General features: G+C 42.2%; 2 protein-coding genes across 5 annotated transcripts; one reads left to right on the top strand and one right to left on the bottom strand.

Moving 5' to 3' along the window:
• The first annotated feature begins 581 nt into the window (after window positions 1-581).
• Window positions 582-42,344, top strand: LOC147637335 (uncharacterized). Of its 4 annotated transcripts, none has more exons than XR_015266025.1 (3): window positions 582-1,528; window positions 4,282-4,374; window positions 42,089-42,344. XR_015266025.1 is itself a non-coding variant. In XM_086799110.1 (3 exons), the coding sequence occupies exons 2-3, from the start codon at window positions 1,263-1,265 to the stop codon at window positions 4,349-4,351; spliced, it is 336 nt and encodes a 111-aa protein (XP_086655236.1). In that variant the 5' UTR covers window positions 586-1,048; window positions 1,217-1,262; the 3' UTR covers window positions 4,352-5,647. The 4 variants fall into 4 exon arrangements, 1 of the variants encoding a protein (XP_086655236.1); XR_015266024.1 differs by lacking the exon at window positions 42,089-42,344 and adding an exon at window positions 35,954-36,340; XR_015266023.1 differs by lacking the exon at window positions 42,089-42,344 and adding an exon at window positions 5,661-6,601.
• On the bottom strand, window positions 32,504-42,939 carry LOC147637336 (uncharacterized). The gene is made up of 4 exons (XM_086799109.1): window positions 42,555-42,939; window positions 35,645-35,867; window positions 35,240-35,555; window positions 32,504-35,082 (listed from the first exon to the last, which is right to left on the bottom strand). Exons 1-4 carry the CDS (start codon window positions 42,845-42,847, stop codon window positions 32,777-32,779), a joined length of 3,138 nt encoding a protein of 1,045 aa, XP_086655235.1. The 5' UTR covers window positions 42,848-42,939; the 3' UTR covers window positions 32,504-32,776.
• Window positions 42,940-72,089: the final 29,150 nt, after the last annotated feature.

The following is a 72,089-nucleotide window of genomic DNA, read 5'->3' on the forward strand; positions in this document are numbered from 1 at the left end:
CATGGCTCGGTCTCCTGTCTGCCAAGAGGGTCTCTGTGTGTCTCCTGAGCTCAAGTAGGTACAATCCCAAGCATCTCTGATCCTCAAACTCCATGACCCTGCATAACGGCCCAAAACCCTCTCAGAAGCGGCAGTGATATCTCCCTCGGATCTCATAATAGACTGAACATCGGCAAATGTAGTGCTCCTTTGTCTCTGCCTCCTGGTAGCATTGCTGATAAATGCGGTCATCCAAGATCTGATGCACATATTGCCCTGTCTCAATCCGCAGCTGGTGTGATGAGGTCCGGATCTGTCCAATGGCACAACGTATCCCATGTGATAGGTGTACATCCATGTACGCTGGGTGGGTGATAAAATCATCTGGTGAGGTGTGTAGAAAATGGCTCTTGTAATGAGCCATTTTTGTGCCTAAGGGCTCAAGGGGGCTAGTCCATGTCCTCTCAAGAGAGAGAGAGAGAGAGAGAGAGAGAGAGAGAGAGAGAGAGAAGAAGAAGAAGAAGAAGAAGAAGAAGAAAGTCATATTAACATCCGCGGAATGTCTTGAAGACATATGGGATCAAAAGACATGACATCACAATCATTACAATCCACTTCGGGGTGCACTTAGGCGCAAGTGCGCATAAGCGCACACATTGAAAATAAAAATAAAAAGCTAAGGGTCAACTACCATGTGTAATATGAATGCTTGTGGTACGTAGGAGAGAGCTAGTTAGTGGGGTTTAGGCTTCCGGAAGTCTTCAATTATTGCTCTTCCTTTGCGGTAGACAGCCCACTTTCCAGCTTGGCGGGCTTCTCGAACTTTAGCAAGTTCTGCACTTTTGTTTTTGAGCTGCATAGGTGTAAGCTCGTCTGCTAGCCACAGCTTGGTGCCTTGGAGTGTCGCAAAACCTTGATCTTCTCCTTCTTGGTTTCATAGCATAGGATGGCCTGTCCCCCTTTTGGAGTAATGAGATATGGATTGCCTATGTCAATGGAGGGGAGAACCCTGCTGATTCTCCTCTTCTAGATGTCCGTATCGGGGATGTAGTCATCTGCATCAATCTCGGTTTGCTCCCTTACCTCTTGCTTGTCCCAACCCTGTGGGAGTCCCCCTACCCGAATGTCTCGGAGAGAGAGAGAGAGAGAGAGAGAGAGAGAGAGAGAGAGAGATGGTGCTTATTTGTTTTGTCATCATCATCCATGGCGTCTTCTGTTCGGGTTGTGGAGCATGTAGTCCTCTTCAGAGCAAGGGATGGAGCTGCGCGCTCCGCCACGGAGTCATGGGCACCACCGGAGATGACAGGAGACTGGGAGCAGAAGTCAGAGGTGACACTAACGTGCAGGGGCAGTCGGAGGTGACACTAACGTGCATAAACTCCGCCTCTTCTTCAGCACAAGGAGGAAAGGTGTTGGCAAGGTTTCTTCATCATCGGCTTTGGCTCCCCATGCTGCGATGCAGAGCTTCTTGGCCGGCCCCTCTGCTGACAGCTCTAAGCGGCTTCCATGACTGCACCAACACAATCACCACTGCATATCGCCAAGAAAGGTACTAAAAATAGTATGCAATATTGTTCAAATAAAAGCTGGATTAGGGGTTAATTACCAAGGCAAGGTTCTGTGCAGTCCAAGTAGTTTACAGCCAGAGCGGTTGCATGCCTTTCAATCGCTGCCAACATGGAGGAAATAGACGTTCCAGCGTTGCTTGATTTGCTGGTCATTTTTCTGAGACACACTAGCGCACAAGATTTCGTGAGACTTGAGACTTCTCTTTTAGAGGTTTGTTAACTCATGTGGACCTTTAAACAGATTGATGGCATGGAGCACTCCTTCCATGGTGCAACTGTGCAGAGAATGGAATTGGCTGTTGTGAACAGCCTGGATTGGAAGCTTCGATCAGTCACTCCATTTGCCTTTGCAGAGAAGGCAATAAGTTGCCTTGATGTTGGTCATCATGCAAAGAACTTGCTTCTCAAACGTGTCTCAGAGCTCCTTCAAGGAACACTGCCAGGTCCTAATTGCACCAAGAGGACGATCATTTTGATTTCCTCAACTGCAAAGCATTTATGTTTAATTAGCTGTAGCCTAGAGGCGCGAGCCAGATTAGCTGATGTGTGTTTCTTGCATTGTATATGTAGGTGCAATCTCAAGTAGTGGGCATGGAATGGACTTCATGCATCCTTTGGCATATATGGCCTCAAAAAGTAGCAACAGTACATGCCATCTATTTCGCATTCTTTTAGCATGCATTCCATGGCCTAATTATGGCTTCGATGATGCCCTCATACCCTCTCAACCCCATCCTAGAAGCACAACAGCAACAGTTATATATATATATATACTTGCCTTGCATCTAACACCAGCCTTGCCATGATTCTATTCTATCCGCAGCTCAGTCCCATAGGGTCATCCGTGCTGAAAACAAAGCAGCCCAGTCCACATTTTTGATCACATTCTAAATGTCACATTCATATTTGACATACACTTCTTTGTACCATCTTGGAAGCATGTATTATCTAGACCCCTCATGCAATGCTTGGATGAGACCTGCCTCTACTGTCTTCTCACTGAGATCCAGCAGCTACAACAACTATGCTTAATTTCCAAGAACTCCCACAGAGACAGGACTTCCAGGGAGGGGATGCCCCCAGTGAAAGAGGGGATGTCGCCATGGATTTGATTGTGGAAGAGGTTAAGTAGCTCCAAGTTGATCAGATTGTTGAACTGCTGAGGAATGTGGCCAGAGAGTTGATTGTTAGAGAGATCGAGGGACCTCAAGCTCACCAAGCCATCGAGCTCAGGCGGAATGGGGCCTGTGAGTGAGTTAATCTAAAGGAAAAGGGATTCAAGCTTGGTGAGGTTATGAAGGTGGGAGGGATTACTCCTGGTGAGCCCATAATTGGCCATATCCAATAGAACCAGCTCAGTGAGACGACATAGAGCATAAGGAATTCCTTTGTCGAATATGTTGAAGTAGCCCAGGTAAAGCTCCTGCAAAGGGCGAGGTTGCCCAGTTCCACGAGAATTCATTCCGTCAGGGAGTTACCTGAGAGGGCCAAGTAGGTGAAGCTCTGAAGAGCGCCATCTTGAGGCGGAATGAAGCCAAGGAAGTAGTTGCCTCCCAGGTGGAGATGGCGCATGCAGGTGAGCTTGCTGATTTGCAAAGGAAGCAGCCCCGTGAAATTGTTGTTGTAGACGTCCAGTACCTCTAGGGAAACAATCTTGCTCGAGTTCCGAGCCGGGAAGTGGTCGCCCATAAAATTGTTAGAGATGTTTAAGAGGTTAAGCAGCTCCAAGTTGATCAGATTGTTGAACTGCCGAGGAATGTGGCCAGAGAGTTGATTGTTAGAGAGATCGAGGGACCTCAAGCTCACCAAGCCATCGAGCTCAGGTGGAATGGGGCCAGAGAGTTGATTGTTAGAGAGATCGAGGGACCTCAAGCTCACCAAGCCATCGAGCTCAGGCGGAATGGGGCCTGTGAGTGAGTTACTCTAGAGGAAGAGGGATTCAAGCTTGGTGAGGTTATGAAGGTGGGAGGGAATACTCCCGGTGAGTGCACAATTGGCCATATCCAATAGAACCAGCTCAGTAAGACGGCATAGAGCATAAGGAATTCCTCTGTCAAATACGTTGAAGTAGCCCAAGTAAAGCTCCTGCAAGAGCGTGAGGTTGCTCAGTTCCACGAGAATTCTTTCCGTCAGGGAGTTACCTGAGAGGGCCAAGTAGGTGAGGCTCTGAAGAGCGCCGTCTTGAGGCAGAATGAAGCCAACGAAGTAGTTGCCTCCCAGTTGGAGATGACGCATGCAGGTGAGCTTGCTGATTTGCAAAGGAAGCAGCCCCGTGAAAATGTTGTTGTAGGCGTCCAGTACCTCTAGGGAAACAAGCTTGCTCGAGTTCCGAGCTGGGAAGTGGTCGCCCATAAAATTGTTAGGGATGTTTAAGAAGCGAAGGCTGCAGCCTATGTCACAATGATGCGAAGGGAGCCTACCCGTTAGATTGTTCACAGCAAGGGAGAGGTTCACCAAGTTATGCACCCGCCCAATTTCGGGTGAGATAAAGCCTGAAAGGTTCATGTTGGAGAGGTCTAAAGCCTCTACCACCATCGGCGATGAGCCCCAACTTGGTGTGCTAGACATGTTGCAATGCATGCCATTCCATTTACAAGGGGTGCGGCTGTCTGCTGTGTAGTGGCAACACTACGGGGCCTTTGAGCTTTGCATAGCAATTCGTAATGTAGTTTTGATTTTTGTAATTTTGATAATTTTGATATTTTGTATTTTTTCGTTTTCTTTTTATTTGCAGGCTAAAGAGTGAGATGCTAATGGCAAGGGCGCAACGGAGAGAAGCTTGCACCTCTGTAAAGGGCGAGTAGGCAACGACGTGTGCTGTGATAAGGTGAGAGAGAGGAGCGAAAGAGAGAGGGAGGCATGCTAGGCAGTGTGTGTAATGCAAATGCAATGACTATGGGGTGCACCTTGAAAGCCTATGGAATAGGACTAACTAAGCATGTTTGCAAAACGTGTTGTGCTTGCCAACACAAAAAAATCGCCTGGTATGCTAAGAGGTATTCTTGATTTGAGTTTTTGTCTTTTGATCTCCACTAAACCAAAAAAATCCAAACTAAAGTAACATTGAAATGTGTTGAACTGATGTAGCTTTTGTCTAGACATGGCCAACTTCACTTGCATCTTAGGCATGTGGGCGGTAAGAGGAGCAAGTGACAAAGAAAAACAAATTCTTGATGCAATTGTCTGTCAAGGGTTCTTGGGCAATGCCTTGGTGGACATGCATATCAAATGAATGATGCTTGCAATAGCAACACAAGTGCTCGATGGGCTACAAATTAAGGCATGCCTTCATGGTATGCATTCCTCCCCGTCCGGAGGACGGGTGGGAGACTAGTTTAGATTACGTGTCAATTCGCAGATTCTCTCCTCTTATCTAATCCCATGTTCTTGCACGTGTCTCTAAAGCTGTAGAAATGTGCTCAGGTTTGGTTCTTGTATTTGGAAGTTTTAGCCAAATAATTTCTGATGCTATAGAAGAATCCAAGATCTTATTGGGATATATGTGTAACAAAGTGAAAAGAGGTTTAAGTCAATGTGGGCTCAAAGCCAAGGGATGAAAGGGGCCAAGGGTTAGGCATACTTATGGACACTTTTAAGTGTAATATGAAAGGGTGGCCTAGTATATAAGGCAATATGGGTTGTAATCTTTGTTAACCTTGATAATCACTTGGATAATGAGAATTTACTTTTTTCTTTCCTAAATCTAGACTAATCTTTGTTAATCTTTGCTAATTCATATTTTCTAGCCAATCTTAAGCTAATCTGCGCTAGTGAGGCTAATCCACTCTCTTTCATTGGCAACAGACCCTTGCTTTGGTTTACTTTTTTCCCAATTCTTTCCATGGATCTATAGTTGAAAATTTCAAACCCTAATTTCCATGGTTTCTCCTTCACATTTTCTCTAAATTATTGGGGCATTATCTGGAGTAGGAGTTTGATCTTTCCTTCTTGCAAATTCATAAAATTTTCCTATTTTTCTGAAATTTTCTTGATCTTTTTCTCTCTCATCCAGACTCTAAATCTTCAAGCTAACCGTAGCCTGTGAATTTGATGAACAATGAAGGTTAAAGTTTCTTTTGCTTAATACACATCACAATCATCATGGACAAGCAGGATGGCGAATAGCAGGCGGCGGCGGATTTCAGGGCGGCAGCATTGAATTTTTGCACAAAACCAGTTGTGGCTGAGTAATTGCTTTCAGATATGCAGATCCGTCGTTTATTGGATGTGGATTCACAACGTCTACTAGCGATTGTGGATTAGCTTGCCGCCAGTCACACAAGATTCATCTCGGTTTGTTTCTGGGATGTAGCAGGAGATGCTGGAAGCAATCTGCTGCACTGGTTGGAAGCAATCTGCTGCACTGGTTGGAAGCAATCTGATGCAGCAGTTCTACCATCATATGCTCTAGCAGGCAGCAGTTCTACCATCATGCCATCCTCCTCGTAGTTGGGTTTACATTTGACGAGTCAAGGAGACAACAGAAAAGCTAGCTACATTTGAAGCTAGAATTGTAGAGGTAAACTTAACATAATGCACATTGAACTCTTAACGTCCTCGTAGAAAACAACTTAAGACAAGCTCAAACTTGATTGCTCAAGAGTTACAGAATACTGCTATAGTATGATTCAAGAGAAAGGGAAGAACTTGTCTTGTGTTGGCATAATTCCAGAGCAAGTGTTGGCAAGCAACAGCTCTATCACCTATGTGCAGCAATTAGCAATGTTTGTCTAGGAGATGGCAGGAGTGTTTGTTCTTCAACATGAAGAGTTTGGTCTTCTTCAACATGCATGCTGCCATTTGAAGAGGCTTTTGAGCACACCCTAACAAGCCCTTGGATCGAGACTTGCTTGTGTCAAGCACAAGTTCTTGGTTAGCCATTGATCTTTTACCTTTTGATTCTCGCCTTTGCTGATTATGTCATGAGCATTGCAATTTCTTCAAGTTGCACAAGTTTTTAGGGAATTACCATGGGTTCTTGATCGAATGCATAATTAGTTTAAGATTTAGCAATGTTGCATTTGGCTCCCCAAGGCTTCTGTAAGTGGTTTCTCTCCATTTTCAAGGCTTGGATACATTGGTGAGTTCCAATAAAGCTTATGGACTGATTTTACATGCTTTTCTGTGCTTTTGTACCAAGAAAGCAAGAAATTTGTATTTCCATTGGCAATAAGCTTGACTTTTCACCATATTAGCAACATTGGACACATTCTTGTCTCCTTCTGATCAAAGAATCACCATAATGAAGCTTCCATTGTGTTTCTTGATACATTAAGGGCTTTTTGCCATAGCCATACATGTTTATGATGCTTTGCATTTAAGTCTACATCAAAATGGTGACTCTTTTGGCAATAATGGCTTCACATGGGCAAGATTTATTACATTTTTGGTGAATTTGGGAATGATTATGGCATATTGCATGTATAATGGTGTATGGGGGATATGCTATGACTCTTATGGATGGCTTTCATGTGTTTCCTGAGCCTTTGGTAAAAGATTTGGTACCGGATACATTGTAAAGCTTATGCTTATGAGTTGTGATGAATCAATGATTTGGCATGCATCTATAAGTGCCATTTGTAAGTGATCTATACTCTTATTCACTTCTAAGCTTTCATTTGATACTTGCATAAGTAAAAAGCTAGATATGTGGTGAGGGTATCTTGGCGATAAGGAGAAGAGACCAAGGAGAGTGCGTCTTGAACTTTCAGTGTTGTGAGTGTTGTGGGAAAGCAGTATGGAAAGAGATTAGGTACAATGGTGGTGAAGACTTGGATGAAACTCTTGTCCTTGGATATCAAAATTGGGTAAGAGGGTTGAAAGAAATTGTACCGGGAGATCGGCAAGCTTCAACGTGCTCCATTGACACAAACTAAGTGGTATTGCATCAATACAATAGGGCAAATGGATATGTAAGCTTGTATGGATTATGAGTTGATTTTTATGTCACCATTTGGCCACCCATGCTTTCTCATTATGTATGTACATTGGATTGGTATCCATGGTAGTTGCACATGCCGATCATTAATGCCACTCATGTGATACTTTGGACTTGGCTTTCTGTTGGGACTTGTGCTTGTGTGTACATGCCCGAAAATCCCTGGAGGATTGGTGTTCTATTGGGTATGGTACCTTGTGTAATTGTCTGGAGCACGTCTATTTTGGTTTAGTCTCATGAACGGGGATTGTCCATACTAATGCTGCATTGCATAGCATCTTTATGTGCTTACTTGCAATTGAAATTGCATGCTATTTTCATGCTTGCCTAACCAATGCGTAGTTTCGGGTAAGGGGACGTCCACCTGTGTACCGTGCGTGTGATACTGTCAGCTGACATGGTTATGTGGCATGTGACAGGTGGTAAGTATTGGTCATAAACCTAGCCTTAGGAATTAGCACTAATTTATAAGTGAGAGTGTACACACTTTATTAAGTTTTGGGGGCAACCAAAACTCACCTATAAATTATGAGACAAGCCTTGTATTCGCACACATTGATGTCCCAAGGTGGATAAAACCCAATGCCCATCCCATCGCCTCCTTTGTACAAAGGGAGCAACCAGTCATGTGTCCGTTTTAGCTTACACCACAAAGTATTTGTCCTCTCTTCTTGACACCTAGAGTGGACAACTCATCTTATCTCTCTTCTCTCTCTCTAGAAGTAGATGCCCCCTTCATGAGACCTCTTTGGCTGTATTTTCTGCTCTCTCCTTCTCAACTCCATTTCCAAGCTTGCTAGTGTGTTTTCCAAGCTTCCAAGAGTGTTTCTAGGTGGTGTTCACTCTCCCCCACACTCCCAATGACTGAAATTTAGCAAAACAGCTCTTATTTTTGTTATAATTTTTGGTTTTTTTTGTGTTGAAAACCTAATTTCAGCCTTCCTTTCTCAAGTTGAACCATAGGGGAAGCTTTCCCAGGGTTTCATTCATCCTCTTGAACACTTTTGTCGTGAAGAATCGAGACAAATCGAAGATTTGAACACTCTAAACGCTTCCATCGCAAAGACTTCCACTGTCATCAACTCTACTTGCACAACTGGTAACCTTTGCTGCTTTAATATGGAAGCAATTAGTAGAAGGGAGGAATCGGACTTCATGATCACATACCTTGTGTAGTATTCTCTTGTCCTACGTGCTCTCTTGCAGATTATTGCTACCATGTGTTGGTGGAATAATAGAGAGAGCAGATGGTAGGAAACATGGGCACTCGAGAGGGTAGTGTGAGTTGCAAGTCTACATCGACAACCAAGTTACATTGGTATTAGAGCATATGGTTCTCTTTCACTTCTATCGTGAAAGATGATGAGTGTGAACATTAGCTATCTCTACACTTAGAACACTGGACAGTCATACAATGAATGTCGGCGGAGATGCCACAAGGGGCAGGAACAATGAAATGCATACTTCTAATGCTTTACAGTGAATGTTGGAGATGCTAACACAAGGGGCAGGAACAATGAAATACATACTTCTAATGCTTTACAGGATAAGCAAACTCATGTGGTGCACATTAGGAAACATGAACATGTGGGATAGCTCTCGTAACAAAGAAAAAATGTAGGAAGAAGAGTCCATAGCCTTAAGGGCTGAACTTACTTGCATGCAGGCTCTTCTTTATGCACAACAAGAAGAATTGAAGCTTTACCGTCACAAGGATCCATTGGTACCTGATCGTTTGAAGGCCAAGAAAGCTAAATCTTATATGGAGCATGCAATTGCAATGATTGCTCAAGAGTTGCACATACAATCGAGGGATGCAGCACGTGCATACTTGGCTCGTACACCGAGGATGTCTATGTAGAAAAGGCAACCATCCCACATGCTTTGGTATCCCCACAGGTGCTCGAACAAGAATTTATATCTAACGATGAATCCTCATGTTATTGGAGAGGAACTATCGATAACTTCACGCCATGCAGAGTACCTTATGTAGCCCATGAAGCATACAATGTTTCTAGAAGTGGTCAAAATGTATGTCGAATGCCATTATCGGCTGAAAATGTGCATGCACAACACATGCAACATGGGCTGCAATTTTTTGTTGATGTAGGTATTCCATGTATCTCTCATGCCACGCATGCCTTGGAGTGTGCTCGTGAGGGAGAAGCTATGGGTGAAAATGCACCAATGTGTGTTGAGGGGCCAGTCATGCCTCATGCTTACAGGGCACATGTATCTATGCCCAATGCATCACCTTTTGTTCCTAAAATGATGCCAGTCACATGGGTTGTCCAATGGGCAAACATGCAGGAAACATGTTAAGATGCAGGCTAATGCATCAAAGTCTCGTGACTTCAAAGCTGGAGACAAATCTGTGAAGTTTGATGCATATCAGGGAGAATATGATACATCAAAGGCACTTGCTTTCATTGCCCAGTTTGGTATTGCTTTTAGTGAGATGAGGATTTCACTCAAAAATCCATGATCCGGCATGTAAGCATGTTCATGAAAGACATTGTTGCCCATGGGTGGCTCACGGAGAGGCTCTCACCGAGAATAATCCTATTAGATCATGGGAAGAATTCAAGGAGAGGTTCTATACCCTATTCTTGCCTCCCAATGCATTGAATGAGATAACAATGAAGTGGGATTGGGTGAAGCAGAATGAGGAGGAAACAATGAATGCATATGTGCAAAAGTTTTGGAAAGTGCTTTTGGAGGTGTCTCCATTTATGCATGTCACCAAGGCAGAAAGGAAAAGAAGGTTTCAATCTGTGTACAAAGCGGGACTACAAATGTATTCTGGTCACACCTTACACCAACTAATTGCAGCTGCTATACTGCCACACCGAGTAATTGGAACCCAAGTTAAGTCGATCCAATAAGTCTAAATCCTTATTTCAAGGCAAAGAGAGGGCTGTCCCAAACTTGCAAAATAATGGACAGCCACCTAAAAAGGACCAAAAACAAGACAAAAATGGTCCAAAGGTTGAAAATAAGTCTACCAAGAAGCGTCCCTTCAAAGTGAGAGACTATGGTCTCACTCTGGAGTAGAAAAAGCAATATATGAGCGAGGGGAAACGCTTTACTTGTGGTAGCACCAAGCATATTGCAAATGCATTCCCAAACAAAAGCGTGATAATGCGAATACATCAAAGTCCAATGTGCATATGGTTATGGATGTGCAGGGCAACACTCACATGATAGCAAAGATAGGGTTGTATGTAAAGCTTGGGGACAACTTAAGGTTCAGCCCGCTTTGTTCATGTTTGATGATCATGCAACTGAGAACTTCATATCTACACAGATGGCAACTGCTTTGGGTATTGAAGTGGAGGACATGGGTCCTTAAATTGAAGCAGGGGTTGCCTTTGTTGGGTAGAGAAGTGCAGGTTATGCCTATTATTGGCAAGTTGCGCATACACATTCAAGGCTATGTGGATCATGACGACTTTCTTGTAGCGCCTTTGGATGGCTGTGATGTATTGCTTGGAAAGCCTTGGCATACATGCATTGATCTGTGCAAGGCTTACAAGACCAATAGGATCACCTTTATGCATAAAGTCCGAGAGCATGTGATTGATGCTGGGGAAGAGGGGGATACCATTTTCCTTGTATCTCATGTACAAATCAAGAAAGTAATGAAAAAGAGTATTTTTGCGTACTTGATTTTTGTACGGGATCATGTTGAAGAAAATAATGTGCATGTAAACACTCTTAGTAATGTTAGGTTGAAATTTAAATAAGCTCACCATGAAGAATCGATTTCCGATTTCACGCATAGACGACATCCTTGACAAGTTGGATGGATCGGCATGTTTTAGTCGAATTGATCTCAAGAGTGGGTATCATCAAGTGCGTGTGGTGCTTGAGGATGTACATAAAATTGCTTTCAGCATAGCATTTGGGCTTTATGAGTATCTTGTTATGCTTTTTGGTCTTACAAATGCCCCGGCTACATTCAATAGAATGATGGATCATATATTCCGTGGGTACATGAAATTTACAGGTGTCTTTCTTTGATGACATTCTAGTCTTCTCGAAGATCGAAGAAGACCATAGAGCTCATTTGGCTATTGTTTTTGAAGAATTCCGTTAGCATAAACTCTTCATAAATGCAAAGAAGAGTGAGTTGTTCTTGTCAAAGATACATTATCTTGGGCATATTGTGTCCAAAGATGGAGCACGGATGGATCCTGCAAAGATTGATGGCAATTCGGAATTGGCCCGAATTGAGATCAGTGCATGAGATCCGTAGTTTTCTTGGATTATGCTCATATGGACTGATGTAGAGAGGAATGCATTCCTCAAATTGAAAGATGCAACTACACAAGGTCCAGTATTGATCATTCCGGATTTGCAAAAGCCATTTAGTGTGGAATGTGATGCATCTAGAAATCGCATAGGAGCTGCCCTAAATCAAGAGGGACATGTCGTGGCTTATGAGAGTTGTAGGTCAAGAACACCATCAAAGCTTAGCATATGGTTAAAATATATCTTGTAGAAGTGTTCAAGCATCATGGAATGCCGAAGTCCATTGCGGGGGATAGAGATCCCAAGATTACAAGTCTCTTTTGGCGGGCCTTATTTGATAATATGGGCACCAAATTGGACTTCTCATCGGCATATCACTCTCAAATGGATGGGCAAAGTGAGGCTGCAAATGCAACTGTGTTAGATCTCTTGAGATGTTATGTGCGGATCAGAAGTCTTTTTGGGAGCAGTACTTACCGCTTGTGGAATTTGCATACAACAACATGGTGTATGCATCTACAAGAAAGGCCCCATTTGAGGTTGTTTATGGTAAAGTGGTTTTGCCACCCATCCTTTGCATAAAGGATGAGATATTTGCAGTTGATGAGTATGTAAGAGACTTGGATATTGCTTTTTCTCACGTGCGAACAGCCATTGCAAGGTCACAAGACAAGCATAGAAGGTAATTTGATGTTAAAGAGAATGATCGCGTATCGCTGAAATTTGAGAAAGCAAGACTTGGAAAGAGCCATGGCAAAGAGGGTGCATACCCTAAGCTTGCAACAAGGTACTATGGGCCTTTTCAAGTAATGAAGAAGATCAATGAAGTGATTTTCAGGTTGGCGTTGCTTAGTCATTGGCACATACACAATGCTTTTCATGTGAGTCTCCTTCACAAATATGTCAGAGCCCATTGAAGCGGTCATGGAGGATCCACCACAAGTGGATGAGCTTGAGAAGATTTTGCAGCCAAAGCAGATTGCGTGTCACAAAAGGAACGCAAGCTTGTTGCAGGCAAAGTTGTTAGGCGTTACCTTGTGAAGTTTAAGAACTATCCTCCCATTGGTAGTACTAAATGGGTAAATGAAGAGTTCTTTAGAGATTGCCCGCATTTACTTCAGATGTATTTGGATGCTTTTCAGTTGCGGACAACTGTTTAGAAGCCGAGGGGGATGTCACCATTTGGCCACCCAATTGGTCCACCCGTGCTTTCTCATTATGTATGTACATTGGATTGGCGTCCACAACAGTTGCGTATGCCGGGGATTGATACCACTCATGTGATACTGTGGACTTTAATTTCCATTGGGACTTGTGTCCATGTGTACATGCCTGGAAATGCTTGGAGGATTGGTGTTCCATTGGGTCTGGTACCTTGTGTACTTACCTAGACTACGTCTATTTTGGTATAGTCTCATGAACGGGGATTGTCTATACCAATGCTACATTGCATAGTATCTTTATGCGCTTGCTTGCAATTGAAATTACATGTTGTTTTCATGCTTGTCTGACCAATGTGTAGTTTCGAGTAAGGGGACGCCCATTCGTGAACCGTACGTGTGAAACTGTCTGCTGACATGGTTATGTGGCATGTGATAGGTGGTAAGTATTGGTCATAAACCTAGTCTTAGGAATTAGCACTAATTTATAAGTGAGAGTGTACACACTTGATTAAGTTTTTGGGCAACCAAAACTCACTTATAAATTATGACCAGCCTTGTGTTCGCACTCACTGATGTCCCGAGGTGGACAAAACCCACTGCCCACTGCCCAAGCCTTATCTCCTTTGTACAGAGGGAACAACCAGCCATGTGTCTGTTCTAGCTTGCACCACAAAGCATTTATCTTCTCTACTTGACACCTAGAGTGGATAACACACCTTATCTCTCTTCTCTCTCTCTCTAGAAGTAGGTGTTCCCTTTATGAGGCCTCTTTGGCTGTATTTTCTGCACTTTCTCCTTCCCAACTCCATATCCAAGCTTACTAGTGTGTTTTCCAAGCTTCCAAGAGTGTTTCCAAGTGGTGTTCACCCTCCCACACACTCCCAATGACTGAAATTCAGCAAAACAGGCACTATCCCTGTTGTAATTTTTGGTTTTTGTGTTGAAAACCCTAATTTCAGCCTTCCTTTCTCTAGTTGAACCACCATAGGGGAAGCTTTCCCAAGGTTTCCTTCATCCTCTTGAAGATGTTTGTCGCGAAGGATCATGACAAATCGGAGATTTGAACACTCCAAACACTTCCATCACAAAGACTTACGCTATCATCGACTCTACTTACAATTGGTAAGCTTTGATGCTTGAATATGGAAGCAAGTAGCAAATATGGAAGCAAGTAGCAGCAGGAGGGAGGAACCGGACTCCATGATCACATACCCTATGTAGTGTTCTCTTGTCCTACGTGCTCTCTTGCAGATTGTTGCTACCATGTGTTGGTGAAACAGTAGAGAGAAGAGATGGTAGGAGGTAGTGTGAGTTGCAAGTCTACACCGACAACCAAGTTACATTTTCCATTGAGATTTGGTTATAAAAACAAAGGAGGTTATGGTGAAATTTTGCTGGAATCTTATGGGAACATTGGATTGATACATGCTTGAGAAATTGCTTGTTGTCCTATTGATCAAAGGATACCTGTGCACATATGTCAAAGACAATGGAGTGCTTTGGTGGGGTGAATTGAGAGTTTTATCAGTTTTGACAGTTTTTTCAGCAGTACACAAAACCCTAATTCAGTCAAAAAGGGTTCGGGCTGATTTGAATTTGAGCATAGGGTTGTGTTCTCCACTCTTCAAGCTCCGTATCAAGCCCTTAACCTTGCCATTCAGATAGCCGGGCAATCGGATATGCCAAATTTTATACTGGTTATCCTGTTTTTATAGATTTTGAGCCATTCCAATTGAAGCAAAATTGGAACCATAGTTGGATAGCATTCTTTTAAGGCTCTCCATAGAGCTTAAAAACTCTAAATTCAGATTCTGTTTCGATGTGAAAAGGGAAAATTTCTTACCGGTTGACTTTCTGTAAAATTTACGACAAAGAGTACTTTTGCATTGACCAAGGTCAAAGTGATCACATATGTGGATTTTACACTCCATTATCTCTCCATAGAGCTAAGGAGCACGCAAATCGGAGTTCAAGAGCATATCCAACTAGAAATTGGTCATTTTCATGATGGCATTAAAGTCGAAGTCCAACATTAAAGTCGAAGTCCAAAGGCACTTGCAAAGAGGTTGTTGAGAATGATGGTGGCATATCGGAGGCAAAGTAAGATGCTCAAGGGGAGGTTAATGCACAAGTAAAATCAAGTGACACAAGGGTCTAGTAGTGGGGGAGATCAAATGTCACTTTTCTTACAACATTTGCTTGAGAAAATGCAACATGATAAGCAAAACAACTTGCTAAGATTTGAAAAGATTATGGAATGCTTGAATCAAAGACCCTTAGCTAGTGCTCGTGATGATCAATTCTTTGATCGCTTGGATCAACGGTTCAAAGCTATGGATCAAAACTTTCAAAGAATTGAAAATACATGGTATGATAGCATTAAAGACATGAGGGAAGGGTTGAGTGGTCTAAGGCAAGATATGGGCAAAGATAAGGAAGTTCACTCTGAACCAATGGTGTCTCAAGATTTGGGACCACAACCTATTGGGCATTCCATTAGTACTTCAAATGTCAATACAACACACTCACCTCAAGCTAGTGTTTCACAAGCTATTATGACTATTGAGGATGCAAGCAAGCTCAAGGAAGCAAGAATGGTTTTGATGTATGAAGTTGTGCACCCTAGTTTATCGACATCGATGAGCATTGAAGACTTCGTGGCATATATGGTTACCACTCAACCGATAAGCTTTTGGTTTGACTGTGAAGTGTCATTTGAACATACTAAGTTTGCATTTGATGGAGAAGTCACTTGTTCATATCTCATAGAATGGATGTGGAGTTGAGATTTCTTTGCTTTCCTGTGTGTCGAGCGAGGGCAAGTTGAAATGGTGACTTCTTATTTTTATGGAAAAGCCAAGGAGTGGTGGTTGCAAGCGAGGGAAGATTTTGAATGGTGTTGGTAAAGTTTAGCCTATGATGTGTAAAAATTTGTGGATGCTCGGAAGCAAATGAGCTTTAGAAAGGGATGTATGCCATTTCTACATGATGATTTCTTGCCTATGCAAAGGATTATTGTTATCTCTCTTTCTTTGATCTGCATCTCAAGGAGAAGGAAAGCATTGAAGGGTTTGTACAAAGATTAGGTGACGGATTAAAGCAAATGGTTTGATGCATTATGGAGAAGGATAATCTCATTGCTCTTGGTGAAATCTTGGTATTGTGTAGACTTTTCCAGATACACGCTTCATCACTATGTGGGCATCCCATATGTAGTTCATTTCACTCCATAGCTCCTTTTGGAACATCGTCATTATTATGAGGAGGTTTTAAAAGAAGATGGTGATACCAATGAGGCGTGCAAAAGAGATTTTATGCATGCCATTGTGGCTGAAAATGAACTTGTGGACAACCATGACTCTTCAAGTGAAGATGAAGTCAAAGAGGAGCAAGCGGAAGTCTCTCTTGTGGGGAGTGAGGGCATGGACAATGATTCAAGGAATAATGGTTCTATTTTCCACAAAGAGGATAGTATCATGTTGATGTGTCACATATGTATAGAACGCCTATGTAACAACTTAGGTGCAAAGAGTCTTTGATTCCCTTGAAGCGAGATGGGTTTGTGTTAAGTGATGATCATGCTTGTATTGGACCAAGTGACTCAATTGAGATCATTCATTCTCGTAAGTCTTTAAAGAGGTGGTATACCAAATGAGGTGGTTTATGTGTTTGAGCAATCTAGGATCCTTTTACAAGAAGATGATACTTTTATGGCGGTTCTTTCTCAAAGATCTAAGAGGGGAAGGAATGCTAAAGAAGTGTTGCATTTAACCAATGGTGGAATGGCCAATGTGGGAACAAAGGGGATGCAAATTTACAATGTTTCTATGGTTGAAAATGGTGAGAGAATTAGCAAACGCCTCTACTTGGGTACCATTGAGGTCAAGTTTAAGGACACCGCATGCATCCTATGCATCCATGGTCAAAGGTGAAAAGAAAGCTGAAAATGGGAATGTTCGGACAGCCATTATAAGTACTTCTATGGATGCATTTTCAGCTTATGATACGTTGCCACAAAGGAAGCTCGATCATGAGGATTGCATTGATAAAGTGTTGGATGACACATTGATTGAGGTGTCATGTGTGGACGATGCAATCTTAGATGTCGACCCACACATTGATTGAGGTGTCATGTGTGGACGATGCAAATTATGTTTTGTTTGAGCAATCCTTCATAAAGAATTGAAAAATTTATGATTGTGATCTTTACGAGAACGAACGTTTCATATAGTGCATTGATGACTGATTGTGGGACAATATGTTGGTGGTTGATGTTAATGATCATGGTACTACCATTCATTACAAGGACGAGGATGTCTATGACAATGCGGATGATGGTAGCCTTGATGACAAAGATATTCATTATGAAGACGCATGTTCTAACTCTTTTCTTTCCTAAACCTAAACTAATCCATGTTTCCTAGGCAATCTTAGCCAATCTAGGCTAGTGAGGCTAATCTACTCTCTTTTAATATTATATGAATAGTGCCACATGTGAACATGGGCTAACTAAGGGCACTTTTTTCCTTTGGGTTTTTCTCCTTGCAGATTTGGTGTGAAAGGACACCATTCACTTTATTTGTATTATGATATTATGGAGTTTACCTACATGCTTCACACATTCCAATGCAATCCACACATTTGCATCTCCATCTTTCACCATCTCCTTGATCTGTGTATTGTGTAATTTTGTGTCATTGCGATTGCCATCCTGGGCGGCCAACAGTTTTGCATAGATCACGTCCTTCATTGCTATATTATGGATGCCAACATAGACCTAAAACCCGATCTGCCACCCAAGATATGGCCCGTTTTCTGTGGTAACTAACTAACCTCATAGAAAAGGAGGTGTATTCATTATGAAGGTGGATACCAGGTGGAGAGCAAGAAGGCAGAAGTGGCATATCTTTGAATGTCAAGATCTCCTTATTATACAAGCTGGAGATGGTTCATGAGATTGCAAGGTTGGTCCCACTTATGAGCCACCAAGCTTTGAGGCTTTGAGAAGGCATCCATTGAGCTAGCATTGGAGACTATCCGGGAGGGTGGCAAAAGCATGGGGTCACTCTCATTGGAGATGGTTGGAGCGACACAAGGTCTCACTCCATTCAGGGATCGTTGCATACTCATGGGGTAAGTTATACTTTGTGAGTTCCATTGACAACTCCAAGGGAGGGAAGAGGCTTGTTGATATTTGGAGTGAGGCCATTGAGTATGTTGGGATCTCAAATGTCTTGCAGTTTATTGGATATGGGGAAAATGCCACAATCCCACTCTAGTGCAGGTGCGTGTTGCTCGCAGACTATACTCAATGAGAGCTTTTGGGAACAGGCATTAGGAATTTTTTGGACCCAAAAAGGGCCTCCTAAGGATTCCTAATTTTAAGGGATTAGAGCTTAAAAAGCTGGACTTAAGGGAGACAAAGACTATGATGACTCCTATTTTTTGCCTTGCCACATCAGCCATATCTCCCTAGTTTCACTTTTTAAAGGGAATATTCTCATATTCTCTCTCTTACTTTTTGACTTTTCTCATACTCTCTCTTACTTTTTGAATTTTTTATCTTCACTCTCTATAAATTGAATCTTTCTTGTCAGTTTGAAATCTCCTTTCTCATTAACTCCCACCATATCTCTCTTCCACATCAGCAAAACATTCTCGTATTTAGGTGGGTCCCAAAAAGTAAAAAATTTTTATTTTTTATTTTTTTATATTTTGAGGTGAAAAAAGCACCACCCAACCAATATGTATGATGAAAATAAAATTTTCCCTCCCAAAAGCTTGTAATTCAAGGGTCACGTCAGAAGCCTGTCAAAAGCCAGTACATCCATAACTAATTGTCAAGTCCCCACAACCCCATAAACATAACTAACTGTCAGATCTCGAAATTGTAGGGATCCCAAAAATTATTATTTTTTAATTTTTCTCATAAATGTAATTTATTGATGAATATCAAAAAGATCATTTTTTACTTAGAAAAACGGATTTGTGTTAAACCTGTAACAGCAAAGTTTTAACACACACTCTCTCTCTCTCTCTCTCTCTCTCTCTCTCTCTCTCTCTCTCTCTCTCTCTCTCTCTCTCTGCTTTAGCTTCTTCCTCTGCTTAGCTATGGAGCCTTTGCAAGCTGTGTATAAGAAAACGGAAGGTTGATTTACACATTCGTATTCCTGAAGAGTATTCCTGAAGAGTATGATAGCTCTAAAAAAACTCATCCTACTGATGCACAATCTGTCCAAGCTCGTAGGATAGCTAAGGAGAAAAATGTAGATCTTTGGGTTGATGAGCATCTTAATCCAGTTAACCCTCCATTAAGAGCAAACCCTCCTTTTCGCAATTTATCATCTTTTATGTAATTTGTTGGTGAAGGAGAGCTTGGCTTGTTAGGATACTGCAGAAGATTGACTACAAGTGGAGCTTGACAAACCCATATTCTCCAATCTCAATTGTAAGCATCACAACTCAGCCTTTTAAAATGTCAAGAAGGACTTAAAACATCATCAGATAATATGAAAGAGATCCTCGCAGAGAATATGGAGAAGGATGCAAAGATTCAAAGGCTAGCGGAACTTATCAAACGACTCAAAGAAACGCCAAATGGTACTCGTGAACGTAAAAAGACATTGGCTGGTATAGAATCTCTTGCGTTTAAAGGTGGAGCACGGAAGAAAAGGATTCGTACAACAAAGTAAGTAACATAAACTTTCATTATGCACTCAGTGATTTAAACAAAATAGTCATAATTTGTGTTCTGCCAGGAATTTTCTGCAACAAGAGGTGTGTGGTTCTAATGAAGAGGGATGGAAGGATTTGGTCAAAGCCATTCTGAATACCAAGGATATTCTCTCAATTATTACTGACCCTCATCATCCTAAAATACGCCAAGCTGTTGTCAGCAATGTAGTGAGCGAGATTACCACCTCCATCGATTCTTCATTAATTCAACATGCTTGTGATGCGGCTGGAATCAGCATGAAAGGGTACCAAACAATCCGTTAGGTTGTAAAAGATGCATTTCTAAGACAAGGAATCACTGGCACTTTATTTCCTACACTCAAGTCACCCAAGGCATCAGAAATACTCTTGGAGGGCTGAGGAAGCTGTGTCATGAGAACAGTGCAAATTTGGTCTCTACAACGGTGATGTAGGCTCAAATTTTGCACTGTTCTGACACTTCACCCCTAGCTCTCCACGATCATTTCTAATGCATTTATAATGAAGTTGAGCACACTAATTGTGAGAAACAATAGTTTATAAGATAAAAACACCTTTAATCATGTGTAAAAATATAGTGTTTATCATCCAATGTATCATAATTGCTCTTGTAGGACTGGGAAAGCTATGCAAGAACAGTGCGAATTTAGGCTCTGCAACGGCGATGCAGGCTCAAAATTCGCACTGTTCTGGCACTGCTCTCCCAACCACTCAAGATCATTTCTGATGCATTTATAATGAAGTTGAGCACACTAATTGTGAGAAATAGCAGTTTATAAGATAAAAACATCTTAAATCATGTGTAAAAATATAGTATTTATCATCTAATGCATCAGAATTGCTCCTGGAGGACTGAAGAAGCTATGCCAGAACAGTGCAAATTTAGGCTCTGCAACAACAGCGGTGCAAGCTTAAAATTCACACTGTTCTGGCTGCTCCCTCAGCCAGTCAGGATTATTTCTGATGCATTTATAATAAAGTTGAGCACACTAATTGTGAGAAATAGCAGTTTATAAGATAAAAACATCTTAAATCATGTGTAAAAATATAGTATTTATCATCTAAGGCATCAGAATTGCTCTTGGAGGACTGAAGAAGCTATGCCAGAACAGTGCAAATTTAGGCTCTACAACAGCGGTGCAGGCTCAAAATTCGCACTGTTCTGACACACTGCTCCCCCAGCCACACAGGATCATTTCTGATGCATTTATAATAAAGTTGAGCACACTAATTGTGAGAAATAGCAGTTTATAAGATAAAAACATCTTAAATCATGTGTAAAAATATAATATTTATTATCTAATGCATCAGAATTGCTCCTGGAGGACTGAAAAAGCTATGCCAGAACAGTGCGAATTTAGGCTCTGCAACAGCGGTGTAGGCTCAAAATTTACACTGTTCTGGCACTGCTCTCCCAGCCACTTAGGATCATTTTTGATGCATTTATAATAAAGTTGAGCACACTAATTGTGAGAAATAGCAGTTTATAAGATAAAAACATCTTAAATCATGTGTAAAAATATAGTATTTATCATCTAATGCATCATAATTGCTCCTGGAGGACTGGGAAGCCATGCCAGAACAGTGCGAATTTAGGCTCTGCAGTGACGGTGCAGGTTGAAAATTCGCACTGTTCTGGCACTGCTCCCCCAACCACTCACGATCATTTCTGATGCATTTATAATGAAGTTGAGCACACTAATTATGAGAAATATTAGTTTATAACATAAAAGCACCTTTAATTATGTATAAAAATATAGTGTTTATCATCCAATGCATCTGAATTGCTCCTGGAGGACTGAGAAAGCTGTGCCAGAACAGTGCAAATTTAGGCTCTACATCGGCAGTGCAGGCTCAAAATTCGCATTATTCTGACACTGCTTCCCCAGCCACTCAGGATCATTTCTGATGCATTTATTATGAAGTTAAGTACATTAATTGTGAGAAAAACAGCTTTAATCATGTGTAAAATTATATTATTTGTCATCCAATGCATCAGAATTGCTCCTAGAGGACTGGGCAAGCTATGCCAGAACAATGTGAATTTAAGCTCTGCAGCGGCGATGCAGGCTCAAAATTCGCACTGTTCTGGTACTGCTCCCCCAGCCACTCAAGATCATTTCTGATGCATTTATAATGAAGTTGAGCACACTAATTGTGAGAAATATTAGTCTATAAGATAAAAACACCTTTATTTATGTGTAAAAGCATAGTGTTTATCATCCAATGCATCAGAATTGCTCCTGGAGGACTGAGGAAGCTGTGCCAGAATAGTGCGAATTTAGACTCTGCATCGACAGTGCAGGCTCAAAATTTACACTGTTCTGGCATTGCTCCCCCCCAGCCACTCAGGATCATTTATGATGCATATGAAGTTTACATTAAATATGAGAAATAATAGTTTATAAGATAAAAACAACTTTAATCATGTGTAAAATTATATTGTTTGTCATCCAATGCATCAGAATTGCTCCTGGAGGACCGGGGAAGCTATGCCAGAACAGTGCGAATTTAGGCTCTGCAGCGACGGTGCAGGCTCAAAATTTGCAATGTTTTGGCACTGCTCCCCCATCCACTCAGGATCATTTCTGATGCATTTATAATGAAGTTGAAACTGTTGGAGGAGAATGACTCAAACACAAGAGCCTTAGCCAAGGAAGTGCAGAGGAGATAGAGAAGAGTGAGAGTGAGAGAGAGAGAGAGAACTCACACAATGCTCAAGAATATCTTGAATGTCTTATTGAGGCTCAAGGGAGACCTCGTATTTATAGTAATACAAGGGTATGGGCGGGCGCCCAACTTATGGGGCGCCCGGCGGACCAAATACAAAGAATGCCTTTACAAGGCCCAAATGAGGGCCAAATGTACAAGTAAATATATGGCCGCGAAGCTCTCGACAAGAGCTACGCGATGATCAAGGTCTGGAGGCGAAACTGGGACTTTATACCCAACAACGAAACTGGGACTTTATACCCAACAACCTCCCACTTAAAGGGCCAGTGAAGCTCCTCTAAGCTATGTAACTCCCACCCGCTGTAGACACATATCAAGCTGTGCTTTTGGCAAACTTTTGGTGAGAGCATCTGCAGGGTTCTCATGAGTGCCAATCTTGACCAAACTGATCAAGCCATCATCTAGCACCTGTCTGATGAAGTGATACCGTACATCAATGTGTTTGGTACGAGCATGAAACATGGCATTCTTAGCCAGGTATATGGCACTCTGGCTATCACAACCAAGGACCGGAGCCCTCTCTGGCAATCCAAACTCTGTGACAAGGCGTGCTAACCAAATGGCCTCCTTAGAAGCCTCTGTGACGGAGATGTACTCGGCCTCAGTAGTAGAAAGTGCTACTATCCTCTGGAGTCTAGAGCACCAAGAAACAGCACCACCTGCAAGAGTATAGATGTACCCACTAGTAGACTTGCGGGTATCAGAATCACCTGCCATGTCTGAATCACAATAACCCTGCACCTCAAGTGGACCTTTACCATACATAAGGCATTTCTTCTGTGTCCCCTTCAAGTACCTCAAAATAGACTTTATAGCATCCCAATGTGCTTTGCCCGGGTTGGACATAAAACGACTAACTACTCCCACTGAATGAGCAATGTCAGGCCGTGTAGCAACCATAGCATACATAAGAGATCCACAAGCAAAAGCATAAGGGATCCCACGCATAGTATTGGCTGCATCATCATCTTTTGGGCAATCATCCTTGGATAGTTTAACATAGGGCTGCAATGGAGCACCCAAAGGCTTAGAATCAGCCATGTTAAATCTATCAAGGACTTTCTGGATATACTTCTCCTGTGAGAGGAAAAGCAACTTCTGTGCTCTGTCCCGTCTAATCCGAAGACCCAAAATATGTTCAGCTGAACCCAAGTCCTTCATAGCAAAAGCTGACTTCAGCTGGTCCTTAAGAGCTTCCAAAATGCTCTTATTCTTCCCTGCAAGAAGCATGTCATCAACATACAGCACAAGTATCACTGGGCTGCCATCTGCATCAGTTTTAGTATACAAGCAATGATCTGCATGGCTACGATTAAACTTTTGGTTAAGCATGAAAGCATCAAACTTTTTGTACCACTGCCTCGGGGCTTGTTTCAGCCCATAGAGACTACGCTTCAGCTTACAAACCAGATGTTCTTTGCCAGGAATGACAAAGCCTTCAGGCTGCTTCATATACAGCTCTTCATCTAAATCACCATGTAAGAAAGCTGTCTTTACATCCATCTGATACAGTTCTAAATCCAAAACAGCAGTGAGAGCAAACAAAACACGAAGGGTGGTCATTTTGACCACAGGAGAGAAGACCTCCTGAAAATCAATCCCTTCCTTCTGAGCATAGCCCTTAGCAACAAGGCGGGCTTTATACTTAGGCTGGCCGTCAACTGTCTTGACTTTGTACACCCACTTGTTAGGAATAGCCTTCCTTCCTTTGGGCAACTCAACCAAGTCCCAAGTGTCATTTGCATGTAGAGACTTAATCTCCTCCTGCATAGCATGCTCCCACTTGTTTCGGAGTTCACAAGACTTAGCCTCTTTGAAAGTAAGAGGCTCACCCTCATCTGTAAGCAAAACATGTTGCAAAGAGGGATCAAAACGCTGAGGTTCCCTCCGAAAGCGAGTAGACCTCCGTACCCAATGATCATTGGCTGGTTGGGGGTCAATATCGGGAGGAATCATAATTTCAGCATCAAAAGGCTGCGGGTTTTCACGAACAGCCTGATTTTCAGCATATAGGGGTTGCTGCCCTACACCTCCAGGAGCATGAAGCGGCTGTCCAACCTCTTCTGGCTCAAATATCACGGACTCATTATCTTCAGCCCTTTGTGAAGCATCCTGGGGCTCATTTTCAGCATCAATGGGTGGCTGCCCTTGCTGAAATTTGACCTTTTTCTGATCACCATGAGAGGCACAAACATTACGGAGCAGCTTTGCCTCATAAAATACAACATCCCGGCTGCGAACCACTTTGTTGGTTGATGGCAACCACACACGGTAGCCCATCTCACCTTCATCACCGTAGCCAACGAAGGTGCCCTTCTCGGACTTAGCATCAAGCTTGTTCCGGTCTTCCTTGCGGATATGCACATATGCATCACAACCAAAGATGCGTAAGTGGGCATATGAGGACGGTTTGCCAGACCAAACCTCCTCAGGGATTCCACCTTTCAAAGCTGTGTGTGGAGATCGATTGCAAACATGAACTGCAGTTTTCAAGGCTTCTCCCCAAAAATCCTGAGAGAGATTAGCTGTGGACAGCATGCATCGAATTCTTTCACACAGTGTACGATTATACCTTTCAGCCACACCATTTGAAGAGGGGCTATAGGGGGGTGTAAGTTCCCTCTTAATGCCATTATCATCACAAAATTTCTGAAATTTAGTACTAACAAACTCACCCCCATTGTCAGTGCGTAAGCATTTAATCTTCACTCCTGTTTGAGTATGAACAAATGCATAAAACTTTTGAAATGCAGCAAAAGCATCATCCTTAGATTTCAACAAAGTGATCCATACTTTTCGTGAGTGATCATCCACAAAAGACACAAAGTACTTTGAACCACCTTTAGATTTAATGGGCATGCTGCATATGTCAGAGTGGACCAAGTCCAACTTTTCAGCCTTGCGAGAGGCACGAGAGGAGTAAGAACTCCTATTCTGTTTCCCATACAAGCAATCATTACAAAAATCAAGCTTGCTTCCTTTTGCATCAAATTTGTTCAAAGAGGACAAAATGGAGAGACCCTTTTGGCTCATGTGGCCAAGTCTCTTATGCCAAAGCTCCATGTGGGAGCGTACCTCTGCAAAAGCAATAAACTTACCAGACAAAGCCTGACCATGAAGGCTATATAATGTTCCTTTCTTGCATCCTTTTGAAATCAGCCTTGTGCCTTTGGTCAATTTCCATGTGCCATTTCCAAATATGGCCGTGTATCCCAAGGCATCAAGCTGGCCCACAGACAAGAGACTGGTTTTCAAACCAGGAACATACCTCACATTTGGCAGCACAAACTCACTACCATCCTGCAAAGTCAAATTCACGGTGCCCATACCTTCAATATTGCAAGCATGATCATTCCCCAAGAACACCTTTCCTCGGGAGCCTGCAGTGAAAGTTGCAAAACACTCCTTGATAGGAGTTACATGAAAAGAGGCACCCGTGTCAATAATCCAAGTCTGTGAAAGCACATCAGATTCATACATCAAGGCATGAATAACATCTGGTTCTGTGACATGCAAGTTATGAACATCAAGTGCATTAGCAGAAAAAACACATAGCACATCATCTGAGTCAGACAGTTCCTCTATGACAACACCAGAGGCCACATTGGCCTTGCTCTTGTCCTTTTCAAACTCTTCTGCTTTGCTGGAATTACTCTCTTTTTCCTTCTTTTTGTCATTTGAATGACTGGATTTCTTCTTCCGGTCTTGCTCCATCTTGTAAAATTTGCAATCTGGCTTCTTGTGGCCTTTACGACCACACTGGTAGCATGTAACATCAGACTGCTGGCCCTTGCTCTTGCTTCTACCCTTTGAATTGGTAGTAGTATTTCCCCGCTTGGTCGTCCTTCCTCGTGAGACATTTGCTGAACCGCTAGTCTCTGAGGTTTTCCTCCGGATATCTTCATTGAGAATAGCACCCCTGACTCCATCAAAAGTTAGGTTGGGATTTGTCCCAAGTGACACCACAAGTGTTTCCCAAGAGTCAGGCAAAGTAGTGAGCAAAAAGATAGCTTTCAACTTATCATCAAAAGCAGGCAATCCAGAATCCTGCATCTGATTAAGCACCCCTGTGAAAGTAGTAATATGCTCTACTGCATTCTTAGAATCATCAAGTTGCATATTCATGAGTTTCCTGATGAGATGTACCTGGTTCACTGGCGTGGTGATCTCATAGGTGCTTCTCAGCTTCTCCCAAACGGCATAGGCTGTTGTCAGCCCTTTGAGGTCTACAAGAACCTCATCAGCAACAGCCATCTGGAGATAGGCAACGGCCTTTCTGTTCAGGATTCCCCATTCATCATCTGTCATAGCAGCGGGTTTGAACTGCTCAAGTGCAGTATCACATTCCCGCAGATAGAGGATATTCTGAATCCTCACCTTCCAAAGATCAAACCCAGTGCCTGCAAACTTCTTAATCTCTAGTAGACCCTTAAGATCACTTGTAGACGCCATGACTTATCAAACTGACACTTCAGAAAGTAAGTAATAGCAAGATGTTATGTACCAGATATGGGTTGACTTGTAGGATGCTCGTAGATTGATGAAACAACTTCAAGTGAAGGTGACGTCGGAAGAGAATCACCAGATGTCGATGTAAACTCGCCGAGGGGCAGAAAGTTGCTGTCTTTGGTGTTGCTCGAAGATCCCGTCTGCTGGAGGGCCGTGAGGCAAAGACGGCTGCTGCTAGTGGCCGTGGGACTGCTGGCTGCAGCCCGGACTGCTGCTGGTGGTCGTGGGGCTGCTGGCTGCAGCCCTAGCTGCTGCTGGTAGTCGTGGGGCTGCTGGCAGCAGCGTTGGCTGCTGCTGGTAGTCGTGGGGCTGCTGGCTGCAGCGTTGGCTGCTGCTGGTAGTCGTGGGGCTGCTGGCTGCAGCCCTAGCTGCTGCTGATGGCAGCCGTACAGCAGGCAGAGAACAAGACCACAGAAAACGCTGCTGTTTACAGCAGCGCAGCACCAAAAAACGCAGCACAGAAACGCAGCAATGGAGTGCAAAAAAAACGCAGCACAAGGGGGCAGCAGAGGGAGAGAAAAAACGCAGCACAAGGGGGCAGCAGAGGGAGAGAATAAAAAAAAACGCAGCACTCTAGAAAGAAAAACGCACCATCTTGATGATAAAAAGGGAGGTGTTTGACGATCCCGTAGTCAAGTGGTGGAAGACACCTCTAACTCCATAGCTTCTGCATACAGCTTCCCTCCATAGCTCTGATACCAGTTGTTGGAGGAGAATGACTCAAACACAAGAGCCTTAGCCAAGGAAGTGCAGAGGAGATAGAGAAGAGTGAGAGTGAGAGAGAGAGAGAGAACTCACACAATGCTCAAGAATATCTTGAATGTCTTATTGAGGCTCAAGGGAGACCTCGTATTTATAGTAATACAAGGGTATGGGCGGGCGCCCAACTTATGGGGCGCCCGGCGGACCAAATACAAAGAATGCCTTTACAAGGCCCAAATGAGGGCCAAATGTACAAGTAAATATATGGCCGCGAAGCTCTCGACAAGAGCTACGCGATGATCAAGGTCTGGAGGCGAAACTGGGACTTTATACCCAACAACGAAACTGGGACTTTATACCCAACAGAAACACTAATTGTGAGAAATATTAGTTTATAACATAAAAACACCTTTAATCATGTGTAAAAATATAGTGTTTATCATCCAATGCATTAGACAATCGTGGAAGTACTCCAAGTCCCAGGAAACCCCTCACACATGGCTCTATTAAACATGAGAGCTAGCAAGTCTACAATCATATCTCTAGCATGTATGAAATGTCCGGCTACAATGTCCTCATGATCCTGTGCCCTCCCTGTATGCAATCTGTTGATGGCCCTCCTCACCATCTTTGCTGTGAAGAAGGTAGAAGTGGGTGGACAAGGCTCTGGAGGGTTCGGTAGTGGTGGCTGCTCTGGTACTGTGTAGAGGGAGGCTGCATACTCGCCCCATGTATCTGGAGAGGTAATGGCCCGAGGCGGGGGGTGCTCTCTAAGCAATCTCCAGGCCTCCCCAGAATCTTGACTCAAAAACAGCTGATACATGTCTCTCTCCAGCCAAGCTAAGAATGCTCTCTTCTTCCGCCGAATAACACCTGAGGCCACCTCTCTCTGTAGCCGGGCTCTGAGCTCCCTACAGTCATCATCATATCAACTATTCTGGGGCATGCTCCCAGGACGTGGTCGTACTGTGGGCTGCGTGTGTGGGAAGGTCGTCGCTGCAGCTGTATGTAAAGCCTCTGTCGGGATCTGTGTGAGCTCTGCTAATGGCCTCTTGCACTCAACAAGCTGTAGATCTCTGCGGTGTATACTCCATCAGTCTCTCTACAGAAGGTATATCTCGGGTGATAGGAGGACTGCCCAACATGGCGGGTACTGTAGTGGAAATCCACCGTAAAGGAGAGAAGTGCATGATCCACCGTAACTCCGATGGGCTTGGGGCCAATCGCAAAATCCTGGATACTCGGGATGAAGGTTGGCGAGGCTAAAACATAATCCACTGTGCTGGACCCATGTCTGTGTGGAAAGCAAGTAAAGCCACCGGCAAGTGGATACCTCTCTACGAATGGATTGACAGAGAGGCTCAATAAAACCATCAAGCAGATGCTGACCATGTATGTGGACCCATTGAGACAGGATTGGGATTCTTACTTACCCTATGTTTTACATGCATACAGGTGTTCGGTATGTTTTACATGCATACAGATGTTTGGTACAAGCTTCAACACGGGTGAGTCCGTTCTGAGCATTATATGGTAGGGACCCGGATTTCCCTCCAGATTTACCAAGCTTGACAGTGCCTAGATGATATGCAGATGTGGCATCGTGGTATTTGCACATGCAGCATCGTCAGCCAATGCTCAGACAAGCCATACTTACTAATTTACAGACAGCCCAATCAAAACAGAAGAAGTATGATGATGATGATGGCCGAGTTCCGGTGGAGTACGCAGATAAGGAGAAAGTCATGTTATATTATCCACACCGCAGGAAGAATAACTCAGAATCATTAATGCAAAGATGGATTGGACCGTATATAGTCAAAAAGAAGCTTAGGGAAAACACTTATCTGCTATCCTGGGATGGTTTTGGCACACAGACAACAGCACATACCATACGAATGAAACCATGCATTCAAACCACTGGTAGGTCAGAGCGACCTACCTCAGCAGAGATACAGGATGCGGCCGAAGACAATGCAGATGCTGTTCCACGCATTCGACCCTGATGCATGCTCCGGACCTGCTGAGAACCTGCTGCAGACGTGCCGAGAACGTGCTGAGGACCTGCAGATCAACCTGGTGAGAACCTGAAGAGAACATGCCGGCTGATGAGAACCTGATGAGAACCCACATGTGAGATGGCCAGGCGTCTCTCCAATGGCAACACCTGGCCAAGGGGGAGGTGTGATGTGGCACCAGCCACGTGTGATGTAATGTGATAAGATGTTGAGAATATGGATGAAAGCGGCAGTTAGCATTCTGTTCAAACTGGTGTACAGAAAGAAAGAAAGAAAGAAAGATATACTAAAGACCCAATGGGCCTATGAGACCAAAGTGGTACAATAATGTCCATGGCATATCTCATCATGGAATGGAAAATAAAACAGAATGAAAACATAAAAATAGCTATCTCACTGGGGTGAGAAAGAAAGAAAGAAAGATATATTAACGTCTACGAGAGGCCAAAGTCGGCCTATGAGACAAAAAAATATATATAATACAACTGTGTTCTTCCGGTCATCGGAAGAAAAGAAAGAAAAGAAAAAGTGTGCATGTGTTTGGATACAACTGTGAATCATCATGGATCGGTGGAGCCCATATACAAACAATATAAGGGGGGGTGGGGATGTGGATGGAGTGCTAAGGCAAGATGCATCTCTATATGCCTTGCGTTTTTTGCTTCCCTAGATTCTCCAGGTTGTAGATACTTCAACAGGGGCTGCATTTTCTTCATTAGCTGCGTTTTTTGATCTACAAGCCCTCCTCCTGCTGTCGGCCAGCCCCAAGCTGCGTTTTCTTCTACAGAGGCAAGTGGAGGAGTTCTAGCTGCAAATTCAGTAAGGGCATCAATTTTTTGGAAGGTTCTTGAAGGATATTTTTGCCAGACAAGTGGCACATCAGCTCTTCTCCCTCCAAGATCCCCTACCCCTTCCGGTAGGAGGTTCCCAGTGGTGTGTTTAGGGTTTCTTTTGCTGCTGTCCAGCCTGCATCTTCAGAGGGGGCTACTAGTCCCTAGTTGGATCCTGTGGAAAGGTGCTTGAGAGAGCACGTGGATTGCTTAGCTACAGAGGTTGTTTGAGACATAGCTTCTTTGAGGCAGATATGGGTCCCCCCTGCACGAACAAGGAGGACAAGCTCAGTGGTTCAAACTATGATCACTAGAAGCTACAAATGAAGGTCTGATTCACACACAAGGGACTCTGGGAGATTGTTCAGGGCCATGAACAAAAGCCCGAACGCCCTACCAGCTCTAGGAAGTGGACTCAGGACCAGGAGGATGCCTTTCTCGCAGAACTTTCAGCTTGGGAGAATCAAGACTCAAAAGCTCACTCTGCACTTGTACGAGCCATCTCACCAGAGGTCTCCCCCGCCGTGCAAACATTGGATTGTGCTACTTCTGTTTGGAGAAAGCTGACAGATCTATATGCACGGGACTCTACAATGCGGTCTGTCAACCTATAGGTTAAGGTAATCCATGACCAATTATTGGCAATGGGTACTGCCCTAACCTCTTCTCAGTTAGCTGCTCTCCTCCTCATCAGGCTTCCTGCAGATTATGACATGGTTTCCCGAGCTTTGCGGGTTCAGATCACAACACGTTCCCTCGAGTTTGATGATCTGTGTACTCTCCTCTTGGAAGAGAAATCCATCCTAGTTTCACAGGGAAAGTTGAAAGTTTCATCGTCTATTGGACCTGATCAGGCACTCGGGACGGTGCAGAAGAAAGTTCGGAGTCAGTGTTACAAGTGTGGGAAGAAAGGCCACCTGTCAAAGGATTGTCAGTCACAAAGCCAAGGACAAGGGCAAGTCTTCAAAGAAGGGCAAAGACAAGTCACAAGACACTGACACAAACTCGTCTAGTGATACCCCAAGGGCAAAGACAAGTCACAGGACACTGACACAAACTCGTCTAGTGATACCCCAGCTCTCCCAAGGCCTTACAGACTGGAGAGAACATGACTGGTGTCCTGCTCTGATCCTAAGGGCATCCCCCCGCGTGTTGTCTTCCAAAAATGGCTTGTGGGCGGGAGAGAGGGCTTTCAAAAGCTCTCTTATATTAAATCTAGAGCATGGGACCCGTGTGTCGGAGTTCCAAATATAAAGACATACAAGTTCACTTGATGGTCCGGATGAGTTCCAGGATCAACCAAGTTTCCTTCATGGTTCGGATGAGTTCCAAAACTATTGGTTAGCAGAGACTATGGACAGGATGTGTTCCATGTTCATTTGTTCGAGGTTATTAGATGTGATGTGTTCCCAGTTCTACCTGGAGTTTGGAGCCAAGCAGATTTTCTTTTGCTCTTTACAGTGGCATTATGTTTTCTGAAGAAAACAAGCTGACATGTGCATTTTCCGAGGTGTACTCAATACTGGCCATGTTGAGGTGTCCATGGTCGCACCTTCGTCATCAGTTTTCTTCTGACATTTTTTTTGCACACTTCAAGATGCAAAGGGGGTGTTAAAATAATGCATCTTCAATATGCTATCGTAGAGGTCCTGTCGGCCTGTTTCTACAGCCGACCTGGTTCATACACAAGTATATAAGAGTTGCTCTCTTTTATTCATTGTATCATCCAATAGTGCCCTATTTGCTGGCTCTTGTACTCTGTAACCTCAAGCTAATAAAGGTCTTGTTCTTGCTTGCAATCTCTTTCTTGCTTAGTTCGTTTTGTGCACTAAACATAGTCTCTCTCTCGCTCTCTCATTGCTCATGTATACGCAGCTGCCAGCATATTATATCTGTGTCTGTCGTGAGACAGTGAAGAGAGGGTATAGGGGGTGGAAGCGATGGAGAGGGCGGAGGGCAAACGGAGGGGATGGATGGGGGCGGTGCAGAGAGGAGAGAGGGAAGGGGGCGATGATGGGATACTTCCACAAAACAAAAAGGAACTTTATCCTAGCACATTCATAACTTTCTTTGAAGTTTTTCCTACACACCAACTACCTTAAATATTGAGTTCATTAGTCTTCAACTGATTTACACACGTGTTTCTCTCCCGCAATACTTCCTGTGAATTACCTACAGCGTGCTCAAAGGAACACCTATTATGCTCACAAAGTGGTCAATCTCACTTTTCAACTCTGATTGATTGTCATGATTCAGTGTTCTTCTTATTACAGATGTATTGAGACACTTGTTTATAACAGTATCCACAGTTAGGGTCATTCATATGCAGACATCAGTAGCTGAAAGGAAGAAACATAGTTTCATGCGCCTACACTTTCCTGCTTCTTGTACAAATTTTCTGGCAAGTCAAGGCCGTTCTGCAATGACCAAAAGAGGGTCTTCTTTGTTCCTCAGTCAGCTGACTTGATTCAAGGCCCTTCTTATCTTGCATTGCTTGTAACATGGATGCTGATGATACTGATCTGGCGGTTCTCTTCCTTTTTTCCTTGGTTAGGCAGGTGGCATCAGCTTTACCTAGTTGACTCTGTTCAATGGCAAGCTTCTGACTGTTCCCTATACTGGAATTACTCTCTGAATGTTCTCCAGAAATCTGCATGTTTTCTTTGGATTGTCTGTTATTGGCAGAGCAGCTGATTGCCTGGGACTTAGTTTCTGAGCAAGGGCAGCAATGCGCAAGCATGGAGACAGAATCCTCATCCTCACCCATCTCCTTGATCTTTTCTAGCAGTCCCTGCTCTTTGCTCAACCCTTCAGAGCACGGTTCTATGTGTTGGTTCATGATAGGATTCAAATCCTGGGCATTATTCACCGTCAAGTAAAGATCCACCACCAAGTCACCCAACTCCATTACCATGCCACTATCATCTTCCAAGTGTCCGCTTTGAAACTGTTGTTCTGGTGAGGGCAGCCAGCCAGATACAGGCACTGCATCATATGAGATTTTTTGGGTTCCTGGATTTGAACTGTGAGATTCATCCTTGAATGGACCCAACTCTGAATCGGCATCAACCTCAGCAGCTGGCATCAACAAAATTTTCTTAGCAGTTGCTTGTTCACTGTTTAGAAGCTCTTTCTTCACAAAACTGTTCTGGGCAATGTTCATTTTCTTACTTCGCTGTGTTCTTTTTGTCCTGCTCAGATTCTTCTTCCCCAGAATCTCTTTCATGCCTTGAACCATAGTATCGTCCTTTATGGGCATGTTACCAGCTTGCCGACCCTTAGGTTCCGTAGCTGCAATGGCATCCACATGAACCTTGGGTTGCGTGATTGCAGCCCCCTCAACCTGGCGTTGCTTCATTGATGTAGTTCTCAATCTCTTTGCACCAGATGGATTTTCTTCTGCAGAAGGAGCATCTTCCTCTGTTTTGATGGCCGCAGCTATATCATTTGTTGTTGGCCCAGTAGTTGAATGAATTTCCATACATGGTTCAAGCTCAGCGATCATGGAAATAGGAGTCTTTAATTTGCAGCAAGTAGATGATTCCATAGGGGCTTCAGGTTTTCTTAATGTTCTGACATTGCATTGCCGATTTGCCTTGATGGCGAGCAGTTCTGGTTTATCTGCTGCAAGAAATTTGGTTGTCAACTGCAACATATTGCTCTCATCTAAGGCAACGGACGGAGGAGCTGTGGTCCTCGTCAATCTCTTTGCACCTGATGGCTTGTCTTCTGCAGAAGGGGCATCCCTCTCTGTTTTGGCGACTGCAGCTTTATCATTTGTTGTCAACCCAGCAGTCGAGGCTATTTCCACGGTGCACTTTAGCTCAGAAGTCTTGCAGAAATAACTCTCTTTCCTGAAGCGAGTAGACAACTGAGCAGGGGTTTCAGCTCTTTTGCATGTTCTGACATGGCGTTGCCTATTTGCCCTGATGGTGACCTGTTCTGAATTACCTGCTGCGAGAAGATTTGTCGTCTCCTGCAGCAATTTGCTATCATCCAACGCAGCAGTTGAAGTTCTCCTTGATCTCTTTGCACCTGATGGCTCATCATCTGCAGAAGGAGCACCGTTCTCTGTTTTGGTGACTAAAGCTTCATCATTTGTGGTTGGCCCAGCAATCGAATGAATTCCAATACTGGATTCAAGCTCAGCAAGCTTGTAAATAGGGGTCTCTTTCCTGCAGAAAGTAGATGATTGCACAGGGGCTTCAGCTCTTTTGTATGTTCTGATATGACGTGTATTTGCCTTGATTGTGAGCTGTTCTGGTTTATCCATTGCAAAAAGGTTTGTTGTCTCACATAACATATTGCTGTCATCCAAGGTGGCAGTGAGAGGAACAGAAATGCTGGCTAAACTTGCATTTTTTTCTGGTTGAATGGAAGGCAGCTCTTCCATCAGCTTAATGATGATAGGTGATGTTTGATCATAGGAAAATTGGGAACCAAAGGACACCCCTTGTACCATGGCAGCTAATGCTGCTCGAGCTGCGAGGGGGCTTAAGCGTGGCTTTGTATCAAATGGTGGATGTGTAATTGGTTTGCTCTCTCTCTTGAACGCTGCCATTGTGCTTGCCATAACGATTTCATCACTGCTCTCCTCATGTATATTATCTAGTTTCTTTTTTGCCCTCAACACCCGACTTCTCCGACTGCTCTGTCGTTGAGTAGTAGTTGTTTCTGTAAGCCCATACAAGTCAGCCACCATCTTCACAGTGCTGAGGAAGCGAGAAACACAAAAAAAAGGCAAAAGTTTTTTCCTACACTGAGAGCTAGCTAAGCACATACTCTATTTGGCAAGACAACGACCTCAAATAGGAACTGCACATAATACTACCTGCTGAAAATTCTGTCATAAACTCCTCCCCAATGCCAACGCCTTCCGCAATAACTGTGATTCTGTCAATTTCTTCCTCTAGCAAGGCTTCCGCGTCACTTCCAATGTCACTTGTTTCAGGCTGGACACTAACTTCTTTTTCTGCAGATTTCAGCCATTCAGAAAGCAATGGGACACCTTCTATGTTCCCTTGACTTATCTTACGTATCTGGCTTGCTGGAACTGTACATGTGTCTCCTTTCATGTTTCTGTCCAGCCAGACAAGCTCAAAGTTGCACTTGCAAGAGACCCTGGAGGAATGTCGCCGCCTAAGGATCTGTTTGTACAGCAAAAGCAGCTCAGAACTGCATCCATTTGTTCAGCCTCAGCCTTATCCAGAAGCAAAGCCACAGATTCAAAAGCTACCTTCCGTAGACGAGCATTATAGAATGGAGCTTTTCCAGATCCAATTGTTCTGGAAGCTAACACAACATCTCCTACTTGCAACTGCAAGCATATGCCTTTTTCCAGCATTTCAGACTGAGGCCTCAGCCTGGACCTTGCTTCATTTGCAGTGAGAATATTCTCATCCTCAAAATCTTCTACTCCATGAAAGTGAACGCTGAGGATGCTTTGCAACTCACTAAAACTGCAGACAATGGTTGACTCTTCAGCATCATTGCAAGCATGATGTGTTTTACAGCAAAATTAACACTGGATGTGCCGATGATGCAGATTCTTCAGCATCACACAGGCATGGATCTGTTACTTACGTGTATCAAGCTATTACATGAAGAGAAACTGTGGCAGTCCAAAAGAAAATGACGGGGCCTTAAGATGCCAAATTCCAGATTCGTTTTCCACATCATCGAAACAATTTGACAGACCTAATCACAGTGTCATGGCAACTACATCACAAAGATGTATGAGGATCTCATCACTCAAGGATCTGAAGGTGAACCTTCCATTGATGCCGTACATTTGTGTGCTAGGGCCTCCTCAGTACTGGAGATTGTACGCTGAATCCTGATTCTTTTGTCTACCAAAAATTGCAAGTCACGGAAATGTCTTTTGACAAGTCTTCTTTTCGTGTAAGGAGTATGTTACTCTTCTAGAACATGGACTGGTTACCATTTCCATGTGAACATTACATTTTATAATAAGGTATGCTATTTCTACATAGTAAGAGAAAAACACCATTAATAAACCTTAATGTGTAATCCCAAGTATTTGTTATGTATCTGCAACAAATGATTCTACATGAAGACTTGTTACTCAGGCCCCAGTGCTAACAAATAAGGAGGCACTGCCACATGCATCATCCCCCTCATGGTTGTGTGCACCATACTTCTGGGAAACTATGATACAAGAAGTAAGTGTTGGGAATCCTTGTTGATGGCCTGTGTGACTGTTAGGCTTAGAGATGCAGACAATGGACATTATGTAGAAGCACACCTTTAAAGATTTTGAGTCCCTGTAGCACTGGCCTATGAAAAATACAGGCTGAAAACAGAAGCAGGGATTAGACAGCAATGATGGGGCAAATTTCAGCATGATACTTGGTGTGCAGGTTTAGGGGCTGTTTGGAGTTTAATTCTGGCCCAATGGCAGCCAGAGACAAGGCACGACCCTGTTGAGGCACTGTTTTCTCCAGCAGGCCAACCAGGCAGGGCTGGGTGCACGCAGGTGTGTGCATTGATTAAGTGATCAAGGATCACTCTATCGATGAGGTAATTGAGTGTCTCCTGAAGGATTTCTCGGTGGGTCATCAACAAAAATCCTCACATGCATGTGTGTGCACAAGGGTGTCAGCATGTGGGCTCCCTATAAAAAGGGCCATAGGACCTTGTTTGACCATTCAGCTCCACTCCAGCTCCTCAGATATTGGAGGACAGCAATCAGCAGGAAATTCCAGCCCCGAGCCCAGCCAAGAGTAGAGGGAAAAAAAGGGGGGGTGAGGGGATTGGGATTCATTGCTGGTGTCACTTGTATAGGTTCAGAGTGTCCCAGAGATGTAGTGGGCCAAACTCAAAACTGTTCTTTCTCTTACAGAAGCATGTTGAACACCTACACTGACCTCCGTGTATGGATATGATCACAGGTTCTGTATATGCACATCTCTCCCTCACCAAGATGTGTCTTTTAGAAATGGCTTAGGCTCACAAGCTGCTGTTCTGGAGAATTAAACAGAAGATGCAACGAAGGTGGAGGAAGAGATGTTAAAAACCACAAAGGAATTTACATGATTACATTGGCTTTTCATTTGAACCGCTCTTTATTTGCTACCCTCTTAGGAGACTGAATGTCGTGTCTAGACCCTAACCTGGGCTGTTCTCTAGCTGTTAAAAGTTGGAAGAAATCGTGACTTTTTTTTAAAGGAGGGGGGGGATTGGTTGGTTTGGGTTGGGGCGGGATTGGGACCTAATGCATGATACTTTACTTATTTGAAAGTTTGATTGCGGCAATTCAAAGCATCGGATTCTTGTTGAAAACAAGCACTTCTGCTAGAATAACAAACAGACATGGCATTTTTCTCATGTAGAACAACAGCAACTGTATGCACAACCAACATTAAATCTTCAAGGCCTTCTTTTTCTTTTTTCCGGTTGGTAGATCCTTCTGGTAGTTAATTTTTTCCTCCGCCTGTAGGCGCATCATGTGTGCCCGCCAAAAGGCGAGTCCCGCCCTAAGGCAATTTTCCCGTGGGTGCTCAAGCCACGTGGGGTACCATCGGGAGGAGCACTAGTTGGGACTTGAACCCAGGACTTCTTCTTGAGTAAGTGCACCTAAACGCTGGCCTACAACTCCCTTGGCCTTCAAGACATTCTGCTGTAGGCAGATATCGATGCTGAAGCTCCTTAACTCTTTACTAGCTAATTGCACTTTGTAAATCAAAAGTTGCATCTCTAACCATTGCATATACTTTCTGTTGATGCCTCTCACGCCAACAAGATCCACAGTGCCCAAAAAGATGATATGTAATCCGCCAAACTCATAATCATCCTCTCTTACAAATGCATGTTGAATACCTACACTGACCTCCACGTACAAATATGATGACAGGTTGTGAGTATGCTGCTCTCCCTCGCACTGAGATGGTGTGTTTATTAATGGCCTAGGCTTGCAAGCTACTGTATTGGAGAATTAAAGAGAAGATGCAACAAAGGCGGAAGAAGATATGCTAAAAACCACAAAGGAATTTACATGATTACATTGGCTTTTCATTTGATACTCTCTTTATTTGCTGCCCTCTCCTTTCACCAGGAGGCTGAATGTTGTGTCTAGGCCCTAAGCTGGGCTGTTAAAAGATAAAAGGAATCATGAATGATTAGGGTAGCTTTCTGCTATGAGCCCAGGAGGCAACTACAAGCTAGCTTTATTATTGAGGGTAACCCAGAGTCGAAATGTGACTTGGGGGGCAAGCACACAGTCTGTGGAGGACCTATTTTATTGCGGCTCTATACCTATATAAGAAGGCGGAGTGCTGATAGTTGGGGGTCTCCAGTTGGGAGGACTCCCAGGAGATCAAAACCCTAGGTCCAGTGCTAGCCTGTGCCACTGTAGTAAATGCATCAGCAGTGAACCAGATTTTTAAAGGACAGAAACCATAGGAAAAAGTGTACGTACGCAGGTCAAACCTGAAGTAGTTTTGATGAGTCGCATTCAGTTTGGGAAGAGCACATTCAATTTGGGAAGAGCCCACTCTTTGTGTTTGTCCCTTAGTTTCAAGTGGCTCATAAATTTAGTGACGTCTATACCAATGGTTCCCATGAGAGTCTACTCACAAAGCTTCAGATCATCAACTCTATCATGCATAGCATAGACTATGTGCGATGACATCCCCACTCATGTTATCATCACCCAAGAGCAGGTGCAATTGCATACATACGGATATGTCATCGCATTAGACAAATATACATAGATAAACCATCGAACTAGTTTCTATCACTTCTCCAAAGGTGCAAGGCAGCTCAATCATGATGAAGGCTAGCACTAATAGCGATTGCACTGCTTTAAATAGAATGAATTAACATAAACTAGCTGGTCGTAACTTGGATGACAACTTCGAAAGTAATTTGCATGTCCAACAATACAAAAGAAAGATATACCAATGGAAAGTCCAGGTTGATTCCCAAACTTACCTAAGCCAAAGTGCAAGCTTGACTCCATGTGTCATGTGAGAGTCTATCTAGTCACAAAGCTTCAAACCATCAACTTCATCATGTAGAGCATAGCTATGTGCTATGACATCCTCACTCACATCATCAGCGTCCAAGAGTAGGTGCAAGTTCATGCATACAAGTATGTCACAATTGTACAAAGATCTTCATGGATAAACCATCAAACTATACTTCCATCACTTCTCCAGAGGTGAAGGGCACACTTAGCTACTTAACCCTTTTGAATCATTTGTTTATCCTTGACAGTGTGTAGGAGAGGAGAGAGCATGCCCATCTTTCATTGGTTTATGCCCCATTTTTACTTTTGAAGTTTAGTATTTGAATAAACTTTACTATATAAGACGTTTTTCACATCTTCCCAATGCCGTGTAACTCTAGCCATAGGGAATAGTAGAGCATATCCATAGTTGTTACGAGGCATGCCCCCGGCCCCCCGATGTTGGCCCCACGTCACACGATCCCCTTATCGGCTCCAGATGCAAGACATGCTCCACCACTCTCCAAAATATCAAGCATGGGGCTAATGAGTATGGCCGAGAGGTCTCCCTTAGCTACGTCACATGGAAAGGTAGCTCGATGGCACTAGGAGCGGATGCTCCTCTCATGTTTCTATGTTCCTAGTATTCCATGATGAGTTTCCATGGACAGTTTTGTATCACCTCATTGAGATAGCTATGTTTATGTTTTGTTTCTGTTTTATTTTCCATTACATGATGAGATATGCCATGGACATTATTCTATCACTTTGGTCGCATAGGCCTGTTGGGTCCTTTAGTAGACGCTTAATATATCTTTCTTTCTCTCCCTCTCTCAAGACTCATACATACTCTCTCTCTCTCTCTCTCTCTCTCTCTCTCTCATGGATGTACACTTGTCTCATGCAGTACGATGTGCTATTGGTCAGATTTGCACATCCTCACACCAGCTTGAGATTGAGATTGGCCGATATAGAGGTATACCAGCTTAGGCCAGGATATGCCGAGTATGCCATGGGGAGCCAGAGACAGAGCTGCATTATATATGCCATTGTACTGCATACTATGAGATATGTGGTCGTTTCCACTGTTTATTGAGAGAGGGTTTTGGACCACTTTCCAGAGTCATGGGATACCAAGACCAGAGGTGTTTGGGATTGTTCTTGCTTGAGCTGCAAAGACATAGAGATAGCCTGCTTAGGCGCACAGAGAGCCAGACTCAGAGGCACATTACAGACTTCTTTAGTCCAGCCATCACTGCGCCAGATGTACCACAGCAACAGAGCAGGACATGGATACTGCCCACACCAGAGGTACACTGATTGATCATGCGATTGAGCTTGGGTGGTCCAGACGCCCACGACTACGGAGGAGGGCATCCTAGCATAGACGGAGGTTGCAGCGGCGGATTCGGATTATTCTTGCGAGGCATGCGGGACACCCAGTCAGGGTGCTGACCACAGAGGATATGGAGGAGATCCGCCAGCGTCCGATGCGGCACATATTATGAGATGGAGGCAGTGTACCCCTCCGTCCCACATGATATTGTATCCCCTCACTATATTCCACTCACCTCCATAGCGTACCCCCCCCCTCACTATATTCACACCCTATAAGGGTTTCTGTTTACCTTCCAGTTCCAGTTTCATTTTCTAGGTGCCAGTAGTATCATCTTTATTTTTCATTTTTTGGGTTTTTTTTTTTAATCCAGACATTGTATCAGATCCACCATGATGTCACTTTTGGTCTCATAGGTCATTATGGCCTTTTGAAGACGTTAATATAACATTTCATTTCATTTCATCTCTCTCTCTCTCTCTCTCTCTCTCTCTCTCTCTCTCTCTCTCTCTCTCTCTCTCTCTCTCTCTCTATATATATATATATATTATATAGATATATCTATATCTAACGTCTAAAAAAATACGAGCCTTTCTACCATACCCGCCTCGTGCCAAACGCCTCTGACCCTGAGCATATCCATAGTAGTCATTTGAAATACAAGTGCAAGCATTTGAAGCATGAAATTGTTCCACGAAAATTTTTCCGCTAGGTATCATGTAAGCCATAGGGAATAGTAGAGCATATCCATAGCATAGCAGGCATTTGAAATGCAAGTGCAAGCACTTGAAGCATGAAATTGTGCTACCAAAATTTTCCCGCTAGGTATCGTGTAAACAGTAAGACATAGTTGAAGTACTTTAACTAATCACACATACATCCTATTTGGAGCAAGTTCCTGCAATTTTTCATCAAAGCTGGCAGAACGTTGGTTGGACAGCTGATGTGCAGTAATATTATGGCATCCAAAAAAACTGTGTCAAATGGCTGAATTTAAAGTTGTCCCATAAGAGCAGGAAAGGGGAGGTAAAGAGCAAGGCAAAGCAACAAGGTAAGACTTTTTATCTAGTCTGATAGATAATGTTCACAGTGTATGACACATTTGAAATGCCACATGAGGTGTTAAAGTCCAGAGAAAAACAACCAAACCTATCTACGTGAAGCTATGGTTCTAACTTCTATATTTATATTTCTAAAACCACGTATCCACTTCGGTGACGTGCAGCATGAGATTACTACCTTTTCCTTTAGAAGGAAAGCATTGTCTAGGTGTGATATTGATTCAAATGTTTAGCATTTCTGTTCCCTGGTATAGAGTGAATGTGATGCCTCCAAATTCCATTACCTTACACTCCGTGTTTGAACTGTGAATCCAGACAAGAACTCTCGATTGCTGCTTAACAATTGGCCTCGTCAGTAAGACACTGGCATTTTTTCTCAGATCACATTCCATGCAAGCAATGAAACAATGCAATTCGAGACCAAGGATGGCAATCAGCTCAAGAATTGTGAATTTGATACTGGAAAAGAATCCCTCAGGACAGAAAGTCGATTACGCTATCAAGTTCTTCGAAGGAAAGCGCCAGAAATGCATCTAAAGAACCGAACTTAACCACGACGGAAAGCATGGGTTCTGAAAGGAAACATAAATGCCTCTTAGATTTCACAGCTTGCTAGTCGATCTCTTCACGAGTGTTAACCTTATTACAATTCATCTTGCAGCATACAGGCCGTTAGGCTTGTTAGCCGACCTCTTCACGGATTTTGGAAAAGGATAACAGTCCACACACATGAAAGGCTTCAAAACAGAGGTGTGGATGGATGCACAGAAGCGGGACTTACTTGACAGAGACTTCGCAATCGTACCAGCCATGATCTGCACTGCGCTTCCCCTCCAGGTCAATGCCGTTCTTGCGCATGTGAGACATGAAATCCGGGGCTATGGTGTTCTTGCGCCGGCGAGGCACGGCGAGACTCGGGGCTATGGCGTCCTTGCGCACGGCATCTATGGCGTTGTTGAGCCTGGAAGGCGTGGAGGAACTAAGGAAAACGACGCTTCCGCGATATCGAGGGGTAATGGAGTGCTTGCAGATGGCAGACTCTAAGGGTATTGCTCCCTCGCGACGGCGAGACATGGCGTGATCGAGAGCTAAGGCGTCTTTCCGCCTGCGGGTTCAGGGGCCGTATGGCGCGAAAACCCTAACTTATATATATTCAAATTATGGTCCTTTAAAGACACGGCTCAAAGCACACACGCACAGCCGAAAAGGACAATTTTCTGGCACACACGAGACAGATTTCACTTTAAGAACGCTTTGTTAGGGGATACAAGGAAAATCAACGTGGCCTTGGCATTGCCTAGGGACTAAGTGTTAAGGGTCTTAAAGACTCTTGTAAGGTGACATCAATGGATGGCATTGATCAAAATCACAACGTTTTTTTAAGACCGTTGGATAACTTAAACCAGCAAAAATCAATAGGTCAGTTGGTTAAAGTGGATGGCTTGTAACACAAGGTCATGGGTTCGATCCACAACTGCCTACATTACATGGTGTTACTTTGTACCTCCTAAACCAATAGGTGTGTGTGTTTGTAAGAAGGGTATGCGGGACCCTCATGTAATAAAAATCGTCCAACTTTTAAAAAAAACAAAAAAAAACTAGGTCGAGTAAATTAGAGGTGAAAACAATAGAATATAATGGCTTGAAACCCCAACATCTTGTTTCTTGAAGATATAGTGTAGTGGTAAGTTGTGTCTAATTGTGACTTAAGGTTTTGAGTTCAAATCCTCTTTTGCACATAACATCTTGCTCCAAAATTTTCTAAGTCCCAAACCCAAATTCACTCGCATTCCATGATGTAAACTAGGAAGTAAACTATGCTTTACTGAGTAATCTATATCCGCTTAGTAAACTAAGAAGTAAACTATGATCACTTAGTAAACTAGGAAGTAAATTGTAATCACTTAGTAACTTAGTTTACTCGACCTAATTTACCTTATTCGACGGCCCAAAAAAGGCACCGCGATTTTTTATCAATGTCATCCATTGATGTCACCTGACAAGGGTCTTTAAGACCCCGTGGCACTTAGTCCTGAGGGTGGCATTGGATCCGAGAGCGGCCGTCATCTACATCATCGATGCACGTAACATGTATAGAGCTTGGGTGGATAAACAAGATGGTATAGCTATTAAAGCTCGTTTTGATTTGTTCACTCGTCCCTTCAAGGATCAAGACTTGGAACTCTCTACTGCTGTAAACATGCTACTTAAATTTTGATTTTCACAATCTCTGTACGCAACTATAATCTTTTTTCGGCAATACTAATAAATAAATTCTCCTTCATCGATTTCCTATAACCTTTAATCGACCCTGTTGGATAAATGTAATCCCAACTCCTTAGTCCAATTTAATGTGTGGTGGTTAGGCTAGTGGGTCAGTGGTTGGTGTAAAGCCTACAAATGGTTGGTGCATATGGTTCATGCAACTCATGCAACTAAAAATAGGGTAGAGGGGTCTCTAAATAAGGTACAAGTCGTGATCAAGTGATTATGTAAGTTTGGTTCATGCCTAATCATAATTAGTGTCTTTTTGTGTTAATCTCAATACAATTTTTTGCATATACTAGTTTTTGTCCCTCATGTTCATGATGTTTTGTACAAGCTTTGATCCACGTTGAGTATGTTTTGATCAATCTTCATAGTTGAATTATCATATCCAACATTTGGTATCAGAGCATGACCTAATTAGGTTTAGTTTATTAGCAAAAACCCTAACCTTTCTATTAATCACCTAGCTTGTTTTTCTCTATTTGGACAACATGCTGTAGATTGCTTCCATGCATGCATATGAGGAGATTATACTCCGATCTTTTAATATAGGCTTCTTGCTTTGCTCCCACACATGCCCTAAAACGAAGATCATAGGCGGATTTCATCACTTCTTCATCATGAATTTCTCATTGCCATCAAAACAAGCTGTTTTTTGCTAATCGGGTTCATCCGGCGCCGTCTCTACGAATTAGTCTAATTCCTCTTAGGTGCTTCAAGTCTATAATGCGATGATTCAGCATATCAAATCTTGTAGCATTTGATCCACAAGTGCTGCTGTACGAAGCGTTTTTCTAGTTGCCTATTTTCTGCTTCTCTTGCTCCCACAACATGATGCTTATTATTTTGATCTATATTGATGATATTATTATTATTTGGGCTTAAATCATCTATATGAGCAAGTTATCAACATCAAGCATCATATTGTATCATCACATGAGCTCCAAATTCTCCGACAAATTCAACGGAACTGGGTTTCATACCTGGGAAATCAAGGTGAAGGGCTACCTCATGAAGAAAAATCTGTGGAGTACGATCAAGCCACTTCCTGAAGATGAAGCAGGTATTTCTGCTGTAGTTACAAGAGCTACAATGGCTGCACTTCAAATAAAAGATGAGCAAGCACTTGGTATTATCATTACTGCTTTAGAAGATGATTTTATTCATTATATTGATAATGTTGAGTCAGCTATGGAAGCTTGGAAATTATTAGAGCGTACTTTTGGTGCAAAGGCAAAGCATCCCAAGATCAGTTTGAAGATGCAACTCTTTGATCTAGCCATGGACAGTAATGAAAATTTAACAGTAACTGTGATTAACAGGTTGAAGAGCTTAATGACACAATTGGTTTATGTTAAGTCTCCTGTTCTTGAAGAGGATTCTATAGCTATCACCTTCAAGCTTTAGACAAATTGTGACAGTACTTAAAGAGAAGGAGCTAGTTCCTTCCTTGGAAAGTATCATAAATTCTTTGCAGGAAGAAGACAAGAAGATTACAAAGGATGTGATAGATCCTTATGCATATACTACTACTGTGACATCGGCAAAGAAGAAGTGTACTATTTGTGGTCGTACAAATCATCTTACTAAGGATTGTTTGGTTGAAGAAGTCAACCAAGAGGAAGAAACAAATCTTTGTTCTAGTCTTAGTATAAAAGATGTAGATGAGGATTATGCTTTTTAAATTATGTCATGTATGTGGTTGAGTTAAGACTTATGTCGCTCCAACTTGACGAGTTATAGAGAAGGGTACACCACCCTATGTTGTTATTAAGGGGGGACTCTTACTCATTGTGTTAAGGAGGTACTTGTTCATGTTCTTGTAAGAAGTTGGTCTAAAGGGTGGATTGTTGGATAAATGTAATCCCAACTCCTTAGTCCAATTTAATGTGTGGTGGTTAGGCTAGTGGTCAGTGGTTTTGGTGTAAAGCCTACAAATGGTTGGTGCATATGGTTCATGCAACTCATGCAACTAAAAATAGGATAGAGGGGTCTCTAAATAAGGTACAAGTCGTGATCAAGTGATTATGTAAGTTTGGTTCATGCCTAATCATAATTAGTGTCTTTTTGTATTAATCTCAATATAATTTTCTGCATATACTAGTTTTTGTCCCTCATGTTCATGATGTTTTGTACAAGCTTTGATCCACCTTGAGTATGCTTTGATCAATCTTCATAGTTGAATTATCATATCCAACAGACCCGGCTCTATCTCTTATGTCATCTTCATATACTTGTGTTTGTTTACACTTCCTAAGTGTTAATGGCATAGAAAGAAGACAAGATCCCCTAGCATGGTCCTTAGTAACCACTATCATGTACGTTCAACTTTACATTCAAGTTTCATTAGTGTTGTACATTAATTCCATTGTTTTTAATTGAGGATACATTGTAGCCCTCCTAGGGCATGTCTCACAGATTTTCGTATAGGAATAGTATAGAACCTAGAGGAGCGAGGAGAAGGGTGTTGGAGGTGGAAGGCAAGTTTCTAGATGAGAAGGATAAGGAGATATCGAAGGATTACTAGAAGTTTCCTCTTTTTACCTTAGATATTATAAGGCCTAAAAAATTTGATGCCTACAAAAATGGGGAGAGTATAGCACGTTTCTATTGTTGAATGTTGTACCTTAGGGTGAGAGTGCAAGTGCACAGCTAATATAGATAAAGAGAGAGGGAGAGACATTGACGAGCAAGATTATCAACACAATAGCAAAGGGATTAGAGAAAAATACAAGTATCATGGGGGAAGCATATATTCATTATGATAAAAGGTCCTTGCTAGGGGAGGGCCCCTTTACAAGGTGAGGGCATAGGCTTCCACCACAGATGCCACATATCAAATATGATGCCAAGTGTCCCTAATAGGTGTCACTTTGCCACACATCATTACTTACATAATATTTTACTTACTTGCCACATTCCAATCCCCTAATGAAGAACGAGTCATACTTGATGTGCAGGAGTTAGACAAGTTGACCACCATGAACGAGGGTGATTCAAACATAGATCACCTTACCAAGGTGACATGCCTAAAAGAACACATGTTGAATATAGATGATATAGTTAACAATAAGAAATTGCTCACCACCATTCTTAATTCCTTACCTGAGTCCAACCAGAGTTTCCATACTTATCTAAATCTCTCTATGAGAGGAGGAGGTAATCCTATATCCTTTGGGGAGCTAGTTGGATTACTTCTCCATGAGGAAAAAACAAGGAAGAACAAATATAGGGGTGATGCAAGGAGAGGACAAAGCAAGGTGGACTCGTCAAAGGTGACACCAAGAAGAAGAAAGGAAAGTGTCATTACTACCACAAGATAGAACACTATATCGAAGAGATTTACAAAGCTAAAAGGTGATGAAGACTCTACAAACTTTGCTACTTCTATGTCCGATGACAAGAACCAATAGAAGAGATAGAAGAAAAAGCAAACCTATTCAATGATGATTGGGCTTTCTAGCCACATTTTTTCTATGAGGGAGAATGTTAAATATTAAATAGTGATTAATGCGGGAACAAGCAGTGGTTGTGTAAACTAGCACCGTATTATGTGTAAGTTTAGGCTTTAAATATTTAGTGTTCCAATCTATGAACAACCGCCGCTAGTGTTTATGAGTTCTTTAGTGGGAACGTCCTCTTGGAAGGATATCATGTAAGTAGTGATGTGGGCAAAGTGACACCTATTAGGGATGCTTGGCATCATATTTGACATGTGGCATATGGGTTGGAAGCCTATGCCCACACCTTGTAAAGGGGACCTTTGACGAGTCCACCTTGCTTTGTCCTCTACTTGCATCACCCCTATATTTGTTCTTCCTTGTTTTTTCCTCATGGAGAAGTAATCCAACCAGCTCCCCAAAGGATATAGGATTACCTCCTCCTCTCCTAGAGAGATTTAGATAAGTATGGAAACTCTAGTTGGACTCAGGTAAGGAATTAAGAATGGTGGTGAGCAATTTCTTATTGTTAACTATATCATCTATATTCAGCATGTGTCTTTTAGGTATGTTACCTTGGTAAGGTGATCTATGTTTGAATCACCCTCGTTCATGGTGGTCAACTTGTCCAACTCCCGCACATCAAGTATGACTCGTTCTTCATTAGGGGATTGGAATGTGGTCTTCAGGACCACCTAGGTAGCCCTTGCATAGTTGTAGGATCAGATGTGAGGAACAATGGATCACTTAACTGAAAGAGCAATTATTGACATTGCTTAAGCATCATGAGCATCCCACCATCTTTGATCTTCAATGGGTCCACGCGGTGGTGTTGAAATGTTTGACACCACTTATGCCACAATTTGAGGCCCCTTGGTGCTATCGAGGAGGCATTGTAGGATGAGGTTCTTAGCCCATGACAATCTCTCATGGTCCCCCTGGCTATTAGTAGACTCTTCGTCATGACATTCCATAGTGAGTAGTTGGGACCATCAAGCCGATCTTTAGTTATTAACCCACCAAACCCGAAAAGATCAGTAGTTTGGGACCATTAAGCATATCTTCAGTTCTCATGAAGCAAACCCAAAAGATTAGTAGCAGTAGCTCTTTGTGATATCCTCGTTGTACAGGATTTCCCAAAGCTAGATAGGGTACAAGGAATAGCCCCCCCACCTCCCTCCTCTAGATGTGAGCTCTCAGGAAAGTAAGAGAAGAAAAAAGGTATGAGAGTGCGCATACAAGGCATCGGGATATTACGAAATGAAAGGTGGGATCGCCAAAGTATATTAAAAATAGGGTGTGTATTTGTGTGAGTTAACACAAGACTTCCGAAGTGTTGCACAAGAATAGGAGTGCCTAGATGATATGCACAAGTACATGGAGTGTGTTTTTTGGGGGAGCTTGTTAAGGGAGCTTTTGTTGGCAACCCTTCTTTCTTAAAGATGTCAACATTCTCTCTCCAGTCCCTCCACCACCAAGTCTCAACCCAGCCCACTTTCTTCCCTCCAGTCGAGCTTAGCTCCTCTCTCTCTCTCTCTCTCTCATCCCAGCCCACTTTCTTCCCTCCAGCCCAGCTTAGCTTCTCTCTCTTCCCTCTCTCTCTCTCTCTACCTCCCACCCTCCCTTCCACTATTTCAACTCTCACAACCATCGACCTCCCTCTCCTGCTACTACTAGTAGTCATCTCCCGGCCATCAACCTCCCTCTCTTGTTGCTAGTCATCTCCTGCTACTAGCCATCGACCTCCCTCTCATGTTGCTTCAACTCATGACCAGCTTCACACCACCTCCCACCTCACAATCCCCATCTCTTGCTTAGCCGACTCCACCTCTAGCTTTCAAGCGTCATTCACCTTCCCCTCAACCTCTTCTTTGGGGTCTTCCACCTCGATTCAAGTGTCCAGTCTTCTAGCATACACTCTATAAGTGTGAGTGTTTCTCTATATCCTCAAATATTTGTGAAAGTTTGAGCGTTTCTCTGTATCCTCAAAGATTTGTGAAAGTGCCATTCTATTTGCTCCATTTGCAAAAGGTTTACATTTGATGCTCTCTTAAACACTATAGTAAGCCACTTCACACTGTTGACCTTGGGCCATCACTGCATGACGGGCCATCTAATGGCATTGCCTGTGACTACTTCACTAGGTTTCTTATGTTAACAATCCTAATATGGGATTGATCATGGTGATAGACACAAGCTTAAGCATAAGATTAAGGTGGGTTATACCACACTAAAAACTCCATGACTAGAGAGAGAGAGATTGCACACTCAACAATAGATCTCTATTGCATTCACAATGAACCATACAATGATATAGGCCTTCTAGCCTTATCCCACTTTACACATCATCATCTATGTGGCACTCCCTTTTCCACTGTTTTGGTCAACACTCACACACTATACAATATCACATGTGATTCTTATCTTACCACAATATCTTGCACCTCTAGGGTACTTTCACATACTCAAGCCTAAGATTCACTCTCACATTTTACATTGCACATTTCAACACCCCTCCTCAATGTTAACTAGGGTGTGTACATACAATCCCTCGAATCAATTTGATCAACTCGTCTCTAACCCAAAACCAATTGGCATTGCCAATCTCAACTCCCCCTTAATGCAAATTGGAGTGTTCAACAAGTGTGTGTGCATGTGCCAAGCCAACCTAGACACGAAGTCCATTTTGAGCCCACTTGCTCACAGTGGAACCACTGAGTCCAATTCGAACATAAATGTTCGGGTGGGAACCAACCCATGAAGTGCGATGCCTATGCGTGCACAACTCAACGTACACCACATTACAAACTGTTTTGAGTACCCGTGGACTCAAGCAGGGGACTCTCATAAAATTTGAGTGAGAAAGAATACAATTTTTTTTATGCATCAAGACAAGGCAAGGGTAGGGTACCCATCTCAAAAAAGTAATGATCAACATCCACAGCTTTTGCCACTAAAGCCGATATTTGAAGGGCTAAGGAGAGATAAAACCGTAAAACTCCACACCTTAAAGGTGCCAAATGAACAAAGATTATTGCTCTTGATGATCTCCAAGAATAGTGAGATGCATCCATTTGGGCATGTTCACACCAATGTGATCATCACAAGCATTTTCATAAGTTACATATGAACAAGGGCTTAATTTGGGTTTCCTTACACCACACATTAATTTAAAGATTAAGGCTTTTTAAGACCTTAGTTTGTTTTTTTTTAAATCTCTATCTTTGCTGGTCTTCTGCCGGAACTGCCAGCACTATGATTGGGCACCAAAATCCAAGCCAACATTTCGTGCTAGAGCCTGACATGGCTGGCACTTGCAAGCTTTTCTACTACAGATCTTCGTCTTCTCCACAATCTGTAGTCTATGTTCACAATAGCCATTGCTCATGCTCTGAGCTTCCATGGCAACCTTCGACCAGCATCTCACCTCATGTGCGCACTGGGCAGCGGTGTGTTTCCCCTGAACTTGTTGCAAGTTGACAAGCCTAATCTAGAAGACGGAACCGTTGCCAATACCTTCATTGACATGGATGGCAGTCCCAATTGCTTCGCTGTCTGCGCCTCTCTAACGGGTTGCACTGTGCCTCAAGTTTGCTCTATTTATTCTACAACCCTCCTTCTCAATCTCTCGTTTTACCACTGATTTTCTTCTTGGGCTTCAACACAGCTCAGTGATGCAGTCCACGCTTCTGTGCCTTTCTAGTCGTGCTTCCTCTCCACTTAATGGCTGCTCTGCGACCATCCTCATTTGCCACTACTGCTCTCATCAAACCTCTTGTTGAAGTTTCCATAGCCCCATTCACAGGGCCATTTTGAGCTCCCACAACTATAACTTCTCCTCAACATGTTGCCTTTCTGCACACCTCTTGCTGCTTGGAATCTTTATGTGCAAGCTTCATTTTATGCGACCTCTTCTTCGATTGTGAGCTTCTCGTATTTGCTTGCGATGCCTCTTAGTAGTTGTGATCTGCTACTCGTCCACCCATCCAAAAATTGCAACTCTCTTTACCTCTGTAATGAACCTCCACAATAACCATAAATAAAGCTCACAAATGAGCTCCGCGCCACGACCTTCTTGTCATGGATCTTTGTCGGGACATGCCCACATTGGAACTTTATCACCCATTCGATGCCCTAGTGTTCTATCTCTTTGCACAAGCTGCAAAATGCATGCTGTCTTGCATGCTTCCTCTCGTGGATTTGTGTGGGGCTATGCTAGATCTCTACCTTCTTGGCACCCAAGAACTCCTTGTATGCACCTCTTTACTACAAGTCTCTACCTCCATGACTTGTTGCATGAGGTCGTTCACAATGACCAATAGCATGGCCTTCACGAGCTCGCAAGTGAGCTTCATGTCGCATGCTCTCCCATTTGCATGCAGTCTTCAAGGTGCCTTCTTCTTCATGGATTTCTCGCAAGAAACCAGAGGTGCATAACCATTGTGAAAGCCCAACTGCTTCCACCACCTTTGCCCATCTTTTATAAGCATACCACATGTATCTTTCTTTGATACATAACACCATGGACTCCATCTTGATCCCATATTCTTCTTGCCACCAATTTGGCAAGAATGCACCTTATACACTCTTTGCCTGCAAGCAAAGATCCATGGGATCCACATATCCTATCACTAAGCAACCCTTCATATAGCATTATTCCATGCTCAAACACCAAAATATTGAGGCAATATAATATACAAACCAACCTTCAATGTTGCAGTTGCAAATTGCACCTTCCTTGATGATGAGGCAACTTCTAAGACTCCATCTTTGCTGAAATTTCCATTTTCAGCTTTGTAGGTAGCTTCATGATCTCTCCAATCACCAACATAATCTCTCTCCAAATGCAATACTAATGACAATGAGTGTGCTAAATTTTTTCATAATAAAATGAAAATAATGCTTAATCAAATAACCTCATAAACAAGAAACTATACATAGATATGTACCATGACCAAAAGCCCATTCTCTAGCTCTGATACCATGCTAACAATCCTAATTTGGGATTGATCATGGCGATAGACACAAGATTAATCATAAGATTAAGGTGGGTTATACCACATTAAAAATTCCATGACGAGAGAGAGAGAGAGAGAGAGAGAGAGAGAGAGAGAGAGAGAGAGAGAGACTATACACTCAATGATAGATCTCTATTGCATTCACAATGAACCATACAATGATATAGGCCTTCTAGCCTTATCCCACTTTACACATCATCATCCATGTGGCACTCCCTTTTCCACTCTTTTGGTCAACACACGCACCATATAATATCACATGTGGCATTCTTATCTTATCACAATATCTTGCACCTCGAGGGTGCTTTCACATACTCAAGCCCAAGATTCACTCTCACACATTTTACATTACACATTTCAACATCTTAACGGGGCCACCTCGCTCACATAGGCTTTTTAAAAGTGGCACCTATTCATCAAGGACCAAGGTTTTTAAACCTTTGAGTTGGACCATTCCCATTCCACTAAGGTTTGTAGAACCCTTTGAATACAAAAGAACCTATTCAAGACGCTAACTTGGCCTACCTCACACCAATGGGAACCTGTTAACTACCCTAACCTCTACATCTCACAATGAACCTCCCCCCCCCCCCCCCCCCGCGCAGGCCAACCACTTAGATTATTAATCTTGTTAAAATCTCCTAATACCCCTCTCACAAGCAAACTATACCCCTAGATCCTCGGTCGAGGCATAAGGGCCCCTAACCACCATCAAACTGTAGGACACCTCATCTCTATAGTCTTAACACTTGACCCATTAGTACTAGCTTGAGCTAGCCAATAATTGACAAACACAACTGTCGTCTAGGGCAAGATCACAACCTCACCCTAGGCACACTTGCATACACCCACACTAGGCACACTCGCATACATGTAAAAGAAAAATCATACAAATATATTGTAAACAATCTCAAAAACACAGTGAGGTGAGAGATAGAACTAGACCTAGTCTATCCCATGACTTGACCCTTGTGCCTTTGGATAAACTCTTAGGCCACTAACCTCCTAGAACCCAAACTGTGAGACTTGTTTAGTAAGAAGCCCGACTGACTTAGCTTAAAATTATTTTTCCAACCTCAGACACTAGTAAAGTCTCTTCACGCATTGAGCACAATTATACACATACTAAAAAAATAGAAAAACATAAAACTCATTGAAGCAAACTTGAGAACCCTTGAGAGACTGGGGAACCTTGTGTAAACAAAAACTGTTGAACCTTTGAGACCAAAAATGGTGGGACTAGCTGAAGCTTGGAGATCAAATCTCCTATGTTGAACTCAAGACTTTATTTGATTGGAGATTCCATCCATATACACTTATGGTTTAGAAAAGTTCTCTTCTCAATCATACAAAATCCTCTATAGGATAGTGATAGCAAGATTATTCCCTTGGAAGCTCCTATTGCCAATCATAACTGAATTGGATTTGAACAATTCTTGATCCGCCATCTCCTAAAGAAACCCTTGCTTTGACCTAGATAGCATGTTGTCCATAAGTGAGAATTTATTAGACCAACCAATGGCGATGACTGGTAGACCTACAGAGGAGCTAGGGCTTAGAGTAATCCCAGGTTCCAAGGACATTAATCCCTTCCTTGAGTGGTAAAACGATGACCTTCAATGTAGACACCCACCCTTCATAAGATTGGAGACATCCCCTAGATCCTCTATGTCCACTGATGGGGGTGGTTGAAATAGATAGTCAATCCGATCACACACGAATTGGAATATGTGGATATGGCAAAACCACCAAATCTATGAGATTGTGCAAATTGAAGGGTGGGTCTATAAAAGATGGTTGAGCCTTTAAACCCAAGGTTATAAGATTCACCGACCGAGATGGTTTTAGGATGTACACTGACACATTCAAAAACTTTTACCACCCAAAAATCTTCACAAGAGAGACACCAGAAGTTCATGCTAATGCTGAGAAAGAGAGGGAATTTTCTCCATTGGTGTCTATGGATGGGTTGCCAATCACTGACCCCTTATGGAGGGAGATTTATTGGATAGACTTGGTCCTCTTGCTTCTAAACCCCAAAATGTTGTTGGTTGGAGTTGTGAGCCAGGGGGTGGAGGTAGGGTTTAAATTTTTTTAAAAGCCATGCATGCTACATAAGGAGTCACACGTACTAACTACATCATGTAGGGCAAGTTTTATTATTATTATTATTATAAAGAGCCATGAAACATCATGTAGGGTGGGGATTTTATTTCTTTTTTTTCCCTTATTTTTTGGTGATCCAATGCCATGTCATCAAAATCTGTGACCCAAGAACCCTGATCATGTGATTGCAATTCCGTGGTGATTTGACTTTCCAGATGATCCATCCTCTATCTCACTTCTAAGATTGTGATTTGACCTCACTGATCTCACATCTTGAATTTTCAATCCAACTTCTTAAATCGTGATTCGGGTTTACCGATTGCACATCTTGAATTATCGATCCAACTTCTCAAATCGCAATTCGGATTTATTAGTCACACATCTTGAATCATGGATCTAACTTCTCAAATTGTGAGTCGGATTTATCGTTCGCACATCTTGATTAACATTCTCAAATTGTGATTCAGATTTATCGATCACATATCTTGAATGTTAATCTAACCTCTCAAATCATGTTTTCTCTTTACCGATCACACATCTTGAATCGTTGATCCTACTTCTCAAATCATGATTTGACTTAAGAAATTGCCAGAGCCCTCAAATCATCGTGATCCGACCTATGTCAATCCAACTTTAAAACAACAATCCCAAGGCTTTGGTGACTTTGCAAAACTATGGTTTGATGCACTATTGTCAAGTATTATCATTTCTAATAATTAGTTTAGATCACGTTTCAATTAAAGGTCTCTATTGCTCTTGAATGAGGTCTGACCAACTAATTTTTAAAGTTATAAGAATACTTTTTTAGAGCTACAAAAATACATTTTCTGAAGCTACAAATATACATTTTTTTCCCTTTAATCATAGTTTGGAGTTTGGAGTTTTTCTTTAATCTGAGTTTTGAGTTATTTAAAAAGGTTTTTTTATAAGCTCACATCTCTAGGTTCAATGTGTTGACTCATGCCTCCAAACTCACATCTTTGGACTCACCTGTATTTCTCGCATCTGTAGGCTCACACCCTCTTTACATGAACTTGGCTTAGGTATTGTAAATTTATGAAATAGGCCTACCTCGAGCCTGAAATTTTATGCATTAGGCCTATGACAAGGTTGGTATATAATTATTAGGCCTATGATAAGGTTGGTATGTAATTATTAGGCCCATGATAAGGTTGGTATGTAATTATTAGGTAATAATTATATTTAAAAGGGGTAGGAATCTAAAGTATGCAGGTTGAGAAAAGCTTTATATGGCCTTACGTAGGCTCCCGGAGCATGGTATGAGAAGATAAATACATACTTGGCTACAAATGGCTTTTGCAACAGTCCAACTCAGAGTATCCTCTATTTATAGAAGGAGTAAAGATTGTTTTTGTTGAATCTTCATTCCCCGATTTATTTCCAAAGAGTTGGTCTAAAGCATAGCTTGTCTCATTTTGGCTTTAACATATATAAGAGAAAGTTTCCTTGTTTTACATCTAGCTTAAGGTTAACATACTTTGTAAGGACCATTATTGATAAGAGTAAACCTCCATTAATATGACTTCACTTCAGTGTGATTGGGATTCATTATGTTTCATGTCCTTTCCTCTCCCTGGTGTTCAACACGCAACACATCTCTCTCTCTCTCCTCCTTCCCTCTCCCTCTCAACCAACAACGTCTCTCCTTTTTCCCTCTCCAGCCTCTAATAACAATGTCTAGGTTTTCATCTCGCACCTCCTTCCCTCTCCTTCTCCATCTTGTAACCATATTATTTTTATTCTCTCTTTTCTTCTTATGATTCTCTTAACTTTTCTCTCAGAGATAAAACTTCTACTTCATGAGAATCTCTTCACTATTTTCATGTTTTTTAATGTAAATCCATGGTACTTTTTTTTATTAAATTTTGATTACAAGTTATAACAATAATTGATGTATGATATTATATTAGGTTAATGCAATATCTTATGGAGTAGGTAACATTATTCCTTTAATGCCCTTTTTCTACTCCATGCCATATCTCCAGCCCTTCCATGACTTGGTCATTCTCAAGTCTCCTCTCTTCCTCCTCCTCGACGTGCACGATGACTAGTCCCTCCACCTCCAACTCACTTACTAACTCCAATATAGGAGCAGAGAGAGAGAGAGAGAAAGAGAGAGAGAGAGAGAGAGAGAGAGAGAGAGAGAGAGAGAGAGAGGGAGGAACATGCGTCCTTCTCTTCCTTAATCCTCACCTCCCCGCTCCCTCTATCTCTCTCATTTTTGCTCTAGAACGCGATTTTCCTCTGCACCTAAAGAATCAAGAGCATGCTATAGAGATACCCTCTTCGTGCTCGAGATTTAGAGAATAAAATAACTATTATAGTCCCGTACTCATTGACAGACAGAGAGGCAAGATGTGTGTGTGTGTGTGTGTGTGTGTGTGTGTGTGTGTGAGAGAGAGAGAGAGAGAGAGAGAGAGAGAGAGAGAGAGAGAGAGAGAGAGAGCCCTGCTATGATTTTTGTGAACCAAATAAATAGAGAGGTGAAGAGAGAGGATGGACAACTAGGAGCCTACTTAAACATTACAAAATGTTTCTAAATCCTAGAGTTTCCCTCCATAAATAATATGCATGAAAAAATTGTAAGGGAACATTTTTTGTTATGTGTCGTATTAATTATTCAATCTTTTTTATTGTGCTATTAATTAATGTTTGTTTTGGGCCTTATAATATATCTAAGGTAAAAAAGGCAACTCCTACTAATCCTTTGGCATTTCCTCATCCTTCTTATCTGGAAAGTCGCCTACCACCACCTCCAATGCCCTCATTCTCACTCCTTCATGTTCTATACTCTTCCTATACACGGGAAAAAAATAGGTGCTAAATATTAAATAGCGACTAATGTGGGCTTGGGCTTCGCTAGTGTGTATGACTTCTTTTGTATGGAAACAATCTCTTAGAAGGATATTAAATAAGTAGTGATGTGTGGGAACAACCCTTTAGAAGGATATTATATAAGTAGAGATGTGTGGCAAAGTGACACCTATTAAGGACACTTGGCATCATATTTGACATGTGGCATATGTGGTGGCACAACCTATGCCCACACCTTGCAAAGGGGCCTCTCTTATAGGAAGGACCATTTATAATAATGAAGATATGATTTTCATGACACTTGTATTTTTCCATAATCCCTTTACTATTGTGCTGATAATCTTGATGGTCAATGTCTCTCTCTCTTTATCCCTATCAGCTATGTGCTTGCACGCTCACCTTAAGGAACAACAGTGAAAAGTTAGTATCAGAGCTGTACAAATTAATCGTTGATATCTCTTCTTGTTGCACCCTATCTGTGCTGACTAGCTCTACTGTCATATGATTAGAGCCAGGTGCCGCCAATCCCGAGATAGGCCTTGCCGCCTCTAACCGTCGCTCCAAAGCCTCACGCCGTTGGCTGGCCAGATAGTAATACTGTGCAGTGAACGTCCCCGTTGGCATTTGAGGCGGCGGCTTATGTCGGCCAATGGGCCGCATCGCTACTATAAACAATCGCCACCTCAGCCAACATTTCAGCCTCTAGTTCGCTTCTGCTCAGCCTCACGCTATGATATCACCATCGCTTCCACCAGAGCTTCGCCCATAGCTCTGCGACACTACACACCGAGTAGTCATCCAGGGGCTTCTGCATATACCTTTGTACTTTTGTGGGGAAGAGAAAAGAGGAAGATCAATTCACACAAGCATCTTGTTCACATAGGTACATATATTTTGGGGCTTTCTTTTGCATACACCATTTTGTATCAAATTCAAAGTTTTTGTGTTGTATATTTGGATAGTCTTGTTCGCATAATGGGAAGATTTGTGAAGTGAAAGCATATTGACACTCTTATGTTGAAATATGTAAGCTCGGGTTATTTGGTTGAGTGTGTGATAGGTGCAAGATATTGTCTTGTGTGTTGTGGAAAGATAAGAATGCCACATGAGATATTGTGTCAATGGTGAGAGCCATACAAAAGAATGTGAAAAAAAGATTATCACATGGCATGATACATATAAAGGAGATTGGGCTAAAGGCTATCTATATAGAAGCCTCTCACTGTGTATGGTTTAAAGGCTATCTATATAGAAGCGTCTCACTGTGTATGGTTTACAACACATTGCAATAGAAATTGAGTTGAGTGTGCCTATGTTCTTGCATTAGTGTGCTAATTATTATTATAGATTTTCTTAATTATTTTGAGTCTCTTTAAGTATATGCCAATCATGTGATTGGACTAGGATTAACGTAATATCTCAAATTCTTAACATGGTGTTAGAGCATAGGTTTAGCTAAGCCTAGGTTAGTATGTGTTTATTTTTAGAGTCTTAGTTTATCATGGTTTGTGTATAGAAAAAAAAATAAAAACATGGCATTCTCATTATCATGTGGAGGCTACATTACTTGGAATGCTAAGAAAGAGGGGGAGCTACCATCATCAACAATCTCAAGGAGTTGCTACAAATTATTATTATTTTGGTATGGTGCAAGTTTAGTGTTGTTTGGTTATAATTTATGTTAAGATATCCATAGATTTGGGCAAGTTGGAGACTGCTTCAATGAGAAGAAGCACATGGTGTTGTGTAAGAAAAGTTGTTGGTTTGGGTGCTCAAGAAGGTTAAGCATGTGTGGTGTTTTCCATGAAGAAACACATGGTGTTGCACAATAGGGTGCAACTGAAAGCTTGGATAGCAAGCTTTGTATGTAGTTTCTCATCTATCCAACTTGCCTCAACTTCTTACACAAACAAACCTCCTCCTTGAGGTTTACATAGCCAACAACATGGATATAGTGAGCTCCCCATTATGCTCACAATCAAGAGGTTGCTTCTTCAAGTCCATTGAGGACCTTAGCTCCTCCTTTGGATTTATAAGCCTTCTTTTTGCTATTGCAAGTTTCCTTCCTTGAGGTGCTCATTCCCTCTTGGCCTAATCCAAGGCCACTAGCCATCCATCCTATGGCTTCTTCTGGTTGGAGAGACCATATCTCTCATACAAAGCTTACTAAGGAATCACTACTGTGTAGTGAGAAATACAGGGTGACTATGGGAAAGAATCCATTATGCATATGTTTAAATTTTCAAATTAGGGCTAGGGACGGTACATCTTACTATACATGTAAGCACCTATATTTTGTATATTTGCATATTTTTGGATTAGATGCGAACCATAATATGTTTATACATTAACTCACTCTATAAAAGGAGGACCTAATCAATATGAAAAGGAGCTCTTTCAGTTGGTATCTAAGTTGAATGATAGTATTAATGAGAAGACTATTTTTTAGAATGTTTGTTTTGGTCAATTTGCATGAGAATGTGTACATAGCATTGAAATCATATATATATATATATATATATATATATATATATATATATATATATATATATATATATATATATATGTCCTTGATGTCAGGTCACTGTCAACTTTCTCTATGAAGGTTTATATACTTTTCACTTTTTTATATCTTCCTAGGACAATCAACATGGTTGTAATGCAATGCTTTAAATGGAAATAACAAGATAAATTGAATTTTTTATTAATGACATTATCATTATTTTATATATAATTAATATCATATAACTATCAAATTCCTCTACGAAGGTTTATATACTTTTCGCTTTTTAATATCTTTTTAGGACAATCGACATGGTCGTATTGCAATGCTTCAAATAAAAACGACAGATACATTTTTTTCTATTAATGTCAATGGTTGGAATATCATCATTTTAAATAATGGTTGGAATATCAATTTTTATATTAACCTTTTTTAATATTCATGTCAACACATTAACATTTTATATATTATCAATGGTTGGAATATCTTGGTACATTTATTTAAGTTGAAAATTTATCCATGCAATTACTTTTTCTAAATATAGTATTTATCTATACAATTAATTTTACTAAATATAGTATTTATCCATACAACTAATTTTACTAATTTTAGTAATTACCATATAAATTACTTTGTGCTTTTAGCATGTTCTATCTAAATATATGACCCCCTAGCTCTTACTCTCACTCTCACCATTACTCCCATCTCTCATTGTCTTCCTCTCTCTCAATGTCATTCTCTTCCTCACCATTATACTCTCTCTCTATCTTGTGCTCATTCTCTCCCTTATCTCACTCTAATTTTCTCCCCTCTTATTCTCCCTCTTATTCTCCCTCTTTCCTTTCCTCTCTCTCCCCATCATTCTCCACCTCATCCACCCTTATTCTCACCCTCACCCTCACCCTCTCCCTCATTCTCAATCTTTCTCTAACTCTCATTGTCTTTATCCTCACCCTTTCCCTCTTTATTTACCTCATCCACCCTCATTCTCATTCTCACCCTCTCCCTCATTCTCTATCTTTCTTTAACTCTCATTATACTTACCCTCACTCATCATGTCTTCATCAAACCCCCTAAACTCTACTCTTCTCAAGGATATTCTTGAAGTTGTGTGTGCACGGCCTAATAATTCTCTCCCTCTTTCCTTACCTTTCTCCTCGCCTTTCTCTCACCATCATTCCCTACCTCACCCAACCCTCTCCCTCATTCTCTATCTTTCTCTTAACTCTCATTATCTTTACTCTCACTCATCATGTCTTCATCAAATGCCCCAAACTCTATTCTCAAAGATATCCTTGAAGCTGTGTGCAAGGGTTTGTGCAAGAAGTCAAGTAGAGATGTGAAAGAGCATCTCAAAATTACAATAGAGGCTCTTAATCTTTGGGACAAGCTTCTAGCGGATGAGCCCACTAACTCATGACATCTATATGTGTGGAACATGAAGATTGGAACCACCATCAGTACTTGGCGAAGTTATGAGGCTACATTTGTGAAGAAAAGGAGAAGCCCTCAGTGATGAGAAGCCGAAGAATAGAGAAGCCCTTAAAAGTACTTAGGTTTAGAGACCCTTAGAACCCTCCCCTACCAACCAACTTCAATGTAGTTATGTTGTTTTTAGAGTAGACAGCTTGCAAGGCTTATGTAATAACGTTTTTAGAATAAAATAAACTTTTGCCTATAATTATGAATGTTATTTGCCTTGTCAATTTTACATATTTATTGTTTTTGGAAAATAGTATGTAAGGTTGATGGATAATCTTTTCTAGAATAAGATTATCTTTTACTTATAATTATATATGTTATTAACCTTGTCAATTTTGTTCATTGTTTTTAGGAAACAGTATGTAAGGCTGATGTAATCTGTTTCTTAGAATGAAATTATCTTATATATATAATTCTGTATATTATTCACCCTCTTGCTCTTTTGTGGCTATGGTGGTAAGCTTGTGTTGATGCATGCTTGCTTGCTTGATTATGAGTGTGTGATTGTAGATGATCCTTCCTTCCTTCCCCTTTCTTCTTCTTCTTGTTCTCTCTCTTCTTTCCCTCTTACACACATGATGGCATTGAGATAGGAGTAGAGCTCTCCATAGCTCCTTCTCTCATTGCTCCCTACCTAGCTCAAGGAAAGCTCCACTTGGGTGACACAAGTGGTATGGAGTGAGTCCCTAACGGCTTCACATAGAGGAGTCAACCCTCTTAGGGTTGGCTAAGTATATGTTCCCGAACCGACCCTTGCATCTTCTCTCTTCTCTTTTCTTCTTCCTCTCTCATGTAAGGATGATTCTCATTTAGTGAACATCTTTAGCATCATTGCCAGAGATATCACTTACCTTAGGGTCCTTCACAATCTCTCCTAAGCTAGAGTCTTGTTTTGCCCTGATGGAATGCAAATCCACCAGTAGGAGTTTGGTATAAGTTACTTGTTTGATTTGTGTTATTTTTATTTTTCTTGGTACAATGGAGTTATAATGCAACATTGGGAGCATTAGGAGTTCCGGAGGCAACACCAAAAGCGGAACCTACAAGTAAGTGCCCTAATTTTGCTTAAGTTACTAGCCTAAGCCATCCACAAGAAGAAAATCCTACAAAATCATCACTAAATGAGAGAAATCAGGGAAAAACTAGAAAAAAACATAGCGTAATTTATACTCAGGTTGCATCTCCAAGAAGTGAATGGTCGTTCACTTCACATAGGTACGGTTGTAATTTCTTAAGCCATGCCCATTCACTTCCTATTGGAGAATCTCTCCAAATCTATCTCATAAATGAGAGTAATGGGCATTAAAAGAGCATAAATGTACATTAAAAAGGCATAAATAAGGTGCAACTAAATCTGTTAGGAGAATATTTGAAGGTGGCTATCAGAAGATACGTTGTTTTAGACATAATTAAGATACCTATCTATCAATTTGTGAGTGAACGTCCGTACCTTCATAGACAACGGTCCGTTTCTCCATGAGTGAGTGACCATTCCTTCACGAGTCCACGTCCGTTTCCCCCCACTAGTGAGCATCCTCTCCTAACACCAGTCACATTCATGCCTTCTTGATGAACATCAACGTTCATTCCTTTGCGGAAGAATGCACGTTCTTTTACCTAGCCATAATCATACCTTTCTAATGCATGAACACCCGTTCTTCTACAAGGGAATGCCCGTTTCATGTTTCTAGCCCAAGATCAGTCACCACTTCAGTTAAGCCACATCTATACCCACATCAAGAACATCCATTCTTCTATGAAAGGCTGTTCCTAAAATCCTAGAAAGCGAAAATTTCCATGTTTCAGAGTGTGACTTTGCACCGCATGCACTTACACAAGGAAATTGGTGCGAAACAGTTCCTTATTTGATGATGTTGAACCCTCCTATGCATAATCTCGGTTAACACAATGTGGAGTCAAACAATGTTGATTTTTGAAAGCACCAATGAAAGCGAAGAACACCCAAGCACATGAGAAACCACCCTCGACTTAGAGACATGAGGATTGGTTGCCCAATGCTGCATAGACATACCATCGACTCAAGAGCAAGGCATAGGATCTCGTGTACATTCACAAAGGAGACTTGTCTTGATATTAAATTTTTTTATTATAGGAAACACACGATTAGAAGAGACACATCCCAAGGAAATCCCAAGGAAATGAGCATGGATCGTCAACCTGAGAAAACTATCACACCCCCACTAGTAGACCCAAGACAGGAGTTGGGGCAGGGCTCAGATAATCTAATTCAAATTGATCCAATAGTTCGGGGAGCCATGCTGACTACCCAGTAATGGTAGATTCATGCCAAGATCGCAGGCCACGCTCACCGAGCCTAGGTCAAGAACCAACTCACGAAGGTCCAAATACAGAGTCCACCCAAAACTCTCCAACCAATATACAACACAAATGTACAGTCACTATCTGCCTATCATGGGGTGTATCCCGATACCATATGGATCCTTATGAAGTGCACAAGTAGGATCGACACCAAAAATGTTGAGGATAGCCATGGAAATCTGGAGGGGGTAGCTTCAAGAATTGTACCACCAGCACTTACGCAGCCAGTGTAATGGCCAAGACTAGAAAGGAATAAACCAGCCCACATTTCCAAACTTATCACACTAAGTTTGACGGGTCTGGAGATCTCGTACCTCATCTGGAGATCTTCAACCAAATCCGTGAGGCATTTGGCCATGTGAAAGATGAGTGCCTTTGGCCTCACCCCTTGATGGAAAAGCGAGACAACAGTTTCCTCACTAAAAATAGAGGACAAGGCAACATTTGATGCCTTGATAGCGGCTTCCAAAGTAGGATATTTGAGACATGGAACTCGATGGAGTCTGATTGAACAGATACATAATGTGAAGATGTAGATTGGTCGATTCTTAGAGGGACTTGAAGATGTAGTTCCCTATATGCTCTAGGACATACCTCCTTTGAGGAGTGCTCTAGAAGCTCCATGGATTTTGAAGACAACTTCAAGGATTTCCCATTAAGAACGGGTGTACTGGGGAAGGAAAATAAATCTAAATTGATTACCAGCATTAATTTGCTAAGCCTACGGGATGGCTTCATCCACATGGTACCTTTCAATGTAGTTACATGAATGCAAAGCAGGAGGAGAGCCACAACTCATACTACTACTGTTTGGTGAAAGCGTCTACTTTGTAGAAGCAGGAAACCTTCAGACACACAAGGATCATGTCTTCTAGGAGGTTCACGAGCAAGCACCAACAACTAGACGCTCTCGAAAGAAAAAGGCCACAAAGATCAGTAAAGGAGATAGTTGTGTTACTATAATAAAAAGCGGATCCGACGAGGGGACAAATACAAATGTGTCATCTTCCTCATCTAATGAAGAAAGGATGTAACTACCATGTGCCCCTTAAACAAGGGAATAAATAAACCCTAATTGTCTGCCCAGGAAGTTAGTTGAATATTCCAACCCAATTGAGGAGAAAGGTAAGTTGAAGGCAGCTCAGGAGCTAGTCAAGGAATGTCATGCTCGATTAGAGGAGACACCTCAGGCAATTCAAATTGCGGGAAGTTCCTCTATGCCTAACATAAAATCCATGAGCTTAACAGAAGCCTTGATTGCAAAGTACTCTTTGAGACCTCTCCAAGTAAGTTGAACCAGAAGCCATGATAGTCCCTCACCAGGTGGATCATGTTGAAAGATCGGTAGAGGAGGAGGAGACACACACACAGGAGCAAACCCTAATGTATATTGCAAACCCTAACCATAGAGGGAAGCCATGTCCACTCTCACACAAAGCATAATGCACTAATCCATAATCCACACAACACACAATGAGTTGTGTCCACACTCTACTAACCCTAGCTAATGTCCACACACTATGACCAGCTGGACACGCGGTCATTTATGTCTCACACATGTTCCTACCTAATCTGCCAGCACATAGCATAGCTGGCTCACACTGACATCGAGCTTGAATCTCAACAGCCCCTCTCAAGCTCATGATGTACTGCCGATGAAGATGTAGATGAGCTTGGGATATCAAGACTCTCAACACTCCCCCTCAAGCTCATCCCATGTACTCCCAACATAGTCCGGAAGTACTCGAACTTCTCCCTGCTAAGTGGCTTCGTGAAGATATCAGCCACCTGCTCATCAGTCTTCACATTGTGAAGATCAACTGTACCATCCAGCACCTTCTCTCTGACAAAGTGATAATGGACCTCTATGTGTTTGGTCCTCGCATGAAACACTGGATTCTTTGCCAACTGTATACTGCTCATGTTGTCACAATGAATGACAACATTCCCATCAAGAGGCTCACATAAATCTGCCAAGAGACTCTTTAACCATATAGCCTCACAAGTAGCAATGGCTGCACCTCTGTACTCAGCCTCTATACTGGATAAAGCAACTGTAGGTTGCTTTTTGCTACTCCAACTCACCACAGCACTTCCAAGTGTAAAAGCATATCCACTAGTAGACCTCCTGTCATATGTGCTACCTGCCCAATCAGCATCTGTGTAGCCATGTATGTCCAAGCTTTTACCACTCTCATAGAATAAACCATAATGTGCTGTGGTTTTCACATATCTCATGATGCGTCTCACTGCATCCAAATGTGGTTTCCTGGGGCTCTGCATAAACTGGCTGACTAGCCCCACTGCATAACTCAAATCCGGGCGTGTGATAGTCATGTATATGAGACTACCAACCATCTTCCTGTACATAGAAGGATCATCCAATTCCTCGCCATAATCAGCCCGCAACTTTACATTTTGCTCCAATGGTGTACTCATAGGCTTACACCTTGTCATGCCATACTTTGCCAACATATCCAAGGCATATTGGCGCTGTACTAACCAAGTACCTGCATGATCTTTCACCACTTCAATGCCAAGGAAGTATCTCAATTCACCAAGATCTTTCATGTCAAATTGCCCACTCAAAGCTTTCTTGACATGCATCACATCTGCACTATGATCACCTGTAATAATCAAGTCATCCACATAGATGACTAGTAAAACAATCCCATGCTGTGTCTTCTTCACATACAGTGAAGAATCTGCTGTAGAAATCTAAAAACCAAGTGAGATAAGATATCTGCTCATCTTATCACTCCAAGCACGAGGTGCTTGCTTTAGACCATACAATGCCTTTTTCAACCTGCATACGTGAGTGGGATATCTAGGGTGTACATACCCTTCTGGCTGTGCCATGTATACTTCCTCTTGTAGATCTCCATTCAGAAATGCATTCTTAACATCCATCTGATGCATTTCCCAGCCATTAGCTGCAGCCATAGCAATGACTGCTCTCACTGTGCCCATCTTAGCCACTGGGCTAAACGTCTCATCATAATCCAATCCTTGGGTCTGTGCATAACCCTTTGCTACCAATCTTGCCTTATGTCTTTCAATAGAACCATCAGATTTACACTTCACTTTGTAAACCCATTTACATCCAATAACATTCTTGTCCTTTGGTAGTGCAACCAAGTCCCATGTATCATTATGGACCAATGCGTCCATCTCCACATCCATTGCTTTTTCCCATACATGCTCTCCAACAGCCTCTGTATAGCATGTAGGTTCCACATGCTTCACCATAGATGTCATGTATGCATAGTGCATAGCAAAATCTCTATATGTCAATCTGTCAACATGATATCTGACTCTCTGGGATCTCCGCAATGCATGCGGGTCACTCTGTACACCTGTGACTCTAGCATGTGGTGGCACATATCTGTCCTGTCTAGCACCAGGTGTGCGTAAAACAGGTATGCCAAGCTCTTCATCAAGACTCTCCGAACTAGATGACTCATATCCTGTGATTCCAATTCCTTCGACTTTCTTTTTGCCTTTATCCATAGCACTACTCCCAGTGCTTACACTCTCATGCCTCAAACGTCCTGACCATGGACGTACACTGCTGCTCTCAGCTTCTGCTGCTAGCCCAGACATAGTAGTAGAACTAGAACTTGCTTGTGATGGCAAGTTCACAGGCACATCTGCTTCCAGTGACTCAATAACACCTTCATCTTTTGCTTTATACCAACTAGCAAGCTCATCAAACACCACATCACGTGAGATGACCACTTGTCTAGTTTGTGGATTATAACACTTGTAGGCTTTTCGATCCTGTGCATATCCAACAAATATACATTTCTCTGCCTTAGGATCCAACTTCCTTCTTCTTTCATCAGGCACATGCACATAGGCTATGCATCCAAAAACTTTAAGATGTCCAATGTCTGGCCTGTAACCTGTGAGCCGCATCTCTGGCGTGCTTCCATGAATGGCTGCTGTAGGTGTTTTGTTCAATATATAAACTGCAGTAGCACATGCTTCGGCCCAATAGTAATCTGGCATGCTCTTTTCATTAAGCATCGCCCTTGCCACTTCACATATAACTCTATTCTTTCTCTCAGCCACACCATTCTGCTGAGGTGTATACCTGCATGTCAATTGTCTCCTTATTCCATGCTTCCTCAAGAAATGCTCAAAAGCTTTTGAGGTGTATTCACCACCTCCATATGTCCTCAGACATTTAATCCAACAGCCATACTGCTTTTCTGCAAAAGCTTTGAAATCCATGAATTTTTCCAATACTTCACTCTTCTCCCTGAGAAAGTATATCCATGTCATCCTGCTAAAGTCATCAATGAATGTAACATAGTATAAGCTGCCTTTGATAGATGGGTTTTGTGTAGGACCCCATACATCACTGTATACTATCTCAAGTGGCCTGTTACTCATATTTCCTTCTCTAGGAAATCTCAATCTTGCCTGCTTCCCAAACTGACAGGCTTCACAAACATGCATATGTCCATCATATTTGAACCTAGGCAATCCATTGACAATGCCTCTTGTTTGCATGTTCTTTAATCTCTGTATATTTACATGGCCAATCCTCTTGTGCCACATATCAATGTCCTGTACCACATTCCTGCTCTTTGAGAGCATGGCTGATTTTAGCTCAGGAGTTCCAGCATCCAGCTTAAACAGTCTTCCTTCTTTCTTGCCTTTAGCAATCACTCTACATCCATGTTTGAAGTCTTCAACGAAGCATCCATGCTCATTGAATCTAACCTGTAATCCCTGTTCTACCATTTGACCAACTGAGGCCAAGCTTTTAGTGATCGAAGGCACATACAGCACATCTGACATAGACTTTGTCTGACCATTATGCATGACCAATGGTACACTTCCAACATGTGTAATGACATGCTGGGTATCATCACCTGTTTCCACATAGCCTTTGACATCCATTGGCTTCATGTGCTCAAACCATTCACCATGGCATGTCATATGATTTGATGCTCCTGAGTCCATATACCATGTATCATCATTCTCAGCATTTGTCGTCATAGAACCCACAACATGCTTCATGGCAAACAAATGATTTGCAGTTCCATCATTGCTACTTGATGCATAGTTGCCACCATGTTGTGCATAGTTTCCACCATAATGACCACCACGTTGTGCTCTTCCCCCTCTCAAATCATTCTGTTTGCGAAAGCAATCTCTCGCCATATGACCATATTTGCCACAATAATGGCATTCCACATCTTGCATAGAATTTTGTTGGCCTTGCCAACGTCCTCTTCCACGGGGGTTACCTCTGCCTCTTGGAGGTGCATATCCACGACCACCTCGAGCACCATAAGAAGGCTGAAAATTCTGTTGTGGAGGCCTATCCTGCCATCCACGACCATTACCACCACGTCCACGTGATGCAAATCTCCCCCTGCCTCTAAAACCTCTCTGCGAGTAGAAAGCCTGATTTCTGCCATCATCATGGCTAGTAGATGCATCCAGAAATGAATCACTGAGCTTGATTTCCTCAACCAACAAGAGTGAAACCAACTCATCGAAGTCGGGTAGACCTGTACTCCTCACTGAGATAGATGTATCAAAGGATTTGTATTCCTTGCCAAGACCACGCAAGGTAATATCCACCAAATCATCATCAGGCATGGGGGCATTTATTGTGGCCAATGCATCTGCAAACTTCTTGATTTCTTGCACATAATCATGTATGCTCCTTTTATTCCTTTTCACATTGTGTATCTGCTGTCGCAATTGAGACTTGCGAGCACTCGTATCTGTATCAAACATTTTGACCAAAGTATCCCATGCATCTTTGGGATTCTCAACATCCTGAATGTGTATGAGCATAGCATCAGAAATGCATATAGACAAATAATGCAGCACTTTGAATGCTCTCTCTGACCACTGCTTATGAGCAATAAGCTGCTGCTGTGTAGGTTGCCGAGGTAGCTCAGGCTCAGGCTCAGCACCTGTAATGAGATTCCAAAATCCTTTCCCTTTCAAGAAACTCTTTATCCTGTACTTCCATGCCTGGAAGTTCTTCCTATCCAGCTTCTCACCAACAATCTGAACTAGATTGTCCGACATATCTGCTCAATGTATACACCTTCCGCACACTTCAAATCTGTAAATGAGCCTTCCTCAGCTCAACCACACTCCAATTAATGTTTCAGATTTTCCAAGATAGCCAACAAACTCCAAATTTGATGTAGGAAATCAACCTGTAATCATCCAAGATGAACTGACTCACTCAGTGCGGGATACCCTGAATTGACACGCCTTCCAAGGCTCCAAATCGTAATGTAATGGTGCAATCAAGTATAGGAAACTTGCATTGACACCTAATTAACCTCAATGTTGAGTATCAACTGACATATGTAATTATCAATTTTTGAAAACCCCTTTCTCTGTTTTTGGAAAAAACCAGAAAAACCAGTAGAAAATTTGCTCTAAGTTCTTCAATATTTCACCAAATTGAGCAACCAGGCATTCATTGGCTTAGCAATAGTGTCCATCAACTCCATGTAAGAGGAATTTGTCCAATTGTAAAACACCAAAGATTAATTGCTCAATTAAAATGCTCTGTTTCTCTGCAACCAGTGGACAGCCTGTTTTAATCAGCTCATTCCCAGCTCAATTAAGCATCATTGACCAAACAAATCACATAGCCCTCTTCTCCAAGATGTAAAGCATCCAATAGCTAAGAGAGTTGTGGAAGATATCAAGCAACCGAGTGATAATCGACCTCCTCGTGGTGAAAAAACCAGAAAAATGCTCTGTTTTTCCCTGTCTGGCTGTGCCGCGTGCATTCAGGGTGTTTGGGAGTGATTGAAGTGACAATTGATGTTGTATTTAGGTTCCCAACACACTTGGGTATGTGTGCAACCCACCAATGCTTTGATTTTCACCAAAAATAGGCTCCAAATGCATCAATTTTTGACTGTCTTCTCTCTGTTTTGTGAGAGCTCAAAAAACCAGTAATTTCACTCAATCAAATGCATGTAAATTGCTCCAAAATCACAGTAGGGCTTGCATAGAAGTTTCCAATACATCTCTCATTGTCAGATACATGCTTGCTTTGCCAGAATCACACTATTTCCACCATACATCAATGTTCCCAAGCTTTAATGGAAAGCTTCAAAAACCAGAATTTTGTTTTGCTTTGATTTGCTCTAAAATGCTTTGCTTTTGCCTGTTTCACCTGCAATCCGCTCAAGGATGTTTAGAGGACCTTACCCGGTAGGCCAAGCTCTCAGATCTGATAAGATTCGGTGTGCTCCAAGCTTCACAGCTCCAATGGCAGTTTCACAGCTTCTTTTCACAGCTTCTTCTTCTCCCTCTTCACTCACTCACTCATAAACCCTAATAAACAGCACAAGGCTCTGATACCATGTTGAAAGATCGGTAGAGGAGGAGGAGACACACACACAGGAGCAAACCCTAATGTATATTGTAAACCCTAACCATAGAGGGAAGCCATGTCCACGCTCACACAAAGCATAATGCACTAATCCATAATCCACACAACACACAATGAGTTGTGTCCACACTCTACTAACCCTAGCTAATGTCCACACACTATGACCAGCTGGACACGCGGTCATTTATGTCTCACACATGTTCCTACCTAATCTGCCAGCACATAGCATAGCTGGCTCACACTGACATCGAGCTTGAATCTCAACAGATCATGTTGTTGCCTACCTTATGAATATGAGGGATGACCACCCAAGAAGATCAGACACTGACATTCATATCCCTATATCCGACACTTGGAAAAGCCTAAGCATGAATAGGGACAGCCAAATTCACGAACCTACACCCATCGAGATATTGTAGGTCTCTGTTCCTTTCTGTCTTCAAAATCTAGATTCCCATTAGCACCTTACTTCAAGGGTAGCTTGAGTCTATGGAAGGATTTGAAGGATTGGATGGAAGGAAGGCTGGAAGGAAGGAATGGTGGAGTAGGTGGAACCGAGAAGTTTCAACGAGATTGTGAGGAAGGATCCATAGAACTAGACATAAACATTAGCGTTTCTATGGTCCGTGTGAACAAGTTAGGGCAATATTTCAAAGGAGATGAACTCAACATAGCACTACCCCTAGATTTTGATGAACTTCAAGTCACTGCCATCCTAGATGGTGGGGCAAGAGTGAGCATTGTTACCAAGAAATGTTGGGAAAAATGGAGAAACCCTCCTATGTGGATGACACTGCATTGATTATGAAACTAGCTGATGGATCCCCCGTAAAGCCCATAGGTCTTTAGCAAGATCTAAAGATTAAGATTCTCAAAACCAATTTCTGACACACCTTTGTGGTGATGAGCTTTGGCCAGTAGCTTGTTTCCT

The sequence above is a fragment of the Cibotium barometz genome, chromosome 6 (genome assembly GCF_041138505.1).
Source record: "Cibotium barometz isolate CiBa-2024 chromosome 6, ASM4113850v1, whole genome shotgun sequence".
Taxonomy (NCBI): domain Eukaryota; kingdom Viridiplantae; phylum Streptophyta; class Polypodiopsida; order Cyatheales; family Cibotiaceae; genus Cibotium; species Cibotium barometz.

Coding starts and splice junctions, on each gene's coding strand:
- LOC147637335 (XM_086799110.1), top strand. CDS start 1,263: ATGGGCACCACCGGAGATGACAGGAGACTGGGAGCAGAAGTCAGAGGT. Junction 1,529..4,281: donor ACTGCATATCGCCAAGAAAG/GTACTAAAAATA, acceptor TTTTATTTGCAG/GCTAAAGAGTGAGATGCTAA.
- LOC147637336 (XM_086799109.1), bottom strand. CDS start 42,847: ATGTCTCGCCGTCGCGAGGGAGCAATACCCTTAGAGTCTGCCATCTGC. Junction 35,556..35,644: donor ATAATGCTCGTCTACGGAAG/GTAGCTTTTGAA, acceptor CTGTACAAACAG/ATCCTTAGGCGGCGACATTC. Junction 35,083..35,239: donor TATGACAGAATTTTCAGCAG/GTAGTATTATGT, acceptor ATGGGCTTACAG/AAACAACTACTACTCAACGA.